This window comes from Convolutriloba macropyga, chromosome 2 (assembly GCF_964194025.1).
Source record: "Convolutriloba macropyga chromosome 2, txConMacr16.3, whole genome shotgun sequence".
NCBI classification, from domain to species: Eukaryota; Metazoa; Xenacoelomorpha; order Acoela; family Convolutidae; genus Convolutriloba; species Convolutriloba macropyga.
This window is the reverse complement of record NC_134469.1, coordinates 15,849,182-15,921,270: the sequence shown is the minus strand read 5'-3', so window position 1 is coordinate 15,921,270 and position 72,089 is coordinate 15,849,182. Positions and strand designations below refer to the sequence as shown.

Below are 72,089 nucleotides of genomic sequence, written 5' to 3'. Positions count from 1 at the left end.
GATTGGGATCTCATCCAATGTTGTTGTTGTTGTGGTGCTGCTTGTTGTTGTGGTAAAAGTTCACTGCACTAAGTTGACTTCTCTAGTTGATGGTTTCTCGTTTCAACACTTCTTTCTACCACTTCTCAAACTACCGTCAATAAAACTTGGAGAGCGACAACCTGATTCGAAAAGTTTCAAACCGAAGCGCTGAGTTTTGATGTTGCCAGAGCGGACCGAGCCAAGTCTCATGTACATGCTAAATGCTACATTAATTCAGCTTTTCATTCAAATATATTAACATTCACTTTGATACAATTAAAGCTGGGACAATGAGTGGGACTAAAAATGTCTGGATTTTTTCTAATACTCCTGCTTCTCTGCTCAAATCAGACTGAAGTTTAAAAAAGAATAGTATGAAAAGGGGGAGAAAGGAAAAACAAGCTTTTTTGCATTGGAAAACATTAATATAAAAGTAACAAAGTAAGGAATTTGTTAAATAAAAATGCTACGCTGACCTTAACCATAGAATAATATATCGTCACGTGTAAAAATTGCGATTGCTGGAACGATAGGCAAAATAAAAAGAAATTGAATAAACTGAGATTCGACATGCAGTTGGCCAGGTATTTTATTTCATGTTTGCATTTTAACCTTTGCACCATTTTGTCTGCACTCTAACTTAAAAGATATGTTGATAAATCTGCTAATATTAGTAAGATTGATAATGATATTAGACCAAAAAACCTAACTCATAAAACAACAGGAACTAAACCAAAGTGACTGTTTTCGTTTTTTGGATCTGACTGAGTTTTTATTAAATCAGTTGAGTGTCGAGGAAACCAGCAGTTTAATAAAAAAAAAAATGGAAATGCAAGGAAGCAACTGCTTGTCAGTTGTTTCGCATAAAGATAATGATGACAAATGTAATTTTTTAGCCCCGAATTGACTGGGCGAGCGGTTGGCTGAACAGAAAAAAATCAACAGAATGAGATGGACAGAGAATGACAGAGAATGAGTTGTAACTGACCCCAAAAAATTGGCCAAATACTCGCAATAAAATGTCCAATTTTTTTGGCTTGCCATATTATATTCGATTGTTCTGCTTTTGATATTGTAATTTCTGTAGTAAAGCAGAAAAAAATATATAAGTTAATTGAGCTGCGGTCGAAAAAATAATGTTTTTTTTACTCATTAATTTCTCCACGCTATGATGACCACAGCGCCATTTTCCTCCTATTCAACAGGTTAAAAACCGTTGGTATTCTTTTGAATAGAAAAAAAGCTTCAGGAAAATAAATATAAATTCGCTGGAGTTGGACTCTAACCGTAGTGTTGCGTTCTTTTTTCAACCAATTTTGTGCTCTTCACAGTTGTGCAATTCGATAACAACATATAATCATCGGATTGCCAGAGTTTTTTTGCACTGTTTGTTTCTCCCATTTTTCAGTTTGTTGTTGTACATGGATTTCCGCCTGTTTCCTTCATTTTTTTACTTTCTCAGTTTTGGCTTTTCTGCTGCCGTTGAGTCCACTTCTGTAGTTTGAAGGAGTTTGATCTTTGATATTGAGCTTCCCTCTTTGAAATGATATTGATCCTCACTGAATACACAGAATTGAATCTTCAGCCGAGGTTGTTGGCCTAATGATTAATGTTGGGAAGACAAAGAATATGGGTGTTAAATGTGAAAAATCCGGAGCCAGTGTACCCATTGCTCAGAAAAACGTGGAAGTTCTGACAGGAAACCACAAAGGCTGTTTTGGGACTCTCATTGAGGCCGAAAACCAATCCCGACTACTCATTGGAAGGGAAGTGCTGGTGGGCAAGAAGAAGAATGCGGGCTGGTTCGAGACACTAGCTGGTGAGAAACTGAGATTGAATAGTTCAGTGGAGGTTGAGCTTGTGACAGTTAGCAGCAACTAGAAGTCAGTGGTAGCTGATCTAGTGTTTACGGCGAGTAACAGATCATCTGCGGTCTCTGATGACGAGAGTTGTGTTTTTTCAGGTTGCAAACATCGTTTCAACACTGCAAGAGGCTGCAAAGTGCATGAAGCCAGTTTCTGCAAGTCTAAGAATTCGAAGAGTGCCAAAGACATCGCGTCAAAGTTTGTTGGGCTAGAGAAAAGCCTCACTTGTCAGAAGTGCACTAAGAAATTTGCGACTGTAAAAGGCCGACAACTTCACGAGTCACGATACTGCGGCAGAGAAGAGGCTGGAAGATCCGACATTTTCTCCTGCAATGTCCACAATCGAGATGGAGTGGAGTTCGAAAATGTAGAAGCTTTCAAGTATCTCGGTTCTTTCGTGAGCTTGCAACATGGTGACCTAAAGGAAATCAGTGTCAAGCTGGCTGACGGGAGACAGCGTTTTGCGAGCTTTCAGAAGCTTTGGAAGAGCAAAGCTTAGTATTACCCTCAAATGCAATTTATACAGAGCTCTCGTGTTATCAGTGGTCTTATATAGCTCTGAAACGTGGACCATGAATAAATCAACGCAACGGAAACTTGAGAGCTTTCACACCAGTTGTCTGCGAAGGATACTCTGTTTTTCTTATATGGAGAGGGTGACAAATGAAGAAGTACTAGCTAGATCACTTATGTCGACGCTTTCTGCAATGATCATGATTAAACGGTTGAAATGGTTTGGCCGTGTCCTGAGGATGAATGACGATTGTCCAATGCTTTGAGCTTTCATCTGGGAGCCGACAGAAAAATATAGTTATGCTGAACGAGCTCCAGGGGGTCAACGCAAGATGTGGCTTGATCAACTTGAAGAAGATTGCTCAAGGAGCAACATGAGCTACATCACCTTACGACAGAAAGCGAAAAAAGAGAATAAATCCCGCTTCAACAGTTTTGTCGAACAGCATTTCCTGGATTAAATAAACGCAAATAAGCTCAAACTTACATGCATTTTATTAATTTGTTTGTACTTATTGTCATTGTTCCTTTATTTCTTTATGGAATTTAAGTGTTCAAACAGTGGTAGTAGTAGTAGTAGTAGTAGTAGTAGTAGTAGTAGTAGTAGTAGTAGTAGTAGTAGTAGTAGTAGTAGTAGTAGTAGTAGTAGTAGTAGTAGTAGCAGTAGTAGTAGTAGTATTAGTAGTAGTAGTAGTAGTAGTAGTAGTAGTAGTAGTAGTAGTAGTAGTAGTAGTAGTAGTAGTAGTAGTAGTAGTAATAGTAGTAGTAGTAGTAGTAGTAGTAGTAGTAGAAGTAGTAGTCGCAGTAGTAGTAGTAATTTCCAAGTGCATTTGTTTATTTCTGAGTACTTGCTCTTGAATTATTTCCAGTACTTTGAGATCATACGTTTCAATATACAAACTCAGTGGGGGAATCTGAAAATGGACTTATTGCACTTTGTAGATTTTTGAACCCACTAAAATCCATTTTATTGCTGTGTAATCCTGGTCTTGCATATTTGTTCTGCTTGGCATCCAGACATGGAAGCAAAACATTGCTATTGGTACAATGTGGCTTTTATACGCAATTATTTTGGTTTTCAAATGACAATCTTTTGATAAGTTTCGCTTCATTTGGAACATTGCAACTAGAGCTTTTTGTTTACGAAAGTGACATTTTCTGTTCAATCTAAGCCTTTGGTAAACAAGAAGTCCTCAGTCAAGCTGCACATCAATTTCAAAGGTACGTTTTTTACGCTGGTCGACACCGAGACCTTTGTGAGTGTTACTCGTGTGTTTAAAAAAAGTTAACCGAAACTCGGGTTTTAAGGTCAAGGTTTTGTTTTAAAATTGAACTCATTACTTGATTTATGGTTGAAACCAGTTTGGCATGAGTAATGAAAACAAGACAGACATTTGATTAGACAACGAGGAATTGATTAACTAAAACGAGGTTAAATTCATTTAAAGGAGGATTACAAGGAACCCTAAGACTAACATCAGAGCTACGCACACAATTTAACCTTCATCTATTTAAAACAACATTTCTACTTCATTAATCTACTTAAAAATTTGAATTCTAACTTTTTATTTTAATCAGCTGCCACGCTCAATTCACTAAAGATACAAATTATTGCGCACGGGCGATTGCTATAGTCGTGACAGAGATTAAAAGTAAATAGAAAACCATCACCCAATCATTTTGAGCGTTGTATTGATTTCCAAAAGAAATGCATTTTTTTTTGAAAACCGACTATTAACTCGATAGTCTGACGTCTTGACATCACGACTCGAAAGAAGAATTGTGAACAAATGTCGGGATTTGACTAGAAAAACTGCCATCTACCAACTTTCAGATGAATATTCCCTAAAATTTTGAATAGTATAAAACGGGTCGTACATATTTTTACGATTAAAAAATAGCGTTCCAATTCATCGGTATTGGAATTCGACATAATTGACATTAAGTATACGAGTCAACCACGAGTTGTTTGAATTTCTTCAAGAATGAAACACAGTGTCAATAAAATTTAAGAGCTGATGAGTTCGAGTGTCAAAAAAGTATTTCAGTTTCTGAACGGATTTAGTGAAATAGTATGAATAACAGCAGCCTTTAAAAAAAGCTGATGGCTCGGAACTCCGCAAACATGCTGTTCAACACCTTGAGCTCTTGAGATCTTGTCACAATTTCAGTAATAGCAAAAAAAGAAACATTAAACGGCGCTGAGACAGAAATTATTGAACTGGTCGTTATTTTGCCTTAAGGCTAAAAATTTTGGCTGTTTATTTCTATCGGACATTTTCGGAGGACAAAAGGAATAGCTTTGATGAGACCATTAAAGCTTTCAGAAATTATAAAGAGAAACCTTTAGTTTAGTAGGGGAAACTAGCTAGGAGTTTCCAGCAGCGGGGTGAAAAGTAAACAGATTTTCTCCGTGATTTGCAAACTTTAGCCTGGAAAGTGTAACCCCAAGAGTCTAATGAGAGGGCAATGAAAATACTCAGATGCGACTCGACCTCAGAAAAAACTTGCGCGACGCGGTCATGACTTTAGGCAAAGCTTCAGAGGAGCACTATATATTGATGCACTGACGAGAATTGAGGAAGAGGACAATGAGCCAGAGATTTTGGCCATCCAGTCAAAGGAAGATTTTCAAATAGTTAACTCAATTATTGATTTAGTGCTGACCTTGCTGACTAATCAATCTACCAGCCGAGATAATCAAAAATTTTCATCGCAGGGAGCCAGGCCAAAAAAATTTCTGCCTGGAAGTGAGCAAAGTTCAAGAGAAAGTGGCGATAGAAATAGAATTTTCATAGCTATACCAGAAGCAGCGCTGATAATAGTTGGAATGTTTATGACAGTTGAGCTCAATCGCCAACAGCAGGAGGTGACCACAGAAGCCGAGGTTGGTCTCACGAGAATCGTACCGAGCAGTCAAAAACCGCGGTGAATTCAAAAAAGAAAAAGGTTGTCGTTGCGGTCAGCGAAATCATTCAGCTAAGGAATGCAAGAATTGTTTTTAATGAGGGAGTCCAAATCATTTCAAACGAATTTGTCCGTTTCTAAACACGAACTAGCTGAAGATGGCAGGGCTTTATTTTCAGCGGGCTACGTAAAAACTTTGCATGGCAGAAACAACCCATTAAAAGCATTGTTTGCAAAAACAATGATAAAAGACAAACTGATAATGGCCTTAATTGGTAATGGAAGTAGTTTTGACCTTTCAATCGACACATTCTACCACCAACTGGGAGAACCGGAACAGATCAGACTGTGAAAAGAGAACCTTAATATCTGCCAACAATGCAAAATGCCTGTAAGTGGGTCATCGGCTATTCAAGTCCAACTTCAAAAGATTACATCTGAAATAACAGTTTTTAGTGACCAGAATTGTGATAATTTTGAGGTTTTGGTTGAAGTTTTGGTTCTATTGTAAACACAAGATAAAACAATATTTTTCGCGGAAAAACTGGGGAACAAATTACTAATGTTCCCATCAAAAGGAAGTAACAAAAATCTGTTTTTAAATGCTGCAGAGGATCATGATTTACCTCGTCGCTGCAAAGGTTTCATTAAATGCAATTTTGTTGATGAAGGTAACAAAACACAAAAAAACTGAAAATATAGTCGAACCCATAAACGAGTTTGAAGACAAATCTCATTTATTAAGAGCGAGATCGCTAAAAAACTTGGTTGACGATATCATATGGGTTCGAATTCTGAACCCTACACTAGAACATCAGTATTGTACTGTAAGTGGGAAATTAGTAAGTGTTAAAAGATTAGTTTTAAAGAACCAGACGTTGAAGTTTTAGAGAAAAAGCAATTTGTTTGTGTGAAAAGCAGAGAAAAACAACCGGAAACCCAAGTGTTTTTTACTCCAAGAAAAGATCAGAACGGACGACTGGTAATCTTCAAAAAACCATGGATATCTTTCTTTCAAGCGTTTTTGACATTTTCAATTTGAGATACTCAAAAAGGGTGATTTTGTAATGAAAAACCAAACCTTCCAATGTGAAATTCAGCGACTGAAAATTCAAAAAAGGGTTGAAATATCAAAAAAAATTTGAGTCCATCAGTACTTCAGAGTACTTGCTCTTGAATTATTTCCAGTACTTTGAGATCATACATTTCAATATACAAACTCAGTGACAGAATCTGAATTTGGACCAATTGCACTTTGTAGAACTTTGAACCCACTAAAGTACTTTTTATTGCTGTGTGCTGCAATTTCTCCAGGTCTTGCCTATTTGTTCTGCTAGGCATCCAGGCTTGAAAGCAAAATTTGCTACTGATACAAAGTAGCTTTTATTCGCACTTAGTTTAGTTTTCCAATGACAATCTTTTGACACGTTTCGCTTGATTTGGAAAACTGCAACTGGAGCTTTTTGCTTACGAATTTGACAATTTTTGTTCATTCTAAGACTTTGTTTAACAAGAAGTCCTAAGTCACGCTGCATATTGGTTTCAAAGGTACATTCTTTTGCTGGTCGACAGCGAGCCCTTTGTGAGTGCTACTCGTGTGTTTACAAAAAATGACAAAAATCCTCGGATTTTAAGGTCGAAGTTTTTTTGAAACTTAATTCATTACTTGATTTTTTGTTGACTCAAATTTGGCAGGTGTAAAGAAAACAAAATAGACATTTGATTAGACAAAGATCGGGCGTCGAGGAATGTCAACAAAAGTGACAAATAGTTGTTTACTTGGTTAATTTACATCGATGGTAGAACCGGTATTGGGTACTGACCAAAACAAGTATTAAATTCATTAAATGGAGGATTAAAAGCAACCCTAAGACTAACATCACAGCTAAGCTCTCAATTGAACATTCATCTATTTAAAAACAACTTTTCTACTTCTTAAATCTACTTAATAATTTGAATTCTAACTTTTTATTTTAAACAGATACCAAGCTCAATTCACTAAAGATACAAACTATTGCGCACGGGCGACTGTTATAGTGGTGACAGAGATTAAAAGTAAATAGAAAAGCATCACCTAATTATTTTGAGCGTTGTACTGATTTCCAAACGAAATGTTTTTTTTGTTTGAAAACCGACTTTTAACTCAAGAGACTGACGTCTTGACATCACGACTCGAAAGAAGAATCGTGAACAAGTGTCGGGTTTGACAAGAAAAACTGCCATCTACCAACTTTCAGAATAATGTTCCCTAAAATTTTGAATAGTATAAAACGGGTTGTATACATTTTTTCGATTAAAAAATAGCGTTTCAATTCATCGGTATTGGAATTCGACATAAATTGACAAAAAGTATACGAGTGAACCACGAGTTGTTTGAATTTCTTCAAAAATGAAACACAGTGTCAATAAAATTTAAGAACTAATGAGTCAGAGTGTCAAAAAAGTATTTCAGTTTTTGAACGGATTTAGTGAAATAGTATGAATAACAGCAGTCATTAAGAAAATGCTGATGGCTCGGCACTCCACAAAAATGCTGTTCAACATCTTGAGGTTTTGAGATCTTGTCACAATTTCAATAATATCAAAGGAGAGCAACAGTAAACAGCGCTGAAACACAAATTGATAAACTGGTCATTGTTTTGCCTTAAGGCTAAATTTGTTGGCTGTTTACTTCCATCGGACACTTTCGGAGGACACTGGGAATAGCTTTGATGAGACCATTGAAGCTTTCAGAAATTTAAAAAAAACCCTTAGTTTCACAGGGGAAGCTAGTTAGGAGTGTCCAGCAGCGGGGTGAAACTATAACAGATTTTCTGCGTGGTTTGCAACCACTTTTGCCCGGAAAGTGTAACCGCAAGAGTCTACTGAGATAAGAGAACATCTTATCTTAAGGGGCTTTTTTGAAGGCAAAGAAAAAACTCAGATGCGACTTGACCTGAAGAAGAACTTGCGCTACGCGGTCATGACTTTGGGCAAAGCTTTAGAAGGAGAACTACATATTGAAGCACTCATGGAAATTGCGGAGGAGGACAAGGATCCATAGATTTCAGCCATCCAGTCAAAAGACGATTCTCAACTAATTAACTCAATTTTTGATTTAGTGCAAACATTGCTGACTAATCAATCTAACAGCCGTGATAATCACAAATTTTCATAGCAGGGAGCGAGGCCCAAAAAATTTCTGCCTGGAAGTGAGCAAAGTTCAAGAGAAACTGGCGATAGAAATAGAATTTTCATAGCTATATCAGAGGCAGCGCTGATAATAGTTGGAATGTTTATGACAGTTGAGCTCAATCGCCAACAGCAGGAGGTGACCACAGAAGCCGAGGTTGGTCTCACGAGAATCGTGCCGAGCAGTCAAAAACCGCGGTGAATTCAAAAAAGAAAAAGGTTGTCGTTGCGGTCAGCGAAATCATTCAGCTAAGGAATGCAAGAATTGTTTTTAATGAGGGAGTCCAAATCATTTCAAACGAATTTGACCGTTTTTAAACACGAACTAGCTGAAGATGGCAGGGCTTTATTTTCAGCGGGCTACGTAAAAACTTTGCATGGCAGAAACAACCCATTTGCAAAAAAAAGATAAAAGACAAACTGATAACGGCCTTAATTTATAGCGGAAGTAGTTTTTATCTTTTAAGCGACACACTCTACCAGCAACTGGGAGAACCGGGCCAGATCAGACTGTGAAAAGAAAATATAATGGCTGCAAAATGCATGTAAAGGTATCAACAGCTTTTCAAGTCCAACTTCCAAAGCTTACATCTGAAAGAACAATTTTTGGTGACCAGAATTGAGATAACTTTGAGGTTTTGGTTGAGGTTTTGGTTTTATTGTAAACACAAGATAAAACAAAATTTTTCGCGGAAAAATTGGGGAAGAAATTACAAATGTTCCCATCCAAACTAAATAACAAAAATTTGTTTTTAAAAGCTGCAGAGGATCATGATTTAGCTCGTTGCTGCAGAGGTTTCCTTAAAGGCAATTTTGTTGATGAAGAAGGTAACAAAACACAAAAATTTGAAAATATAGTCAAACCCCTTAACGAGTTTGAAGACGAATCTCATTTATTAAGAGCGAGATCGCCAAATGACTTTGTTGAAGACGTCATGTGGGTTTGAGTTCTGAACCCTACATTAGAACATCAGTATTGTACAGTAAGTGGAAAAATCAGTAAGTGATACGAAGCCGATCCATAGTTTTAAAGAACCAGACGGTATTGTGGCAAGATGTTCAGAGAAACTGTGGCAATTTAATTTGACATCGAGCTTAGAGCAGGCAGAAATTCCCACACGCTGACTGTCTATCGCGCAAAAAACAGAAGATGATGAACAATCAGCTTTTGTTAACGCTGTTGGGATGGACGCAGAGCAGAAAAATAGAGACTATGTTAGTTGGCCGGTTGGCAGTTACACAAAATGACGAGAGTAAAACGGCAAGATTGGCAGCAAAGTGAAAAACTACTCAAAGAGGCATACTCCTTGGTAAAGAACAAAAAAGACCACAACCACAGCAATTGAAAAATGAAGCATCAAAGTTATGGAAATACTGGGTTCCGTATACAACTATATGTCACATAGAAGGGATATTGTATCGTAAACACCAGCAGAACCTATCTTTGAAACTGTGAACCAAATGCTGGTACCTTGGGCGAAAGAGTCTAAGTGCTTGTGCTGTTGCATGACTGGCCTAGTGCAGGTCTTTTTGGAACTGAGAAAACATAACCAAAGGCTTTTGAAAATTTTATTGGTCGTGAACGGGAAGGGACATAAGGAATTGGATAGATAGCTGTGACGTGTGATTAAAAAAGGCACTCAACAAAATCCCAGACATTCATTGATAAAATGGAAACCTAGTCATCTTTTGATATCATGGGTCCACATCCCGAATCTCAGGGAAAAAAGTAAATTTTTCTTATTGGAGATCAATTCAGTAAGGGGTACGAATCCCTAGTTTTACTCAATCAAGAGGACAAAATCATGGCAAGAGCGTTTGCTGAACACTGGATAGTGACATCCCTGACATTTATACAAAAATCTATGGAAAAATTTGTCATTGAGAAAAATGTTAACGCAAGTTCAATGAGTTTGTCTGGTGAGAAAATGACAAAAATGAGGTCACTTTGCTTAAAATATGAGATAATAATTCCGCAAAATTCAAAGGATTTGGGATTTCGCGACCGAATTTATCATAAATTAATGTTAAAAAGAACGATATGCCATACGAACGTACATATGGCAGCATGAGCTTTGAGTAAAGAAAAGTCCATTGCTGATGACTTGGAACGAGATGATTTAGTCTAACCAACACATTCCGATTGGACAGCACTATCGTTACTGGTATCAAAGAAGGATAGAACCTACCGCTTGGTTGTGGACTATCCTGTTCTGAACAAACAAATAAAGAATACATAATGGTCACGAATTAATGAGGTTATTGATACTCTGGAGGGAAATATGTATTTCTAGAACATAGATCTTTTGTCAGGATGCTTTCAGATGGCACTCGATGAAGAGAGGTAAAATTTAACAGCTTTTGATATCATGGGGATCAAGTAAAATTTGCTTATCGGAGACCATTTGTGTAAGTGCTACGAAGCGGCAGCTTTCTATACCCAATCAAGAGGCCTAAACCAAGGCAAGAGCGTTTGTTGAATACTGGATAGTGAGATTCGGCTGTCCAATCAACCTACACAGTGACCAAGGGTCAAATTTATATCGAAAATATTTCGTAGTCTTTGCAGTGAACAAGGAACTTTGAGTACATCAACAACATCCTAACACCCACAAGTGAATGCGATGATTGAAAGAGCAAATTGAACAATAGAAGAATGCATCTCCAAATATATAGGCCAATATCATCATAAGCGGTCCAAATTTCTACCATTAGTGATGATAGCCATACAATCATCAATTTATAGTGTAACAAAAAACAGTCCAGCTTATGTGATGCTGATATTTGCACTGTCGCTAACTATGGACTGCATCTATTTTTTTACAATGAATCAAAAACTACCGGAAACGGATCAATTTATTAGAGAAATTAGGGATGTCGTAAAGTAAGGCCAGAAGATGTATTATGATTGCAGTAGAAATGGACCAAAATAAAAGTGGGAGAAGAAGTATTAGTTTGCAACCAAACGTTAAAAAGAGGAGGAACGAAAATTTAATTCTTTCTATAAAACACCATACACAATAGTTGAAATTATGAACGATTTGATTTTCCGGGTAGAAGATAAAAGATGAAGAAAACTATTCAAATCCATTATGACCGACTAAAAAACACGATGAAAACCATTTACGCCTCAGCCTCAAGCAAAACGAAAAACAAAGTTAAAGAGGAGAGAAATATGAATTTAGACAGCTCAGACGATGATGATATAATTGAAATAGAATCATTCACAGACAGTGAAATTATTCTATACTCAGAAAATCAAACTGAAGCTGAGAAAGCTAGCAATTCACTAAATGCTACAAAAGACAAATCTGAGAATGAAGCTAAGGAATCATAGCAAGAAATCCCTAAAAGGCAAGAGAAGGCAAACAAAGTTGTCGAGGGAGGAGGTGACACTTTTTCAAAACCTAAACAGTATGTTGGAAAGAAAGCAGCAGAAACCAAAATACAAAAATCAGTAAAAACCACAGGAATCTAATAGAAAAACAATAGTACTGAAGAAAAATTAAATAGTGATCTCAAGGCCATACAAATGGCTACAAGTTCTAGCAGCCGGTTAAAATCGGTAACTGGGAAAATAGAAAAGTACTTTACTGAGCAAGACGAAGATTATTTTAGCAGTCAGGAAACTGATGATAATTTTGTCTCAGAAATATTCAGAAAGAAATAACGGAATCGAAAAGAAGGGCGAGTTTGTCCGGAGCATCGTTTTATGCAGTATTGCTAGGTTTGTATCGGGTATTGATAGTTTTTTTTGGCTTCTCTTTTCTTTTGTATCAAATTATACGGTTTTGATTTTGACAATATTGTATAAACAAAGATCTTTTCTCTGGATCACAGTATAAATTGCGACAACAAAATTTGATTATCGAAAACAATAGAAAAAGGTAGTTTTATATATGCTGAGTTTCAGCCAGATGTTAAAGTAAAATTCTGCATTTATGAAGCGGCATACACAGTGTCTTCACTTTAAAAACGCAAGATATATGACGATGTCAATTTCGTTAGAGAAAGATTAAGACTAATAAAATCAGTATACCCTGTAATTGAGGGATCTTGTAGGAACATTTGTCAGAACAAACGTTTTGCCATACCAGGTTTTTGGAGATAGGACCTTTAAAGTCAACAGATTGGTAACGGAAAAAAATTTATGACAGGCGAGCGAAACCACTTATGTCGTGGAGCACCTTCATGAAAAAAAATTGCGCGAAGGAGCTATGTATGCTTAGCCTGTTGAGTGGATTTCGCCCGCAGGAGAAAAGCTTATTTGAAATCTGGTATTTATTTCAAAAATTTACAGTGGAACAATTTGGGAAAAAGCTGCTACAGAGAAACCAATTAAATTTTAAGGATCATCCAGGATTCTCAAAAGATGTGCTCATCAAAACCATATTTTTTGAAGAGGTCATAGTAATTTGTTTTGATTTTGAAAATCAATGTAAGAAAACATGTCAAGCGATCAAACATTTTAGTACTGAGGGCCCTGCAATAATTTTTGGTAACAACAAGACCACCTTCATCAGAGGCCGAATTTTACACGAAAAAAAGTGTAAAGATTTAGCATTAGAGGTTGTAGAGAAAAAAGCGATTAGTTTGTGTGGAAAGGGATTTTTTTAATGAAAATCCAAACGTTCCGAGGTGAAATTCGACAGCTGAAAATTCAAACAATGATTGAAATATCAAGAAAAGTTTCGATTAAAAAGGTTGACGTTGCGGTCAGCGAATTCATGCAGCTAAGGGCTGCAAGAAATGTTTTGAATGAGGGAATCAAAATCATTTCAAACGACATTGCCCGTTTTAAACACGAACTAGATGAAGATGGCAGGGCCTCATTTTCAGCGGGCTACGTAAAAACTTTGCTTGGCGGAAACAGCCCAGTGGATGTTTTGTGCGAAAAATATAATGATAAAAGACAAACTGATAATGGCCTTAATTGATAGTGGAAGCAGTTTTAACTTTTCAACCGACACACTCTACCATCAACTGGGAGAACCGGAACAGATCAGACTGTGAAAAAAGAACCATAATAGCTGCCAACAATGCAAAATGCCTGTAAGTGGGTCACCGGCTTTTCAAGTCCAACTTCAAAAGATTACATCTGAAATAACAGTTTTTGGTGACCAGAATTGGGATAACTTTGAGGTTTTGGTTGGGGTTTTGGTTTTATTGTAAACACAAGATTAAACAGAATTTGTCGCGGAAAAATTGGGGAACAAATTACAATTGTTCCCATCAAAACGAAGTAACAAAAATCTTTTTTCAAAAAACTGCAAGGTATCATGATTTACCATGAATACAAGGTTTACGAAAATTCATTAAAAGCAATTTTGTTGATGAAAAAATCAACAAAACACAAAAAACTGAAAATATAGTCGAAACCATAAACGAATTTGAAGACAAATCTCTTTTATTAAGAGCGAGATCGCTAAATGACTTGGTTGATGACGTCATGTGGGTTCGAGTTCTGAACCCTACATTAGAACATCAGTATTTTACAGTAAGTGGAAAAATCAGTAAGTGATACGAAGCCAATTCATAGTTTTAAAGAACCAGACGGTATGATGGCAAGATGGTTAGAGAAACTTGGGCAATTTAATTGTGACATCAAGCATAAAGCAGACAAAAATTTCCACACGCTGACTGTCTGTCACGCAAGAAAAAGAAGATGATGAACAAACAGCTTTTGTTAACGCTGTTGGGATGGACGCAGAGCAGAAAAATATAGACTATGTTAGTTGGCCGGTTGGCAGTTACACAAACTGCCGAGAGTAAAACGGCAAGATTGGCAGCAAAGTGAAAAACTACTCAAAGAAGCATACTCCTTGCTAAAGAACAAAAAAACCAGAACCACAGCAAATGAAAAATGAGGCATCAAGTTTAAAGAAATTGTGGGTTCCGTATACAAATCTATGTTTCATAGAAAAGATTTTGTATCGTAAACACCAGAAGAACCTAACTTTGAAATTGTATACCAAAGGCCGGTACCATGGGCGAAAGTGTCCAACGAGCTTGAGTTGTTGCTTGAATTGCCTAGCGCAGGTCACTCTGGAACAGAGAAAACATAACAAAGGGCTTTTGAAAGTTTCATTGGTCGTGCATGGTAAGTGACTCAGGGAATTGGATAGATAGCTGTGACGTGGATTAAAAAAGGCACTAAACAAAATCCCAGACATTCATTGATAAAATGGAAACCTAGTCATCTTTTGATATCATGGGTCCACATCCCGAATCTCAGGGAAAAAAGTAAATTTTTCTTATTGGAGATCAATTCAGTAAGGGGTACGAATCCCTAGTTTTACTCAATCAAGAGGACAAAACCATGGCAAGAGCGTTTGCTGTACACTGGATATTGAGATTCGGCTGTCCAATCAATCCGACAATCGCATAAGCGGAAAACATTGAAAAAAAATTCAACAATTGTGCTAGACAACACTGACATTTATACAAAAATCTATGGATGAATTTGATTTTGAGAAGCATGTTAGCGCAAGTTTAATGTGTTGGTCTGGTGATAATATGAAAAAAATGAGGTCATTTCGCAGAAAATGTGAGATAATATTTCCGAAAAATTCAAATAATTGGGGATTTCCCGACCACATTTATCATAGATTAATTTTAAAAAAAGGACGATTTGCCATACAGTCCTACATATGGAGATGTTTTTAGTTGGCACTCGATGAACAGAGGTAAAATTTAACAGCTTTTGATATCATGGGGATCAAATAAATTTTGCTTATCGGAAACCAATTCAGTAAGTGGTACGAAGCCGCAGCTTTACCCAGTCAAGAGGCCTAAACAAAGGCAAGAGCGTTTGTTGAACACTGGATAGTGAGATTCGGCTGTCCAATCAACCTACAGAGTGACCAAGGGTCAAATTTATATCGAAAATATTTCGTAGTCTTTGCAGTGAACAAGGAACTTTCAGTATATCAACATCATCCTAACACCCACAAGTGAATGCGATGATTGAAAGAGCAAATTGAACAATAGAAGAATGCATCTCCAAATATATAGGCCAATATCATCATAAGTGGACCAAATTTCTACCTTTAGCGATGATGGCCATACAATCATCAATTTACAGTGTGACAAAATACAGCCCAGCTTATGTGATGTTGGTATTTGCACTGTCGCTAACTATGGACTGCATTTATAGCACACCAGAGACCGCAAACTATGCAACACCTAAAGTTTATGTTTTTGACAATGAAACAAAAACTGCAGGAAACGGATCCTTTTATTGGAGAATATATGGAGGTCGAACAGTAAGGCCAGAAGATCTATTATGATCGCAGTAGAAATTGACCAAACTTAAAAGTGGGAGAAAAATTGTTAGTTTTCAACCCAACGTTAAAAAAAAAGAGAGGAACGAAAATTTACTTTTTTCTATAGAAGATCTTACACAATAGTTGAAGTTATAAACGATTTCAATTTCAGGGTAGAAGTTGGAAAACACGAGGAAAACCTTTCACGCCTAAGCCCCAAGCCAAACGAAAAACAAAGTTAAGGAAGGGAAAAACTTGAATTTAGACAGCTCAGACGATAGTGATATAATTGAAACAGAATCACTCACAGACAGTGAATTTATTCTAAACTCTGAAAATCAATCTGAAGCTGAGAATGCTAGAAATTCACTAAATGCTAGAAAAGACAAGTCTGAGAATGAAGCTAAGGAATCAGAGCAAGAAACCCCTAACATCAAGAGAAGGCAAACAAAGTTATCGAAGGAGGAGGTGACACTTTTTCGAAACCTAAACAGTATGCTGGAAAGAAAGCAGCAGAAACCAAAATAAAAAATCTTTAAAAACCACAGGAATCTAGACAAAAATTAAAAAGTACTGAGGAAAAATTTAATAGTGATCCCAAGACCATAAAAATGGCTACAAGTTCTCGCAGCCGATTAAAATCGGTAACTGGGAAATTAAAAAATTACTATACTGAGCAAGATGAAGATTACTTCAGCAGTCAGGAAACTGATGATGTTTTTGTCTCAGAAATTTTCAGAAAGATATAAAAGAATCAAAAAGAAAGGCGAGTTCGTCCTGAGCATCGTTTGATAGAGTATTACTATGTTTGTATCGGGCATTGATAGCCTTTTTTGCTTCTCCTTCCCCTTGTATCAAATTATTAGGTCATGATTTTGACAATATTGTAGTAACAAAGATCTTTCTCTGGATCACAGTATAAACTGCAATAGCAAAATTCGATTATCGAAAACAATAGAAAAACGTAGATTTATATATGCTGAGGTTCAGCCAGATGTTAAATTAAATTTCTGCATGCATGAAGCGGCATACGCAGTGTCTTCATTTTAAAGAAACAATGTATATGATGATGTCAATTTTGTTACAGAACGATTAAGACTATTTAAATCAGTATATCCTTTAATTGAGGGATTTTTAGGAACATTTGGCAGAACAAAAGTTTTGCCATAGAAGGTTTTGGAGATAGGACCTTTAAAGTCAACAGCTCGGTAACGGAAAAAAAATTATGACAGGCGAGCGAAACCTTATGTCGTGGAGCAGCCTCAAGAAAAAATTGGGCGCGAAGGAGCTTTGTATGCTGAGCCTGTAGAGTGGATTTTGCCCACAGGAGAAAAGCTTATTAGAAAACTGGTATTTAATGCAAAAAACTTTAATTTACATTGGAACAATTTGCGAAAAGCTGCTACAGAGAAACCAATTATTTTTTAAGGATCATCTAAGATTCTCATAAATTGTGCTTATCAAAACCACATATTTTGAAGACGGCATAATAATTTGTTTTTTTTTTGAAAATCAATGTAAGAAAACATGTCAAGCGATCAAACATTTTAGTACAGAGGACCCTGCAAAAATTTTTGGTAAAAACAAGACCACCTTCGTCAGAATCCCAATTTTACACGAAAAGAAATATAATGATTTTGCATGAGAAGTTTAAGAGGAAAAAGCAATTAGTTTGGGTGGAAAGCAGGTAAAAAAACCAGAGAACCAAGTGTTTTTTATTCCAAGAAAAGATCAGAACTCTCAACAAGTAATCTTAAAATAACCATGGATATGTCTCTTTCAAGTGTTATTGACACTTTTGTTTTGAGCTACTCAAAAGGAGGGATTTTTTGAATGAGAATCCAAACCTTCAAATGTGAAACTCAACGATTGAAAATTCAAACAATGATTGAGATATCAAAAAAAGTTTTGAATCCATCAGTAACGCTTTTCCAGAGAGGAACTCACGGTGAAAGTGCAGGATCCGTTTTCATGAAAGTGCCGTAATGGTAGCAACGATAACTGAGCTTTCTATTTGCGCAGAAGAAGTTGCTGTGTATGTAGAGAGCGAGTTTTTTTCTTATATTATATGTAAGGACCCTCATAGAAAAATATTGTATCTAATTTATGCAATCGCTGCATGCAACCCGCTGTACCCAAATGTCGTCAAATTGGAATGCGGCATTTTTCTCCACGTGAGACTTAAAACAGAATTGCTCAAACGATTCGCCCTAACAGTAAAAGAATTATCAGTCGAGAGGAATTCCAAGATTCAAAAGGAAAAAGAAGTCATGAAAATTTTACTCCCTGGAACAAGCAGTTTCAGCAGAAAATTTTTCTTGCAAATGAAATAACAACTTTTGGAATTTAAAGACCAAAAACTTTAACATTGAATAAAATCAATGAACATTGCTTTGTCGGGCTTAAGAGTCTACCTCATTTTTCAAATTGTAAAAAGTTTTCTAAAAAGATCATCAATTTAGGTTTAGTTACTAATGGGGCGTCTTGGCAAAAACTATTGGGGAATCTTGAATCCGTAACGGGAACACGTTTGCATAATAAAGTACTCAAACTACAAAATAAACGCAGAGAACAAAAGAAAACGATTGAAGAAAAAGAATCGTTATAAGAGTCGGTTTTAAAAAAAGATTTAAAAAAGTTGGTTTGAGCTCAAGACCAAAAAGAAAAAGGATACGTCTCGAGCTCAAGACCAAAAAATGTAGTTTTCAGATCAAGACCAGAAGAAATGTAAACATTCCGAGTTCAAGTCCAAAGTAAAGAAAAGGAAAGAAGTCATCTCGAGCTCAATACCAAAAAGGAAAAGTCTTGAGTTCTGGACTGACATTATCCAGAAATTTTAAAAGCAAAAAGGAGTTTTTATTCAATATAGCAGGCAACAAGATCCCGCAAATTGGTGAATTTGTGTACTACATGCAAGAATTCTGGGTTGCTAAACCGGGGAGTGTACCAAGTGGAATCTCGTCTTTCACGAACTCGGAAGGTGTCTCCGCTAGAAATTTCACTGAACCCATCAATAATCGGTGGCGAGCTCTTCAAACTGAAGTGAAAGAGCAAAACCAGTGCTCGCAGTTGGAGACAAATTGAAGAGTGCAAATTCTTTACTTCAAAAAGAACTCCTCGAGCTTCAAAAAAACTAGATAACAATTGCAATAAGGCCAGAAAAGCAACAAAGGAAGCATTGGGCAAGTGGTCCGCCAATTGTGGGGCGCTTTGAGATAACTTAAAAGCAGCAGCTGCCAGAAATGCTAAACAGGAGCAGTCCGTCGATTTATTAAAACAAAATTTGGCCAAATTAAAAGTCAATGCTTCCAACAAACAAAGAAGCGAAGCGATTGAGAAAATGGAGAAAGCTAATGAACAATTGTGTTCAGAGCTTCAGCGTCTGGAAAACTATAATTAGTTTTTGGCCAAAAGATGTCGAAAAAAAGACACGGTCATTAAGCGGCAAAAAATTCTCTTGGATGGAGACGAGAAGGCCAAAACAAAAATCACGGAGAAATATCTGTTCAAGGTTTAAAACAAAAAAATTATGAATCGGCCTGCTACGTTATATAAAATTTAGTTGGTAAAAAGTTCTGCTTCAAAAGATCAGACCAAGAAACACCACCACAAAATCAGCCTGTTGACGCACGCTGATGCTGGTGGAGACAAAAAATTCTTCAAGCCCATCAATCAGGCTCATCAGGTTCTGAAACGTTCTGAAAAATGATGCGGCGCGAGAAGCGTACAACATATTTGGACTTCACGACGCAGAGAATTTTATGAACCACGAAAGCTATTTTTTATACTTTTTTATGAAAGTACAAACCTTCTTATAGTACAACGTTCATATAAAAAGAGCTGCGAATGAATATATTGGTTGACTTTTGAGCGAGTGGTACACAAGTTTGTCGGGTGGAAAAGAACAAATTTAGACATTTGATTAGACAAAACTCGGGCTTCGAGCAAAACAAACGTAACAAGACATACCTCTGTTTATTCCTTTATTTCAAAGGGTAAATTAAGAAAAACCCCTCCTCATTACTGGCTGAATATTGGCTGGACTCGGGTCTCCCAGCACTACGTCTTCATAAAACATTTTGTATTGTTTATATCTATCAATAAAATGACATAAACATCAGCTGAGGAAGTGAACCAAAAGACAGACAGCATTCAAAAACAAACAACTAATGACGAAATTAGATGAGTCAAAGTAACAACCTCCATTTTTCAACCACAGCTCCCATCGAAGCATCAGCAATTTCGCGCCGCCTACGCGTCCTAGACCTAGGAATGCAGAGGATGGAACTCCACAGGAGAGCGAAGCTGATTTTTTCCTTTGATATGCTAAGATATCAGCGTAGGTGTCCTCTTTTTGCGCAGAGAGCTTTGATTCCAGTTGTTTTCGCGCTTTTGAAGCTGATGAAACAGCTCCATCAGTGCATGCAAAGAGATGCGGACAAAATTTTGCTTTCTCAACCTCAGGTATTCTTTGTTCTTAATTGTTATTTTAATAGATTCATGGTACTTTTAGGCTTTGCTACTGATTTCAGGGCAACTTTTTGCCAACAGGTTAACAATTTTCAGGACAAAATAGGTTGTGTTAAACCTCGATTCCCAAAGTCCGTTTGTCTTGATACCTTATCTGGCATAATCATCAGTTGTCGTTGATTTGAGAGCAAAGGTTTTCTCGCAACGGCTGAAGATGAGGTTCGATTTCGACATCATGACAGACATCACTTAACAAGTTCGCAAAGGAATCGCGATGTTGAATATTTCCCATGTGCGTCTATCCTCCTTTCTGACAGTGGAGGGCATGTGCCACAGTGAATTTTTCATTACATGCGCATAGTGATTGCATCTTTACTGGATCCCAGCCATAGCGAGGGTTACTGCCTGCAGGAAATTCGTTTTAGGTCGTTTGGTCAAATTGATATCGTTTCAATGGCATTGCGTTCAACCAGCTTGATGCTCCCTTTTCACTAGCTAAGTCAAGTGAGCGAATCTCCTACTTTCTACATGTTTAATTTACCACGATTGTAGAACCGATATTGGGTACTGACCAAAAGGAGGGTTGAATTCATTCCTTGAACACCAAACCCACCATCAGAGCTAACCACTCTATTGAATCTTCATCTATTTAAACCAACTTTTATTTGAAACTAGTACCACGCTCAATAAATTAAAAGTCTTAATATTGCGCACGGGCGGCTGCTCTACTTTGACATATAAGAGCTGTGTCTTTTTTACAATTAGTTAATTTGTTTTGCGAGCATCATGTTGATTTCTTTGCGCTTGATTGATCAAGTGTGGTTTTACTGAGGGTAATCAATTTGTTGTCGTCAGCAACACCAAAATACTATATTAATTAGGATTTCAGGCAGATCATTAATAAAAAACATCGGCAGCCCCAGGATAGACCCCTGGGGGACACCGCTAGTGTCTGAAAGATGCTGATTTACTCTAAAATTTTGACATCTACCGGTCAGATAAGAGGCTAGGAGTTTAAGTAATATTCCTTCCAGCTATAGCTGGAAACTACAAACAACAGTCTGCGTAAGTATTTGGAGACCTGTTGGCAAGGATTTTTTATCTCACTTTCTCTGCTACATAAAATTGAGATTTTGGTTTTTCTGGGGTTGCGTGCGTCACCTGTAACTCTTTCCATATCCATGCTTTAACTCGAAAATTTTTCCATGCCGACAGTGTTTTCTGTTAGAACGAATTTGATGGAATATGTTCAGTGAGGTTTTAAACATTTACTGCTATTTCTACCATATGGGATTTTGCTATTAGTTGTACAAGCTTTTTGCTCTGTGAAGGAATTTTTCTTTAGTTTCAGTGTGAATTTGTTTTTATCAGCACTCGTAGTTTGTTACACAGAGGAATATTTGAGCAAGATTGGATTGTTACAATTATCAATAGAACGTTCGGTATAAGAATTCTCAATTATACGATCATGAAAGGGTTCATGTTCATTTAGTTTTCCAAGTTGAGAAAAATGAACAAACCACTAACTTCTGGCTAAGAGCAAACGTTTTCTGGTTTCATGTTTTCCGAATCAGAAGGTACTATACACCATTGCACCCGGAATGAATGAGAATACAAAGCAGTTTAGAGGAAAGTTGTGCTGCAAAATAAAAATTTAAGTTTTTAGTTAAATAAGTTTTCTGATGAAACGAATATTGTGCACTCAAGACAAATACAATGAGTGGTTTTCGTAAAACCGAGATAATTTAAGCTCATTCATTTAAATAGATTTCTGGCCTAAATGTTGATTTTGGCTCTCTGGTGCCGATTGCCAGTTGTGCATCGCAGGCCGGGAACATAAGAGAACTCAAACTAACACAGAATTTGTCTACCAAATGGATACTTAACATCAACAGCCTACCTAAACAAAGAACTAAGAAAACAGTCCGAAAAAAAACAGACAAAACAGTGCCAGACCGCGTCCTGTTTTTTGTCCTTTGGTTCGATTTGTTGGCTGGAATATTGGCCGAACACGGCTTGTCTGGACACGGTTTGTCCGGTTAAATGTCAATTTTGTATCGTTTATACGCAAAGCAGCTGGAGGTTAAAAGTTTGTCCAACTTTAGCCGATTTTGTTTTCTCTTATGATCTGGGTTTCTGTAATTTCTGGGTTTTTCATCTATAAAATTTTTTCTATGTATTTTCCTAGTGAAGTCGAAATTTGTCCGTTTTGTTAGTTTTGTTTTTGAAGCCTCGGAAAAAGGTAAAAAGGCCAGTGCCCTGAATTCATCCATCTGCGAATGTCCATTGTCATAACCTCCTTTACCCCAGTCAGTCTTTGACTAAGTTGTTTTGGAGGCGACCTGAAGTTCATATAAATATGCAGAACCAGTTACAGATGTTGCGCGAATAGTAATATCAAAATTTCGCTCTTTGAATTTTTTGGGTCGGTAAAGAGAAATACTTAAGGGCTCGACTTGATCTATATAGGCATAATTTTGTAACCGTTTCCTGCGACATTCTCTATTATAGAACAAAAAATGTTAAAAATAGCTGGTTTAGTCGACAAGGTTTGTTAAAATTAGCTAATTTAAGCAAGAAATGAACCCCCTTTAAGTTCCTGGGAATTGTTGTTTGATGACTATTTTTGGACTGCAATAGCATGGGTTGAAAGTTTATGCAGTATGTGTGTACATTTGTCTATTGGTTGTTGTGCGTTTTATTGTTTGCTTCATCGCAGTCTAAAAAATGTTTTAGTGCCATTGAACTCTATCTATATTCTAATTGTTAAGAAGGCCTTTGCCAGCAAGCTCGCTCTGCAAAGTTTTGTATTGACTTAATTAAATAATGAAACTAGAGTTGAGTTTACAAAAGCACGTTTGCAAAGAATTGAGTAAATTGTGTGCAGCTCATTTGCAAAACTAGTCTTGCAAAGAGTGATTTGAGACGACCATTAAATAGTACAATCAAATAAAATACACTTGGTTTGAAATGAGACTTACGATCAGTTTATCAAAATGACACAGCAACTTCTATTTTCAGAAATGACTTTTAACGTCGGTCCACGCTACTCCAACATTAGGTGAGTTAAATTTACATGATTAGTTTTTATGCCATCTCAATTTTGTTTTAAAAAGAACCTCCCGTAGATTGTAACTACCTAATGTTGATAATTTAGACTCATTGTTAATTGTAACAGCTAGCTGGGCGCTCATCTTAGGCAATACAAACCATAATCCATTATTGGTAAAACGTTTTTGCGCACGGCTAATTGAAAAAAAAAGTTTTAGCGAAAGAAACAAGCCTCAGATAAGGTTGTGATAATCGAAACAATAACTTGAACGGAATAATAAATATGCATTTTGCGTTGTCGAAAGTTTTAACATGAAGTTATAGCTGAAAAAGGATATTCAGCAGAGGAGTAGCATTCAATTTCTCGGGATCTCATCTTGAAAAGTGTCTGTAACTTTGATATATTTTAGGCAAATAGGCGATGGCGCTTATGGTGTGGTCTGTTCGGCGTTAGACACGGAGTACAATCACCAGGTAGCGATCAAGAAGGTGGCCCCTTTTGAACATGCAACTTTCCTACAACGAACACTTCGCGAAATCCTCATTCTTACCAGATTCAGTCACGAGAACGTCATACGAATTTGCAATATATTTTGTCATCCCAATTTACTAGGTGAGTGGGCCCCTTTTACAAGAACGACGATTAGCCGAGAAATCTTCTTCAGTGCATTGTTAATCCTTCGTTATAATTACTAGTTTGTATTGTAACGTCTAAAAATCGTAATTTTCTCTACGCGCTGACCGTACTTTGCAGAGCGATAGCAGACCATCCTTTAAGTTTTGCCAGGGTTATCGAAGCGAAGCGATCACATTGAACCGTCAACTACGAGTAGACGTTAAAGCAATTTTGCAGGTGATCAGTCACAATCGGTTTGATGCAAAATAATGTACTCTATTTCACTTGCTTTCCTCATTTGATTATGGGACTGTTCTATTGGCGGCCTCATTAATATCAATGAATTCATTGTCTGCTAGCCCAACTAAGATTGCCTTTTCCGAATTTTGCTGGATAAAATTAGGTAACTTTGTTGAGCCATAACGGCTTTGAAGGTTAGTATTTGGATAAATTTTCAGAGGCCAAAGAGATCTACATCGTGCAGGATTTGATGGAGACAGATCTTCACAAGCTTCTCAAGCAGCAGACTTTATCGAACGAGCACATTTGCTACTTCATATATCAGACACTGCGAGGCCTGAAATACATACACTCTGCCAACGTCATTCATAGAGATCTCAAACCCTCCAATTTGCTCATTAACACCAATTGTGATCTTAAGGTTTGCTTAAATTTACGCCTAAGCTCGATCTTTCTTCTTAAATCTCTGTTTACTGAGCTAAAATGATGCAATGATGCTTAGAAACAATGCAGCCCAAAATGTTCTGGCCGTAGTCAATAACGCCTAGATAATTCAATGCTCTAGTTGAGCAGTATTTGGACAGCTACATTTTTAATACACCAAAGAATCAACCAAATTCGGCGCTGGTTTTTTGAAAATTTACCCAGTTAATAAAGGTTATGCCATGATAATTGTGCGGTGTAGATTTGTGACTTTGGACTTGCACGTGTGGCGGATCCCCGGAGGGACAATGCTGGCTTCCTCACAGAGTACGTGGCTACACGATGGTACAGGGCACCCGAGATCATGCTCAACTCCAAATGTAAGACACCGCGAATGATCAGTTTATTTATTAATAGCCGCACAGCGATAGCTGGGGCTATTATTGGCCTTCTCTTGTTTTTTTTTTCTATTTCGTCGTCATGATTTTTGTTACGACCATATGACGTCACAGCCACTTTCTTTTTGTTCATTCGTTCATGCAATTTCAACTGAATTGCATGTGTGACGTCATTTTTCGCTCTTAGTGGAGCGAGTTTTTTTGTTCATGCGCGTGATTAAATTTTTGGTCGCGCTTGACTTACCTCACTCTCAAAAATGACTTCCTCAATTTGAAATTGACTTTTATTTACTTTAATTCACAGAGATAAGGTCAAATGGGTGTGTGTCACTCTAAATGAAGGTTATTTGAGATCAGCTAATAGAGGCAGCAATAACTTATACAGATTTTTTATTCAAAATATAACAGATCAGCCTTCAATGAAAAGACGAATTTTTTTGGTCTGTCTTTTTCACTGTTTTTTTTAGACTGCCGATCTACGAATCTATTGCGGCTATTTTCTGGCAATCTGCCAGCTATGTTTTTTAATTGCTCTCAAAAGAAGGTTGTAGCAATAATGTTAGTCCTGTCGGTCTTTTTTTTGCGGCTTTTCGCATGACCGATTTTTCGCCTGACGCTTTTGACTTTTCTTCTTCAAAAATGGGATAAACAGGTAGCGCCCAGTGGGCATTAAGTGCTCTTAGAGTCTTTCAGCTGTTCCAGCTCAAACTTTTGGAGACTTATACTTATGATGTGAAGGGCGGTTCTTAGAGGTTGGAAGACCCCTCCACTGTTGACCCCCCCCCCCCCACTATTGCCCCCGCCCCCCATCAGCCCTCGGTGCAGCCCCCCCCCCCCCCGTTTCTAGCTACTGACGAACAACCGCTCGCTTAAAACATGCAAGTTTATACTATTTTGCAATTTTTTTCCAAGCTTTTTAAAAATTTTGACATTTTTTTGATTTTTATCAGCCCTAGGTGTAAAGTAACCTCGTCGTCTAGCTTTTAATAATAGTTTATTTATAGTTTCTAGTGGTAATGGAATGGTTTCAACATTTTAACATCTCGAATTTTAGCATTTTGACAAAACGTGCAATTTTTTTCTACAATTTTTTTGACATTTATTTTTCCTTATTCAGATCTCTCCAGACCCAGGGGCCAGAAACCATCCTAAGGGTTTTTTTAATAAGTTACTGAGAAATTTTGTTGGCCATGGAATAGTTTTTCAACTTCTTAATATCACAAATTTTAGCAACTTTTTGATAAAACTAGATTTTTTCAAGTTTTTAAAATATTTGTCGTTTTTAAGGTTCTTCCAGCCTCAAGATTTAAGGAACCTCCTCTAGGGTTTGAAAATAGGTTACTATATAGTTTCTCGATGTAATGGAATGTCTTGCAAGTTTGTAACAAGAATTTAAGCATTTTTTGATAATTTTCGCCTTTTTTCAATTTTTTGACATTTATAGTCAGTATTCAGGTTTTTTTGGGCCTCAAGGGTCAGGAAACCTCGGTAAGGGTTTGATAACAAGTTACTGAAAAAAAGTTTTTGGGTCATAGATTAATTTTCAACTTTTTAATATCAGAAGTTTTAGCAATTTTTTTAAATAAAACTGGCAATTTTTTAAGTTTGACGTCTTTTGTCATTTTTTTGTGTTTCTCTAGCCTCAAGAGCCAGGGAATTTCCTATAGGGTTTGATAATATGTTACTGCATAGTTTATTGATGTAATGGAATGTTTTTCAAAATTTTAATATCACAAATTTAAGCCATTTTTAAAAAAATGTTTGCATTTTTTTCCTGTTTTCGATTTTTTCTGGCACCAGGGGCCCTGGGACCTCCTCAAAGGTTTGATAATAAGCTGCCGCTTAGTTTCTAGAGTTAATGGGATGGTGATCAATTTTTTTATGACTCCAATTTTAGTAATTTTTGGATAAAATTTATAAGTCTCGGAGATGGGTTACTTGACAGAACGAAAGTTTATAAGTCTCGGAGATGGGTTACTTGACAGAACTTTCGGGAAAAAACTTTCGTACTTGACAGAACGAAAGTTTATAAGTCTCGGAGATGGGTTACTTGACAGAACTTTCGGGAAAAAATGGATTTGAACTTTTTACTGCGAAGTTTAAAACTTTTTTTATTTTTTCAATTTTTTAATATGATTTATATACTAACAAGGCTAGAAGTTGCAGAGTCCAATCCCATCATGGAAAATATTCCTATCTCTCTTCCTCTCTCTGTCAGTTAGGGTTTCTTTCCTTCTCATTCTCGTTCACGTTTTCTCTCTCTCTCACTCTATCTCTGTCTCTCTCTCTCTCTTTTGATGGTGCCGCACTTCAGCTGCTGCTATGTGGCGTAATTTCGTCATCTCTGATCCTCATTAACAATGAGTTATAGTAGAAATGTATTTATCGGAAATGACTTAGCAGGCACTTTTTGAGAAATCATTGTTAATTTCTCTCAAGAGCAATTTTTAGCAAATATTTTAATCCTGTTTGTCTCTTTTATGCAATTTTTCGCTTGGCCGGTTTTTCGTTTGACCCATCTTCGTCTTCAGAAACGGGATAAAGAGTTAGCGCCCAGTTTGCCCGTAAGTTCTGTAGAGCCGAAATGAAGACTGAAAATTTGACTGAAAATGAAGATTATGGGAAGGAAAAAAATAATGAATGGAAATCATTGAGAAGAGCATTCGAATGAATTAGTTGTAAAGGATGTACGTGGAGAAACGTGAGAGTTTTGAGAAATTGGAATGTCCTTTTTTTTCAGGTTACAACAAATCAATAGACCTCTGGTCCGTGGGCTGCATATTTGCCGAAATGTTCACAAAGCGAGCCCTATTCCCCGGCAAGAATTACCTGGAACAGCTGACCCTCATTTTAAATGTATTGGGGATGCCGCCTGAGCAGGAGCTGAGTTTCATCATGAATGACAAAGCCAGGAATTATGTCAAATCAGTCAAGGCCAGCCGAAAAGTGCCCTGGACGACCGTGTTCAACTCCGTCACACCCACCCCCAGCAGCGATGCCTTAGGTTTGCTACATTTACTTAAACTTCATTATATGTTCATTTTTATGGCTTTTTCTTCTGAATACTCGCTTGACCATTTCTTTAAGTAATGAAACGTCAACCTGGTAGAATATAACCATAAAATTGTTGTAGTTTGAGTGGATTTTATTTTTTTTTCGATAGTGGCTGTACCTGTGGCTAGAATATGCAAGTTCTTGGGCCAAAATGGTAGTTAGTTTAATCACCTAGGCTAGTAATACTGGATTTTTCAAGGGGTGGAAAATCATTTCAAGAAAAGTATGCGCAAAGTTACAGAATATTTTAGAACTGCTTGTTTGAGAGTGTTCTAGAATGATCTGTACCAGTTTGACTATGATATCAAAGATTTCTGAACATTGTGTAAAAGGCATTTTGTTTAGACCTGGTTGAGATGCTGTTGAAATTTAACCCAGACAATAGGATAGATGTAGAGCAGGCTCTGCAGCACCCTTTTGTGAGCCAGTACCACGACCCCAACGACGAGCCAGTCGCCACAGAGCCATTCTCATTCTCACACCTACAAAGTTAGTCACTTCCTACTGGCTTCTTCGTACTGCAGTACAAGATATCATTGTACTTTCAGGTATACCAGTCTCTGTGATCTTGAAAGAGTGCGCTTTTTTGACTGCTGCGTTTGCGAATCATTGTACAAGCTTTCTTATCTTAAAAGTGGACTTTGTATGCATAGCGTCTTTTTTGCCACCTTAAGGCGTGAGTTTTTTTGGGAATTTGGTCTCTATAGATTTTCCGAATGTGAAATCAATGGAAGCATCGGTATAACAAATTGAGTTTTTCGGTTAGACGTTGTCTTTTTCCTGTGTCAATTTTGTTATTTTGTTCGAAATAAGGTTCTTAACACTTTCTTTTCCGCTTCAAATTTTATTTGATGATTATTATTATTAGCAATAATTGATGATTCTTATTATTAGCAGATTTTATTGGACTTTTTGGTGTTTTAACATTTGAATTGCATTGGGCCGCGATCTATTTGAGATCTGATCGCACATTAAGGTTTTTGTAGTCAATGAGTAATCAAATTTTTAATTGCCCTTGAACGAAGTTCATAGCAATTAATGTAAACGCGTGTCTTTTTGCAAAATTTTCGCTTGACATTTTTGACTTTTCGAGTGACTTTTACGCTCTTAAATTTTTGCGTTTCGCGTGATCTAAAATTCTCTCTCTCTCAATCACAATTTCAAGTAGTTGAACTCAATTGGCGGCAATTTAATACTAAAAGTCAAATGAAAAGTGCGCCGAAACTGGTGTCATTTTCTACTTTAAATTTTAATAGTGGTATATGTTAACCTCTGTGGTTATTTGAAGCCCACTATTGCACTTCTTAGTCCCATTTAGGCTCACCCTCCCTTCCTCCCCGACTGAAGCAGGCTGCTATTGATTAGAGCTCCCACTAGTCGTTCGAGAGCAATTCTTCTGGCGTTTAGTTGGTTATGTTTGGTATTGATTTCTGTCGTGCCGAAGTAATCGAAAGAGCGAAAATAATCGAAAGAGCAAAAAGCTGAGTAATTTAACGCATGCAATGTTTATTCAACGAGTCTTTGGCTTTGAGAGAGAATATTTTTCACGTGCGGCAGTCTTTAGTTATGTTTTCAGTATTTTTGACTTCAGTTTTATTAGGAATATTTTCTTGTATCCTTGTATCCTATTGCTGAATAACTGCAACTGTTTTAATCCAGCAACGAGCAAATAATGAGATTATTCGGTACAGATTTTAAAACCTTCGCCCATTGTGCTGACTTGGGAGCAAGTTATTTTCAAAAAGATTTTGGTCAGATTTATTTGCCAAATATTCCAAATTTTTTTCAATTTCTCTTTGTTTCTTGATGGCGCTCTCTAAGGTTGCTTAGTGGCAATAGTTAGATCTCGTTTTGTTATTCACTTTGATTGCGTAGACAACACTAACTTTCGAGTTGGTGTTGTGGGTTCGGTCACGCCAAACTAGGAAAATGTGCAAAAACAAGGGTGGTTTTGAAGCGAGAATATTTTACTAATTTTTAGGTAGTGAGAAAGAGGTGTTGGAGAAGAGTTCACTTTCGCGATAGATTTCATTTCTTTATTTTTTCTGAATGGGTTTGCAAGTGCATTTCTTGCTTTTTGTTAAGTTAATGAAAGTTTTTAATTGCTTTCAAACGAAGTTTGTATCAACTATATTAGTCCTGTCGGTCTTTTTTATGCGATTTTTTTTGTCCTCAAAAAAGGGATAAACAGGTAGCGGGCATTAAGTGCTCTTAGAGCCTTTCAGCCCCCTAGTCTCCAAGTATGCGATTCACAGAAACTGTTTTGGAGACTTATACTTATGGCGTGAAGGGCGGTTCTTTGAGGTTGAAGCCCCTCCCCACAACAATCGCCCAACATCAGCCCTCCTCGCTTCACCCCAATCCCAACCCCTGCACATGTTCAGGCCGTAAAGGCCCTGTGCAGCCATAGACCCCTCCCATCGTTTCCTCCCCCAATGTTGAACGTTGCCTCCCCAAAAAATCTGGATAAACATTTCAAAATTTAGCCTTTTTCATCAAAAACAGCACGAAATAAGCTACTTTAGTCCACTTTGATTAAATTTGCCGACAGTACAAACCCAAACAACACTCATACAATCTTTTATTGACTCAGAGGAGGGCTATTTCTACTTCAGAGTCCGCTGAGAGTGCACTGTAGTTAAAACTTTGCCGTTTTTTGCTAACTTTTCTCGTGGATTATCAAAAATGCAGAATTTATTTTGAGTTTTCAACTAACAATTTATCTATATCTACAACATTCGAAAAAGCAATTGTTCCTAACGGACAATAAGTATTAGCAGGGCTAGTTTTGGGTCGTTCTCGGACTGTTACAATCCAAAAAAATCGGGTTGTAATCAGTCGGTCTTTTTTTTTTAAAAAAGTTTTTTTTTAATAATAAAGAACAAAACATATCAAATCAAAGCTCAGGAGTGATAGGTCCAACCAATTCGCTTGCTAAGCAGCTCCAAGCTAATGCATTTAGTTTTTTAATTGAAAGTTTATGGTCGTTTCTTTTTTTATAAATAATTGACTTTTTAATAAATAATGGCTTAATTAACTTTTTCTCTATTTTTCTTAATTTGTTCAACTTCCAGCTTAGTGTCAGCAAAGAAAGACTGCTTCTTCTTTCTACTGATTTAACATTTATTCGCGGTTGCAATTTTAAGCCTGAAGTTATTGTTTTCTGGCTTTGATACTACAAGATTTCAGATTTTTGTTTGTTTTGATATTTGCCAGTTTTTCACGTTTTCTAATTTTGTCACGCTATCACATTATTGACAGTTCTCATGTACCTTATTATCATTCAGAATAAGGCACAATTGAACATATTAAAATCCTGAAAGATATACATCATCGTTTTAACGGCCTCGACGCCTCTTGAAGAAATCAATTGAATTTTTAAATTTTGTCTCTAACTGTCATTTATACTTTGTCGTTTCGGTCGTATGAAATTTCCTGTATAGTGATAGGTTTCGTTGGTTTTTCATGAAAGAATAGAAGAACCGATTTTCTGATATTAGTAGATAGCTGATGGCTTTCATGACTTTGAAAACAATCGTTTTCCAAAATTTAAAAAAAACTTTTTAACTTCGCAATTTTGTTCTTTTTGTTACCTAATCTCGTTAGTTAATTACAGGTCAAATATGACATTATGGGTGTCAAGGGAATAAAAGGGATTGGTGTCCCAAAATCTTTTTTTAAAGAATTTTATGAACTTACTGGCTTCGACACCGGTTTTTCACAAAAAATAAGTAAATTAATTTGATTTTTGTCATATTTGACGTTCTTTTTGTAGATGCAAGAAATATTCTGGATAATTACAGGTCTCGAGGGCTTCCTTTTCATGAATAAACGACCCTATTTAAATAGCTCTTTTTGTAATTAATGCCTTTCATGACATTGAATGTAACTTTGTTTCGAAAAAAAAAATTAAAAGTATTACATACTTTAGCACCTCGCTTTTTTGTCTACTTGTTACCTAGTCTTACTAATGAATGGCCACGTACTACATTATAGCTGTTTGAAGAAGGCGCAATCAAATATATTTTGAGTGCCAAAATTTGGCTTGACGGTTTTGACAGCGTTTTCTGGTAAATTTCAATTGAAATTTTGTTTGTTCTTTGTTGTTCTTTTTAGCCGCTTTAAAAAATGATTAAGGACAGGTCCTAATGCCCTTCTATAGAAGCAGTGGTAATCGTATATTTGTGGTAATATTAATTGATTCCTAATGGTATTTATTACTTTGAAGTTAACTGTTTCAAAAAAAATAAGTTAATTTTTTTACTTTACTGTTTTTGTTCTTTTTTGTATAATTGTTACCAAACCTTTTTATGGACTGGTCGCATATGTTTTCTGGTGATTTATATGTTATTTATGTTTAGTTTTAGGTTTATCTGACGGTATGTTGACTTTGTTATTAAATTTAGTTTTTAAGAGGGACATAAGTTTTTTGATGTAATTAATGTTTGTTGTTGTTGTTGTTTGATTTTGCTGTTCGTCTTGACTCGCTTTCTTAATATTGACATTTTACAGCAATCTAATGCATCAATTTTTACTCCACTGAGTTATTTGCTTTGGAGGCTGTCTTATCGTTCATACAGAATTTTTTGAAAAAGACTTGGGCTTTTTTGGGATTCGCAAAAAATAAGTTTTTCTAACTGTGTTTTTCTATCTGTTCCTCATTTGGTAGACAATTATGCCAAAATTGTGGATTGGCGGGGTCGGAACCTTATGTGCCATCGCACATTACCGAGCCGCCTTGTCTCCTCTCAATTGCGTTTTGTTTATTGAATGATTTCGGAAAAGAGGACACTCTTTGGATGATTATTTGAAGGCAACTAGACCGTACATTAGAGTAAATCAGTTACCATCAGAATTCGTAAAATTTAATAGTTTTTGAGGTCTATTTTTTGTTTGGATTTCGAGACTACAAATCTATAAAATTATTTCCGCTATTTGCTTGCAATCTGCCAGTTAGCTTTGAGAAATGTTTGGATTTTTTGGCACATTTGTCAACTCAGCTTTGTATCTGCTTATGGGTTTATAACACGGCCATTCAGGCGTACAGGGAGGCTTTTGTGGCAATCTTGTGACTTTCTTTGTGCAATTATGAGATGTCACATTTGAGGCATTAAAAAATGAATCATGTAGTTTTCTACTTTCCTAAATTTCGTCGTTTTAACTCGTACTTCATATCTGAATAGTGATGGAGATCTAAAAGCAATCAATTTTTCTTTCGCCTTAATTTAATTGTCTGGCAGCATTTGTCAACTACTCGTAGCCAATTACGTGACAAGATCGCTGAGCATATCATCTCACACCTCAAGACTCAATCGATTTGAGGCACAACCGTCTTTAGCAATTCGGCAATCAAATAAGTATCCTTGATCATAAAGTTCTACAACTCGAAATGAGGGAGTCGTAGAAAATAGAATTGAGGATGTTGTAGTAGCCCAGTTGCTCTCAGTGCTGTGTCGGGAGTTCCAGGAATTCAGCTGTCTTCGGGCGTTTCCATAGATCTTCGCTGGTAAGGTTCGTAGGGTTTTCTCCGCAGTTGAAGATGTGTTCGACGTCGTGCGGGAATTCTTTAGATTTCGGGCATTCATTTTTAATGTTTGAGTTTATTCGGTTTTGTAAATCATTCAGAACTTTCGAGAAACCGGATCTTAGCTGCAAGAGGATTCCGCGGCAATTTCTCTTCTTCAGGGTTCATTTCCGGTGGGGGTCGGTTGAAAATTCGGTTGTTTGAAGTCTTGGCTTTGCAATTTGAAACGGTTTTTCGGAGGAGTTGTTTGATGGTCTTTCTATATTCGGGTTTGGTGAAGTTTTCCGCATTCGTTATATTTTGTATTTCGTTTCGGTTATCGAAAAGGGTGGATTTCATTTTTCTTGGAGGGCTGTTTTTTTGGTCCGGTCATGGTAGGGATGATCAGTTAAGTAGCAGTTTGCCAGATATTGCTTGTATAGCAGCTCAGCATGCTCTTTTACGGTAAGCATCTTGGTTGCACTATGAAGGTGCTTGCTCGCGGCCATCCTGTGGCAACCAGTGGCGATGCGCAGCGCTTAAATACATATTATTCCGGTTCGTTTCACTGATGACTGGAGACCTGGTGGCAATGCGCAGCGCTTGCCTGCATCTTATTCGTTCGTTTCACTGATCACGAGACCAAACTGGGGCTCCGTAATCGAGTTACGACCGAACTTTTGCTTTATATGTTGAGACAATTGTTTCTTTGTCTTGTCCCCACTCTGTGCCTGCTAAACACTTGAGTACGGTGTTGTTACGACCCCCTTTGGCACATTGCTGTCTAGTGCGGCTTGTGAATGTAAGTTTTGGGTCGTGTGTGATTCCAGGATTTTCGGTGTTTGATTCAGGGGTACCAGCTGTCCATTCATCGTGACCTGTATGAGCTCCTTGAATTCTTGGGGTTTTGTGTCAATAGCGTAGTAGCACACTTCTCGGGGGAGACAGAGTCCGCGTTCCTCGAAGAAGGCTAGCGGCACAGGACCATATTCATTTAGCTTCCTGTATAGAGACTGCACGAGGCCCACTGACGAAGATGGAGACGTCATCTGCGTACATGACTATGCGACATCCATTTGATGGAATAAGGATGTTGCTGACGTAAAAAGTAGATAACTTCGGAGAAGTGACGGCGCCTTGAGGTACTCTCACGCCTAAATTTCTGGCTGGGGAGGGAACCTCGCGAAACTGATCATTTGCTTGCCTGCCGTGCAGGTAACACACAAACCATCGTTTCAGCGTTCCGGGAAGAGATGTTTTGTTGAGGCCGTCAATGAGCTTCTCGTGGCTTACCATATCAAAAGCCGTGGTCAGGTCTCTTTGGAGCACGACTGTTCTATCTGGAGGTCTGCGTTTGTTGAAGCTACCTGCAATAACCAGGTTCAGGTCAAGTAGCGCGGAGGTGGTGGAATGGCGCGGTCTGAAACCGTGTTGGAAAGGTTTCTCAGGAATGTGCTTATTGAGAATCGGAAGTATTAATCTTTCGAGTGTCTTAATCGCGGGGTTCAGAAGGGAGACAGGACGGTAGGACTTACCTTGAGCACGGTCTTTGCCGGGCTTCAGTAGAGGGACCACTTTTGAGGTTTTCCAAATAGCCGGAATCCTCGATTCTCTTAATGAGATGAACAATGGAGGTGTTTGAGATGAACAATTGAAGATTCATCTGGGCCACAGGCTTTGGACGCTGAGGCGCCCTTTCAATGCCCTGAGAGTCGAGGATGCTCTTTTAGTTTGAACTTAAGTTTTCATTGATTGAACTGCGTAGATTATTCTACATTCGCGTCATTGAAATGTGTTCTCAGTTTGAGAGATTGCAATGTCGTCAACCTTTGCTAATTATTTGAGCTAAGATTGAATTGTTTTCAAAAGCGTAAGGATCTAATTCATTGGCGAATTTTATTTTTAGTCGCATTTTGACTTGGTTCTTTCAATGGTTGTGTTCCCAAACCGTATCCTAATTGATTTGTTTGCAGAAAATATGCTTCGGGGCTTTTTTGTTTTTTCAACTTCTGAGACTTACATCTCTGAAAAGTGTTCAAGTTTTCCGCCGTAGATTTCGAAGGTATTTTTGAAATAGTTTTCATTTATATTTTTAAATCTTAGTATTTAGCAACAATCTTTTCCAGTCTGAATTTCATGTGATTAATAGCCGCCCTCATCTTCTCAGCCGGCTATTATAGCGCTCCTATTTTTTTTTTTACTTCGTCGAATAAAAAAATGTTTCGCTTTACCTCATTTTGCCGCCTTTTCAACATTTTGCGTGAAATCTTTTTGACTTCTCTAGGCTAGTTTCTCTCTTCTCTCATTCTGCTAAAAGTGATTTTGAACATCAGTTGCTCAGCAAAGCAATTCAAAATGAACAAAGTCAGTATAAAAAATTGAAGTCAGAAGTAGAAACGGGATAAACCCATAAAGCCCAATTTTAGATGCCCGCTAATTGAACGTCGTTCCTATAAGTCTTAGTTACCATCTCTAATGCTTATTGGTATTGATAGTAGCCCCTGTAGCCTCTCTCTAAAACAGAAGTACAACCACGAAATGTCATCAAAATAAATCGGACTTAAAAAAATGTTTTTGCACAAAAATCTTTTTTTTTTCAATATCTTCTGTTATTTCAATCCCAATCATGCTTATTGGAATCAACGGCGGCTATTTTCCGGCAATCTGCCGGGTATGTTTTCATTAGATGCACTCTCAGAGAAAATTTCTGGCAATAATTGGACCTGTTTTATTGCTCTCAAACGAAATTTATAGCAATTATATTAGTCGTGTCGGTCTTCTGCAATTTTTTGCTTGACCGATTTTTCGTCTGACCCATTTGACTTTTTGTCCTCAAAAAAGGGATAAACAGGTAGCGCCCAGCGGGCATTAAATGCTCTTAGAGCCTTTCAGCCCACTAGTCGACAAGTATGCGATTCACAGAAACTGTTTTGGAGACTTATGCTTATGGTGTGAAGGGCGGTTCTTTGAGGTTGAAGCCCCCCCCCTCCACTGTTGCCCTTGAGGCATTGCGTCGTACACTATCAATTGTTTGACGTTCATCGTGCGTTTTGAGTTATACAAGGTGTTGTTCATAGGGGTAGACGAGACAGACGATCGGAGTGTGTTGCGGAGTGTGTTGAATGAAGCTTTATCCGCCTTCCAGGAGAGGCCGCCGGTGCTGCCAGACGAGGAATTCGATGTAGTCGAAGGCGAACCAGGCACAAATACAGGGGCACCTCCGGGCGCCAAGTCATTCTAAAGCGACAGCCACAGCAGAGCAACTAGAGAGACACGGTCAGACAGATGAAAAAACACACGGAATAATGTCGTTCGTAAAATCAAAGTGTCACCTCAATATTAATGATCAGCAATTCTGTGTTTACTCAAATCTTGCAACATGGAAATCGAACATGCACAACCGACTCCACCATGGTTGACGATGAATGAAAAGCCAAGCTTTCTCTTCTATTTCTCTTTCTGTTTTTAAGTTTATGTTTTTATTTGGATTTATTCTGGACGTTTACTTGCTACAAGCCAACCGGGGAAGGATGTGTGATTACTAGTGAATGGAGATTTCGGACAGAGTATTTGCTTATTCTTGTATTTTAACAGTTACGCTCTCTCTTAACTGCCATGACATCTACAATAGTAAACTCGGTATCTGTCGGTCGCTCTTATCTCTTCAGCTGTCTCAAAACTTGTTTGAGATTATGAACAAACCTCCCATTTGTCACAAACTCTGAAACTAATAAAATATCCTATGCGCAAACATAATAAACTCATCCTCTGACAACTTGTTGTGCTGTTGATGTGACTGTTGAGCCTCTAACCACTTAATACGTTGCTTCATCACTGCTGGCTCCAACGGGTTGTTAAACGTGATTTCCGAGAATGTGATTGGATGGTTGCTGTGTCATTCTGACTAATAAATATCAAGGTCTATTTGATTGGTAGAGAAGTTTTAGATGGCTTCTGTTAATAATTATTGCAGAATAATAATGAAGATGATGACAGGTTGTTGCCCCAACAAGAGTCGTGTTTTACTCTGTTCACGTATTTTAATCTTACGAGAGAATTTCGGTCAATTTAAATTGTTTCAATACGGAATAATGAAAGGACGAAGAGGAAAAAATAGGGTTGGTTGTTTTGTTTTGCTTAAATTGAGGAGAGGCCAAATGATTTCTGAATTTGTTCATTTTCTGTACCTATATTGATATTATTTTTGATAGTTTGATAAATAGCCTCAATTACCTTTAACGGTGTTAATATGTGTAGAAATAATATAATGAAGTATGATGGGTTTTACCAATGCTCAATAGATTATTGGCTCTTAAACATTTTCTTTCTCTATAATTTCAGATGTCAAGGAAAGTAGCATTGTTACAGCATTGTTAAGTAGCTTTGAATGGTCTCTGCATTTTAGCGGGCGCCAAAATAACTGGGAAAGTATAAGTTCATGGTGCAAAAGGCAATTTTTGGCTTCCTTTTAGTGAGTTTTTTACAGTTGAAGTAGGTTTGGTTTTCAAAATTTGCCTTTTTTATTGCTCTTGAACGAAGTTCATAACATTTATTATGCAAATTTTTCGCTTGACCGTTTTTGCGCTTCTCTTTTAGAATATTTTTTTACTTCTCAAGTGACTTTTTCATACTTTCGTTCTTCATTTTTGAGTGATCTCTATTGCTCTCACACCGAAATAGAGCTTGTTGCTAATATAAAATCGGTTGCAGCATAAAAACAAGAAGGGCCTGATAGTCGAATGAGCAGTGCACCTGGTTATAGATCGGGAGGTCAATGGTTCGAAGCCAGGGGTGAAATGTTTTTCCGCCCGCCTGTCCCAGAGCAATTCTTCCGACATTAGTCGGTTTATGTTTTTAATAGCCGCGCAGCGATCGCTTGGCCTTCTCTTGTTTTTGTATTATAGCTGCGAAGCTGAGCGAAGCTATATTGCGGTGCTCTTGGTTTTTTTTTGTTTTGTCGTCTGACGCTCTTTTTTCGTTTTACATTTGTTCACACAGCAAAATGAAAAAGTCAAATTTTCTGAATTACTTCTTCCTCTCACTAACGGCATTTGCGCGCGTGACATCATTTCTCACTCGCTTTAGCAAAAGTTCTTAGGTTATTTGCGTGATTATATTTTGATCATACGTGACTTACCTCACTCATTAAATTGACTTTTGCACTTTAAAACTTAAGTTTAGTTTGAATTTGTTTAAGGTCAAAGGAACTCATTTGTGCAGTAAAGGTCCCTAATATGAGGCTTCTGCGGAATGAATTTTAACAAGCTCTATTACTGTATCGCTGAATGTTTTTTACCTAGTTTTTTGAGCGGCCTAGATTTTTTTTCAATTTAGATCTGTATCTGTTTCTATCTCCATTATATGGCACGCAGGTCTATTCTTTCGCAGCTATTCCGGCTATCTGCCGGCTATGTTTTCGTCGTCAAGATTTTTGTTACGAGCATATGACGTCACAATCTGGTTTTTGTTCATTCGTTCATGCAATTTCAACTGAATTGCGTTCGTGACGTCATTTTTTGCTCTTAGTGGAGCGAGTTTTTTGTTCATTTGCGTGATTAAGTTTTTGGTCACACTTGACAAAAAGTTAAGTTTTTGGTCTCATTCTCAAAAATAACTTCCTCACTTTAAAATGTACTTTTTTCAACTTTAATTCAAGTAGATAAGGTCAAGTGAGTGTTTGTCACTCTAAATGAAGGTTTTTTGAGAGCAGCTAATAGAGGCAGCAATAACGTCTACAGATTCTTAATCCAAATATGACATCTCATTACTTTTTACTAATTTTTGAGACTGCAGATCTATGAAGCTATTGCAGCTGTTTTTTTGCAATCTGCCAGCTATGTTTAATTGCTCTTTAACGAAGTTCATAGCAATTATTGTAAACTTGTCTTTTATGCAAAATTTTCGCTTAAAAATTTTGACTTTTTGCGTTTCGCGTGATCTAAAATTCTCTTTCAATCGCAATTTCAGCAGCTGAATTCAATTGGCGGCAATTGAATACTAAAAATCAAATGAAAAGTGCGCCGAAATTTGTGCCATTTTTTACTTTAAATCTTAATAGTGGTATATGTTAACCTCTAATGTGGTTATTTGAAGCCCACTATTCAAATTCTAAGACCCCCCCCCCCCCGACTGAAGCAGGCTGCAACTGATTAGAGCTCCCACTAGTCGTTCGAGAGCAATTCTTCCGACGTTTAGTCGGTAATGTTTTTGTTAGTTCCCATGCTTTTTCTTGAGCTTTGACAAAATTCTTGCAGTTATATTGGTTGCTGTTCCTTCAAAGTGATATTTTATTTTGAGCAGGTTGTTGGCTGACCTATTTGTCTTACCATCGTTTTGTGATTTGAGTGTTAGTTTGCGGTGATTAGGTAGCTTAACTTCTCTAGAATAAATCAGTGTTGATATTTTCCAGCCTTTTTTATGCACGTGTGTTTTGTTTCGGTCTCCTTGACCCGTAATTTTTGTTAGAATTGAATCATCGAAGTTTGTAGCAATGATATTTGTCTCGCAGGTTTTTAATGCGATTTTTTGTTTGTTGGTTTTAACGTTTTGTCCTCAAAAACGGGACAAACGGGTAAAGCCCGGAAGGCATTAAGTGGCTGAACAGCTCTCCTATGGCCTTGCTAGTCTAAGTATGCGATTCACCAAAACTCTTTTGGGACATAAATTCATGTTGGGATTGGCGGTTCTCAATCTTTGACCCCCTCCCCCCTCAGTCACGCACCCCTCAACCCGCACTCCCCGGTAACTCCACCCCGCTCACCCCTCCCTAATGCGCTTCCTAATGCTAGCATTCTTAAGCCCCAGCTGTCTACTACCGAAGAAGCCAACCGCTCGCAGGTCGTTTGAGAGGATTTAGCCCGACTTTTTTCGGTTATTTTATACATTTTTGAGAGGCTGCTGCGTATTGAGAAAAAAGAAGAAAGTGCTTTTTTTGCATCATCATTCTATTTTTGCTCCTTTGTTTATTCATTTCTTTTGATACAAACTAATTGAGTCATTAAGTTAATGGATCTCTTCTATCAATTAATGCCATCTATAGCTTCTAATGAAATAATGGCGGGTGGTAAATTTGATTAACTGTTCGCTATTTAATTTAATGAAGTAAACTTTTAGTGGCTTTTCAAGTTCGTATATATAGCAATGATTAAAAATCAACAATGGCTGACAGCTATGAGGAGTGATATATAGTTGGAAGCGCATTTAGCTTACGCTTCTTCTGCTGTTATATATTTGACGTCATTGATATCGAGGCTTGTTTTTTACGCTAGCTACACCGCTATTTGTTCACACCAAGGGTGTTTGTTAGCTGAGAAAAAATGTGACGTAATTGATGCTTTACTGGTTTCCAATTACCGCAGGCAAAGAAAAACGACACGTTGTCTGCTTATGAACGATTAATGAATTGGTTTATTTATTTTCTAATGCTGTTCTACACAGTAAAAGTTCTCTGAAAAAAATCTGTTGCCTGAAAAGTTAAATGCTGAGCTGACGTTTTAGTTGTTTGTCTGAGATAAGTATGAGCGCCATTCTCCAAATTTGTTGACGTCACTAAAATTATCTTTCCATTAGTACCTGGAGATTTTTTTGGTGAAAAAAACTTTAATCTCTCTCGCTCTTGAAAATGAATTACATGTGTGTATATTAATCCCCCCTGCTGTTCAATGAGCCTGCTTGCGTTGACTTACAAATAACATTTACAATGTTTATGAAAGAATTATTGTTTTGTCTTTTTTTCAATTAGGCGAGCTTATCTTTCTCCGGTTGTATGAGAAAAGGAACTGCGTCATAGTTGAAGCAAAAAGGTCTTCTCAAAGCCTTTACAAGAATAGATGTTATCCGTCTATAAATAGCGGAAAATTAATCAAAGCCTGGGAATGTTGTGCATTTGGGAATGGGGCAAGGAAAATACTCCTCTTTTTTAGCATTGAAGTGAAAACTGTCCTCTCCTCTTTTTGTATGTGTGGATTGAGGCACGTACAAAATAGACTGACTGCTGTATCTAGTTTTACAATTGAGTGTGTGTGAACTGTTTTAATGTTGGTGACGTATAACCAAAAGGGATTGAGAGTTCAGAAGTATGCGTCAATGCATCTGAGGTATTATTATTTGATAAGTTGTGTATTGATGTGAGAGAGAGAAGTATTAATCAATATTTCAATTGGCGGCAAGATTTGTTACGAATCAGTCGGTTTATATAGCATTATGTTCCCGCAATCATAGCTTAATGGTTGTGACATTCCCAACTCGAACTGTGACTTTTAAATCAAAAATCGGAAAGTATCGGAAGTCATTCTCGACTTCCTTCACCCCTCCTTTCGGGTTGGGTGTCACCTAAGAGAGCCGCGCAAAACCTAGCGTGTTTTGTTTTACCTAACCCCTTGGTGAGGACATCTGCGATCATGAGGTCAGTTTGCAAGTATTTCAATTCCAGCTCTCCCCTTTCTACAAGCTCCCTTATGAAATGAAGTTTAAGTGCAAAGTGTTTTGTTTTTCCATAGTGAGTGGACTGCTTGCTGAGCGCTATGCATGCCTGGTTGTCAACGAAAATCTCAATAGGTTTTTGCACCTCAACGCTTAAGTCCTGAAGCAGATCTCTCAAGTGAATGGCCTCCTTTGTTGCCTCTACTAAGGAATTCATTTCGGCTTCTGCCGTTGATGTAGCAACACATCTTTGAACCTTTGTTGACCAGCTGACAACGGCTGAGCTACTACTAAGTTTGAAACAATATCCTGAAGTGCTTTTCCTATGGTCTAAATTTCCCGCCCAATCGGCATCGGAGTAACACTCTAAGGTTAACTTGTCTCCCCTCCTAAAAACTAAACTCTTTGACTTAGAACCTTTGAGGTATCTCAAAACTCTTTTTCCGGCTTTCCAGTGATTTTCCCCTGGATTCTCAACAAAAGAACTTAAGAAATTTGCTGCAAAAGCAATGTCTGGTCTACTTGAGCAAGCTAAATAATTCAAGCAACCCACTAAATTTCTAAAATCAAAATTTTTCATGCGCTCTTGCTCTTCACTCCCCTCCTGAGGGCAGTCTTCTTTTGTTAGTTTTATTTCTGCAAGTGGTGTCTCTACTGATTTGCAATTTTCTAGTCCAAATCTCTCTAACAGCTTTTCAATATACTGTTCTTGGTTGATTTCAATTGAATTTTCCTTTTTTACAATTTTCATTCCAAGAAACCAACAAAGATCCCTACAATCACTTATTTTGAAATCCTTAGACAGCTCACTCTCAAACCAAGCCGAGAAGTTTTCCTGAAATTCACAGCTTATTATATCATCTACCCACAAACAAACTGCGCCTTGAATTTGTGTTTCACTTTTCTTTATGAACAAACAGTTATCATGAACCGAAGATTCAAAACCTTTAGCTACCAAAAAGTTCCTAAATGTCTGATACCAATTCCTTCCTGACTGCTTAAGACCGTAAAGACTTTTCTTCATTAAACAAATAAGAGGTTTTCCTTTGTTGTCTAATTGCTCAAAACCTTCTGGTTGTTTCATGTAAATTTCTTCAGCTATAGGTGCATTAAGGTATGCCGTTTTTATATCCATTTGTCTTATTTTCGACCCTTTTTGAACAGACAAGCTCACAATTAAACGAATTGTTGACAACCTAGTCGTTGGTGAGTACGTCTCATGAAAATCCTTCCCCAAGACTTGACTGTAACCTTTGGCCACGAACCTTGCTTTGAATCTACTTATCTCCCCCGTCGGACCATATTTAACTCCAAAATGCCATCTACTACCCACTACTTTTGCTCCATTATTCTCAACCAGATCCCAAACTTTATTTTCACTCAGTGAGTTATATTCGTCCTGCATTGCCTTCCTCCAGTTTTCATTCTTGAGCGCCTCTTTTGCGTTTTTAGGTAACAAATTTTGATCAACAATTTCACTTAAAAAAACTATTTCACTCATCTCCTTTTTTACCTCATGTTCTAGATTTGCCTGTTCATTCACTCCGAAGTAATAGTTGTTCTCGTCGAACCTTGCATTCCTTGTTTTTTGAACCTTAAGCTCACCGCGATCGTTTTCTATTCCTATCAAAAAAGATCTACTATCGAGTGCATGACCTAAGAAAATTCCTTTTTTTGCTTTTCTGTCTATTTTGTTTCTGAACTGTTTCTCTATGAAAGGGTAAGCTACACAACCGAATACTTTCATGAAACTAAGATTTGGTTTCTCACCATACATGGCTTCATGAGGGGTTTTCTTTATTGCCGAATGATAGCAAAAATTTTTCAAATAGAACGCCATGTTGAGCGAATAAGTCCAGTACTTTTTCTCTAAAGAAGCCTGATCTCCTAAACATCTAGCAGTTCCTACAGTGACGTCCCAAAGTTTCTCAATTTTACCATTCTCTTGTGGCGTGTACGCCGCAGAATTCTCAAGCCTGATTCCTTTTAGCCGGGCAAACTTTTTAAAGTCGCTAGATATGTACTCTTTTGCACCGTCTGATACTAAAGTTAAAGGTTGGCCTACATCTGCACAAAATTGTTGAAATTTTTCTAGAGTCTCGTCCCTTGACTTCATAAAGTAAACCCTACAATATCTACTGAAGCTATCAACAAATCCTATCGCGTACTTGTGGCCATCTACAGCCTCGGGGGTAATAGGCCCTAAGATGTCTGTGTGCACAATGTCCAACACTGCTTGTGCTCTTGTTGTGCAATCTTTTGCTATTGGTTGTTTCTTAGCCTTATTCAACTCACAAATCTCACATACATCTACCGAACTGTCGCTGATACGCATTCCTTCAACGTGTTCAACTAGTTTGCTAAGGTCCGTAAAATTGTTATGACCCAATCTTTTGTGCCACATTTTTAAGCTACTGGACAGTAGGCAATTTTCTTTGCAAGTTTTATCAATCTCTCTAAAGTCCCAAATGAACAAATTTTTCTCCTGCCTAAATGGGTACTCTAGACCGCTTTTGTCAATTATGCTTAGTTCTGGTCCTATCAAAACTTCAGCTCCTGCTTCTCTAAGTTTACTAATTGACACTAGACTGTGTGAGTTTTCAGGTATAAACAAGGCGTTCTCTAAGATAATTTTTCTATTAACCTGATTACTATCCTTAACTAAAAATGCAACTGTACCTCGGCCACAAATTTCAGACTCCGTTTTGTTTGCGTTCAGTACTTTGCCCGAGAAACTGTCATCGAAATCGATAAACATTTCCCTGTTGTTCATCATGTGACTTGTTGCCCCCGAATCTAGCACTAGTCCTACTCCCTCATCATCAAATGGGCATAAAAAGAAACTGAAGTATTCTTCATCTTTTGCTAAGTTCTGTTTCTCATTTCTAACGCTTCGCCTGGCATGACTCTCAAACTTTTTATTCCTACACTCTGTAGCTTTGTGTCCAAACTTATTGCAATTGTAGCATTGAATTACTTTGCTGGTATTAGGCTGTGGGTTATGAGGCTTATTATTTGAGCGACAGAATTTTGCAATATGTCCAAACTTGTTACAGTTATGGCACCTCTTGTGCTTTGTTAGGAAGACACTTTCACTTGCGTTTTTCCTATCACTCTCTATTCTTCGCTCAGTGTCAAAGTTGATCAGATCTCGCTTCAACTCATCAAGTGATTTATCCTCACTACCGTACTTAACAAGTGTGACAAAATTATCAAATTCGTTCGGCAGACCTTTCAGTAGAATTGATGTAAACATTTTTTCACTCAAACCCTCGTTGACTTGGTTAAGGTTAAATTGTAGTTCCTCTGCTCTTGTTATATACTCGATTAGACTTTCGTCGTCTCTTTTAACAAGGCTAGTGAGTTCGCTTACTAATTTTTGTAATCTAGGTCTCTCAAAGCTACGGAATCTCTTAGTTAACACATCCCATGCTTGAGCCCCATCTCCTTTATATGGCCTAAGATAAAGAACTGACTGCTTGTCTAGCGCCGAGACAAGCTCATACCATATTTGCATTTGCTTTTCTTTGAAAATTTCTCTCCATACATTTAGCATTGAAGTGAAAACTGTCCTCTCCTCTTTTTGTATGTGTGGATTGAGGCACGTACAAAATAGACTGACTGCTGTATCTAGTTTTACAATTGAGTGTGTGTGAACTGTTTTAATGTTGGTGACGTATAACCAAAAGGGATTGAGAGTTCAGAAGTATGCGTCAATGCATCTGAGGTATTATTATTTGATAAGTTGTGTATTGATGTGAGAGAGAGAAGTATTAATCAATATTTCAATTGGCGGCAAGATTTGTTACGAATCAGTCGGTTTATATAGCATTATGTTCCCGCAATCATAGCTTAATGGTTGTGACATTCCCAACTCGAACTGTGACTTTTAAATCAAAAATCGGAAAGTATCGGAAGTCATTCTCGACTTCCTTCACCCCTCCTTTCGGGTTGGGTGTCACCTAAGAGAGCCGCGCAAAACCTAGCGTGTTTTGTTTTACCTAACCCCTTGGTGAGGACATCTGCGATCATGAGGTCAGTTTGCAAGTATTTCAATTCCAGCTCTCCCCTTTCTACAAGCTCCCTTATGAAATGAAGTTTAAGTGCAAAGTGTTTTGTTTTTCCATAGTGAGTGGACTGCTTGCTGAGCGCTATGCATGCCTGGTTGTCAACGAAAATCTCAATAGGTTTTTGCACCTCAACGCTTAAGTCCTGAAGCAGATCTCTCAAGTGAATGGCCTCCTTTGTTGCCTCTACTAAGGAATTCATTTCGGCTTCTGCCGTTGATGTAGCAACACATCTTTGAACCTTTGTTGACCAGCTGACAACGGCTGAGCTACTACTAAGTTTGAAACAATATCCTGAAGTGCTTTTCCTATGGTCTAAATTTCCCGCCCAATCGGCATCGGAGTAACACTCTAAGGTTAACTTGTCTCCCCTCCTAAAAACTAAACTCTTTGACTTAGAACCTTTGAGGTATCTCAAAACTCTTTTTCCGGCTTTCCAGTGATTTTCCCCTGGATTCTCAACAAAAGAACTTAAGAAATTTGCTGCAAAAGCAATGTCTGGTCTACTTGAGCAAGCTAAATAATTCAAGCAACCCACTAAATTTCTAAAATCAAAATTTTTCATGCGCTCTTGCTCTTCACTCCCCTCCTGAGGGCAGTCTTCTTTTGTTAGTTTTATTTCTGCAAGTGGTGTCTCTACTGATTTGCAATTTTCTAGTCCAAATCTCTCTAACAGCTTTTCAATATACTGTTCTTGGTTGATTTCAATTGAATTTTCCTTTTTTACAATTTTCATTCCAAGAAACCAACAAAGATCCCTACAATCACTTATTTTGAAATCCTTAGACAGCTCACTCTCAAACCAAGCCGAGAAGTTTTCCTGAAATTCACAGCTTATTATATCATCTACCCACAAACAAACTGCGCCTTGAATTTGTGTTTCACTTTTCTTTATGAACAAACAGTTATCATGAACCGAAGATTCAAAACCTTTAGCTACCAAAAAGTTCCTAAATGTCTGATACCAATTCCTTCCTGACTGCTTAAGACCGTAAAGACTTTTCTTCATTAAACAAATAAGAGGTTTTCCTTTGTTGTCTAATTGCTCAAAACCTTCTGGTTGTTTCATGTAAATTTCTTCAGCTATAGGTGCATTAAGGTATGCCGTTTTTATATCCATTTGTCTTATTTTCGACCCTTTTTGAACAGACAAGCTCACAATTAAACGAATTGTTGACAACCTAGTCGTTGGTGAGTACGTCTCATGAAAATCCTTCCCCAAGACTTGACTGTAACCTTTGGCCACGAACCTTGCTTTGAATCTACTTATCTCCCCCGTCGGACCATATTTAACTCCAAAATGCCATCTACTACCCACTACTTTTGCTCCATTATTCTTAACCAGATCCTAAACTTTATTTTCACTCAGTGAGTTATATTCGTCCTGCATTGCCTTCCTCCAGTTTTCATTCTTGAGCGCCTCTTTTGCGTTTTTAGGTAACAAATTTTGATCAACAATTTCACTTAAAAAAACTATTTCACTCATCTCCTTTTTTACCTCATGTTCTAGATTTGCCTGTTCATTCACTCCGAAGTAATAGTTGTTCTCGTCGAACCTTGCATTCCTTGTTTTTTGAACCTTAAGCTCACCGCGATCGTTTTCTATTCCTATCAAAAAAGATCTACTATCGAGTGCATGACCTAAGAAAATTCCTTTTTTTGCTTTTCTGTCTATTTTGTTTCTGAACTGTTTCTCTATGAAAGGGTAAGCTACACAACCGAATACTTTCATGAAACTAAGATTTGGTTTCTCACCATACATGGCTTTATGAGGGGTTTTCTTTATTGCCGAATGATAGCAAAAATTTTTCAAATAGAACGCCATGTTGAGCGAATAAGTCCAGTACTTTTTCTCTAAAGAAGCCTGATCTCCTAAACATCTAGCAGTTCCTACAGTGACGTCCCAAAGTTTCTCAATTTTACCATTCTCTTGTGGCGTGTACGCCGCAGAATTCTCAAGCCTGATTCCTTTTAGCCGGGCAAACTTTTTAAAGTCGCTAGATATGTACTCTTTTGCACCGTCTGATACTAAAGTTAAAGGTTGGCCTACATCTGCACAAAATTGTTGAAATTTTTCTAGAGTCTCGTCCCTTGACTTCATAAAGTAAACCCTACAATATCTACTGAAGCTATCAACAAATCCTATCGCGTACTTGTGGCCATCTACAGCCTCGGGGGTAATAGGCCCTAAGATGTCTGTGTGCACAATGTCCAACACTGCTTGTGCTCTTGTTGTGCAATCTTTTGCTATTGGTTGTTTCTTAGCCTTATTCAACTCACAAATCTCACATACATCTACCGAACTGTCGCTGATACGCATTCCTTCAACGTGTTCAACTAGTTTGCTAAGGTCCGTAAAATTGTTATGACCCAATCTTTTGTGCCACATTTTTAAGCTACTGGACAGTAGGCAATTTTCTTTGCAAGTTTTATCAATCTCTCTAAAGTCCCAAATGAACAAATTTTTCTCCTGCCTAAATGGGTACTCTAGACCGCTTTTGTCAATTATGCTTAGTTCTGGTCCTATCAAAACTTCAGCTCCTGCTTCTCTAAGTTTACTAATTGACACTAGACTGTGTGAGTTTTCAGGTATAAACAAGGCGTTCTCTAAGATAATTTTTCTATTAACCTGATTACTATCCTTAACTAAAAATGCAACTGTACCTCGGCCACAAATTTCAGACTCCGTTTTGTTTGCGTTCAGTACTTTGCCCGAGAAACTGTCATCGAAATCGATAAACATTTCCCTGTTGTTCATCATGTGACTTGTTGCCCCCGAATCTAGCACTAGTCCTACTCCCTCATCATCAAATGGGCATAAAAAGAAACTGAAGTATTCTTCATCTTTTGCTAAGTTCTGTTTCTCATTTCTAACGCTTCGCCTGGCATGACTCTCAAACTTTTTATTCCTACACTCTGTAGCTTTGTGTCCAAACTTATTGCAATTGTAGCATTGAATTACTTTGCTGGTATTAGGCTGTGGGTTATGAGGCTTATTATTTGAGCGACAGAATTTTGCAATATGTCCAAACTTGTTACAGTTATGGCACCTCTTGTGCTTTGTTAGGAAGACACTTTCACTTGCGTTTTTCCTATCACTCTCTATTCTTCGCTCAGTGTCAAAGTTGATCAGATCTCGCTTCAACTCATCAAGTGATTTATCCTCACTACCGTACTTAACAAGTGTGACAAAATTATCAAATTCGTTCGGCAGACCTTTCAGTAGAATTGATGTAAACATTTTTTCACTCAAACCCTCGTTGACTTGGTTAAGGTTAAATTGTAGTTCCTCTGCTCTTGTTATATACTCGATTAGACTTTCGTCGTCTCTTTTAACAAGGCTAGTGAGTTCGCTTACTAATTTTTGTAATCTAGGTCTCTCAAAGCTACGGAATCTCTTAGTTAACACATCCCATGCTTGAGCCCCATCTCCTTTATATGGCCTAAGATAAAGAACTGACTGCTTGTCTAGCGCCGAGACAAGCTCATACCATATTTGCATTTGCTTTTCTTTGAAAATTTCTCTCCCTTTATCTATAGCTGCGTCTTTTTCGGCTCGTGAAGCGTTAGGGCGTGTAGATGGGACATAATCTTCAAATGTACTACTACCATCAAGTACCTTGTACAACTTAAGGACAAAAATGCGAGCTTCAAATTGCTCCGAAAAGTACAAAAAGTCTTCCTCTTTCCCGCTGAATCGGACACGTTCGTTCTTATCACTCATCTCTTGTCTAACCAGTCTATCAATGCAAAGCAAAAATTATTCTCTAATCAGTTTATCAATTCAAAACTTTTTCACTCGTTACTTTCATACAAAAACCAACTCTTTGGAGAATTAGGATTAAAAGGTCGGCAAACAAAAGGTCCTACACGCACACACTACCCTCTTGTCTGTGTCATTACTGGTCACTGAGAAACGGCCAGGCCACGTCCTTACAAGGTTCGACTGTAAAAGGATCCTCTAGGTCGGGTGTTATCCTTAGCGGAACCCAGGTTGCAATAACTTCACAGACTCAAGGGCAGTCTCTACATGTATCGCCCCTTATTAGCATGATTATTTTTCCAAAGTTATTATCATTTATCAATCAAGTTCAACCATATTTGTAGAGTGTTTAAGTTTTGCGCTGCTCTGCAGGTTTATTACAATGTTTTAAAATCAAAATCTGAACGATATTCAGCAAATCAGCGCTTTTTCAAAAATTGAACGGTGTTCGATTAGGTTGCGCTTTTTCAAAAAAATGTCCGAACGGTATCCGGAAATGCACGCGCGTCACAACCAATAAGCTACCTTTTAGGAAAGTAACTTTTTACAAATTTAGAACAATTAATGTTTTCAATCTTGGTTTGGCACTTTGCCGGCACTCAAACAGACTCCTTCGAAACTAGGGTCTGGAACTTCACCCTGTTGATCCTTGCTAGCTACTCTTTTCGGACTCTTTGCTCTCTCTCTCTTTTTGCTCTCTCTTTTTGGCTTTGTTTTTTGCTCTCTTTTTGGACTCTCCTTTGCTCTCTCGATTTGGCTTTTCGTCTCTTTGGCCCTTTCTGGTATCTTTGGCAGTGTCTTGTCCCTTTACTGTTTTGTCTGTTTTTGTTTGGCCGCCTTGCAGAAAAATTTTTGTGTGCAGCTGTGCGTTTGGCTGGGCACAGTAACCTGATAAGTTGTGTATTGATGTGAGAGAGAGAGAAGTATTAATCAATATTTCAATTGGCGGCAAGATTTGTTACGAATCAGTCGGTTTATATAGCATTATGTTCCCGCAATCATAGCTTAATGGTTGTGACATTCCCAACTCGAACTGTGACTTTTAAATCAAAAATCGGAAAGTATCGGAAGTCATTCTCGACTTCCTTCATTATTGAAACGGTTTTTGCGCTTTTACAGAGCTTAAGATGTTCGTATTTGGTGTGTTGTTTAACATCAAAAGCGAATCTTAAAATTTTAGAACAAATGGAGGTAGATTATAATTAAACACCGTTTTTCTGTTGTTTGTATGGTTAAGGGGTTTGTTTGTATCTCATGTAATGTTTCGTATTTTGTCATGTTTGTAAATGCTTAAAATATTAAAAATGAACAGTTTTTTCAATGCCCTGAAATTTGAACATATTTGGGCTTAACAATGATTTTTTTTCGAGGAATTTTTCCTCTCATTTTTATTCAGTTTATTTTCTATTTTTCTATGATTGTGGGAGGGCGGGGGTAATCATTGGCTTCGGTATAACTGCAAAACGAATTTTTCAAAAATTGATGTCAGGTGAAATATTTACATCCCTAAATTATAACAAATTTGTACAACTCGTTTAGTCTTTAGAGTGGAGACATTAATGATTTACGCAATTGATTAGATCCTTGACAGGTCTGAAACATTTAAACCAAATAGTCTCACTCGTTAGAAAGATTCAAAATAGTCTACGTGCAATGTTTTGACCTGCAGTGATGCTTCTATTTTGGATAATCTACCTGACCCCTAAGTCACTATGGGTCTTAATTGATTTGTGGACTCGAGTGGCTAGCAATAGAGAGAAGAGAGAACAGTTTAGACTTTGATTGTGCCGCGGTGGTTTGAACAGTAAATTAAACGTCATATCTAGCTAACGCCTTATCCGCGTCACGTAGTCTTACTTGGTTGCAGATACAAATGCAAGGTTGTACAATCTTCTCACATCCAATCAACTTTAAGGGACCTAATTTTATCATGTGTATTTTAATGATGATTGTAAGCGACTACGTATTCTTGAACATTTTTTGAATAACAAAAGCATCTATCTAGATATAATAATTCATCATGCATTGATGCAGTCTCTCAATTTGAGGTGCCTAGATGGAAAATAAATTTAATTGGAAGCTACGGTGACATACTTTTGAAACGCTAAATCACGCATTGTAATTAGACTCGAAAATTAGCTTAAAGGAGAATTTTTTTAAAAAAAATGGGTATTTCGTCTCAAATGAGATGCACAGTTAGTAATAATAATGAAAATATGGATTTTTCTGGTTCATAATTTGTACGCACCATAACTACAAAAAGTTTTCGCTTTTTTTGTAAATAAATGTGTAATTCGCAACATCAATAAACGTAATTCTGTTCTCATTGCCTGGCATAATTTGATATTTTCACGCTGAGTCATGGTCGTGGCTCCCGAGGCATGGTGAAATACGTTTGTTTTCATGTATGCGAGTTAGGTAATATTCCAGACACCGGAGAGTAACTATGCTCAACTCAATATTTTTGCTCACTAAATATTGACCGAGCGATTTATTTTCCAAGCGAGTCATGTTTTAACTATTATCAATGAAGAGCTCATTGACTGTAGCAGTATTTTCCCGTATTATGCTGAGTTTTTTCCTATTTCGAGGATTTTTAGTTGTTTAAACTTGTGACTATTTGTTCTCATTATGTGCAATCTATATTGTTGTTTTTTTCATATTGATGTAACCGGTGTATTGCTGAGATCAAATATACTTTGTGGGAATGGTTTGTTTTTTATTTATAATTACGATTAAATGTCTTTAGTGTAAGGGACCAAAAAAATAAAAACAATATTCTTTTTATCCTTTTATAAAGGTTTAATTGTTAGGATTGCATTTTAAGTATTTTTTAATTCCCTATTTTGCATAGCTTTTTACAAGACTCTCTGAGGTCCACTCGAACGAAGTTCGAAGCAATTATGGTAAAGGTGTGACTTCTTTAATGCTAAGTTTTGCTTGACCATTTTCCCGCTTTTGTTCTAGAACATTCTTTGACCTCTTAAATGACTTTTTCACGCTTCTATTCATCATTTTTGAGTGATATCAATTGTGCTCTATCCTAAGTTAAATCTGTTGTTAAACTTAAAGATTGTAGTTAGATATAGTGTCCATACGCCAAGTGGTTAGCTACAAGGCGAGAATAACACCCTGGGCGGATATAAGCAAAAAACAAGATATAAGCTACCTTTTGCAACCATAAGCTACAGTACTTGAAATAAATTGCCTCGCTTGTTCAAGAGCAATTTGTCCGACGTTAGTCGGTTTATGTTTTTATAGCTGCGAAGCTGTAAGCTGAACGGAGCTATATTGCGGTGCTCTTGGTTTTTTACAATTCAAAGAATTTGAATTGTATTGGGGCGCTGTCTTTTTTTAAAGATCTGTTCACACATTTTCATGATTTTTGAGGTCAAATTGGAGTAGTGATTTCAGTCACGCCGAAACAGGAAGTGGAGCGAAAAAGCGAGTGGGTTTGCGGTGTGAAATTTTTTCGCTCTAATTTTAAAGTAGAGTGAGAAAACGGTATTTGAACAAAAATTCGCTTTCTCGTTAGTGGTTTTTTGTTCACATGCGGCATTTTGACATTGATTTTCCGTTTTTTTTTTAAAATTTTTAATCTGATTTTGTTTAGAAATGGTTTTCCCAATTCACTCATAGTCTGTTTGAGGTCTAGTTTTTTGTTTTGTCAACGAAAATTCTTTGAATTGTACGTCAGGACTTGTCCTGCTATGTTTTTTGTTTCGTTGTCTGACGCTCTTTTTCGTTTTACATTTGTTCACACAGCAAAGCTGAAAAAGTCAAATTTTCTGAATTAGTTCTTCCTCCTACTAACGGCGTTTGCGCGCGTCGCGTCATTTCTCATTCCCGCTCTAGCAAAAGTTTTTAGATCATTTGCATGATTAGATTTTGGTCATACGTGACTTACCTCACTCAATAATATGACTTGCTTTTTAAAACTCAAGTTTAATTTGAATTAGTTTAAGGTCAAAGGAACTTGTATGCGCAGTAAAGGTACCTAATAAAAGGCATCTGCGGAATGAATGTTAACAAGTTTTATTAATTTATCGCTAAATGTTTTTTACCTATCGATTTTAGTTTATATCTGTTTCTATCTCTATTATACGGCACGCAAGTCTTTAGTAGCTATTCCGGCAATCTACTGGTTATGATTTTTTATTTTTGCAGCTATCAACTCTAATTAGCTAGCCGTTTCTCAAAGTTTTTATTGATAACTAGCATCAACTGTGGATAAATTTTGTCATCGGTATGGTTGTGTTGTAATTGACAAAAGCAAGGTCTAAACTGTCAAAATTATTATAGTTTTCTCTGTAAATTTTCTCTGTAAGAGCCAGAAAAGGTCTAACATGGGTACGTTTTGCATGCGTACTTCCTAAAATGTTATGAGGGAAAACTTCTGGGTTTTGTTCTATAATTTCAAATTCTACTCCGATGGTTGGTACTTGGAAGCTCTCCTTTTTTTCATTGACATGTATTCTTATTGTTGGCATTATTCAGCCCGTGACCATGCCTTTACATACGTTCCGTTTCAAGTGCATGAATTTTGCAGGCGTGTCTAAGATACCCAATCTTTGAAAACCAAATACAAGGTCATCATAGCTAATTGACAAAAAACTGGAAAAACCGAGAGAGATGGGTCAGTAATTAATTAGTTTTTTTTTCAGGTATATTGAGGAAAATGGCTATTTTGTTAGCGATAAAAGTACTTCACTCTTCCCAGCCATTCTCGATTCATCGTAGTTTTTGCAGTTGGAATTTTGCCAAATGTGGACATTGGTTGCAGATAGTTTTATAATTTCAGCAACTTTTTTTCAGACTGGTTTCAATATTTCAGCAACTTTTTTTCAGACTGGTTTCAATAGCAATCAGGTTCTAATCGGCCATAGTGGCTATTTTTGGTAATTCGACAGTTATTTTTTCAATTTTTCGGTTTGTAAACTAATGTCAAATAATTTGGTCTGATTTGGTGCAACAAGCAGTAAAGTATTAAGCAAATTTCAAATGTGTTGTCAAATTTTGCTTTTCTATCGATTTTTTTCCCACAAAGCTTGCTCTTAATATAATTTGAATTTTTGTTTTTTTTAAACTTGTTAAGCATTGACCAACTAGAAAAACTTTTGCGGAAGATGCTTAACCATTTTGTAATAAATTTCATTAGTCATTGTTCGTCGTGACCTATATACCATTAAAGAATTTTTCTGTAAAATTTTCGTTATTTTTGCTTGTTTAAAATAGCAAATTTTAAATTGGGCAGTTGAAAAGATATATCTGGGCAGAGTGTTTCTCAATGTTTGTTTATAACATCTAAGTTTTTTTTAATGGGCGTGGGTGTCTTTATTTTTTGTAATTAGAGAAAGGTTTCAATGTTAGCAACTATATCGTTTGATTTATGTTTGTAGTGATGTTGATATGTTGAGACTGCGTTCATGTAAGTTCTTGCAGTAATGGCTGCGACTAGTAAAAGACGCTGGCTTCCTCCCTTTTGCAGACCAATGGGTGCCGTAAAGAGTTTTAAACTTTTGAAATTCGCCGCTCTTATGGCAATTGAGACTAAGTGCCCTCTTTTGTTTGCGAAATGAAAGCGCTTATAGTAAAATTGTGTTAGTTTATTTTGTGTTTTTGCAGGATGTTGCAACAAACTATACAATTAGTGGAACAGTTGAACTTTTAATACCACTAAGTGCGGTAGAATGTAGGGAGGGGGCTGTTTGAGATACATTTATCCGGGAAAGGGAAAACTCAAGTATGAAAAAATGTTCTTTTGATATCAATTGAGGAAAATGGTAATGCGTTGTTTATTGTAGTATACTCATTCTCACATTCATATTCCCACATGGCACTAAATAAAGAACAATTGAATTTGTAGCACGTTCTGCAGCTTTGCAGCCAGCTAACACGTTTGTTTGTTTATTTGTTTGTGCTGAATGAAAGCGTTTAAAGTGTTAGTGACCGCTTGTGAAAGCGGTTTTCAATGCTCTGTGAAAAAAGTACGCACGATTATTTTTGCGTGAGGTTTCCATTTTTGCCCGGCTAAATAAAGAGATCTGATCAAAAATCGTCTCCCGTATTTGGAAAGGGGTGGCAATTCTTGACTTCAATTTAAGCGACCAAAATATTGACCAATCAGAACTTTTCTGAACCTTAGTATGCGGTATAACATTAGGTTTTTTTTGGGGGGGGGGGGATGTCTATTATGTACCAAAAAAATGGCGATTGTTGAAAAGATCCAAATGAAGATCTAACATTGACATGGATATTAGAGAAAAAGCTAGTGCTCTTTTCAAGGAAGATTTAGATGGTCTATAGATAGATTATGATCATCATTTCTGACCGAAATATCCGTTAACTGAAATAATGTAAAAACTGCTTCATGTTTTAACCTTACACGTTCTGGTGTATATATCTAAGTTCTCGTCAATAAATCTAATGCATACGATAAGTCATTCAACGTATTTGGATGTTTTAAAAAAATGAAAGTACTGAAAATATCGGTCGGCTATTTTTAATAGCATTAAGTTGGATGTGTCGCCATGGGATAATTAAAGGTCATAGTACGGACTTTTTGCTTATAGCGCAGCAATCCCTAGTTATAGTACTGGGAAGGATATCAATGAAAATAGCACGTCTGCGGTTTCTGTTTAGTTGTTTAATTGGTGGTATGGGGGGGGGGGGGGGGGAGGGGAGGATCGAATAGGACACGTTTGCGTTCCCTCTCGCTCTTCGTTTCTTTGTATTTGTGCTGACTTGAGTTGAGATATTGAAATTGGACTATTATTGCGTGACTGCACTGCACCACTCGTACTTACTACTCTTGTGTTTCTACTTTTATACTATTACTACGGCATGCCTGCTTGCGTGCTTAATGCTGGTGTTTTTATTGGTGGCGGTGGTGCTACTGGTGCTGGTAGTGGTGGTGAAACGGGGTGGGGGGGGGGGGGGGGTTCAATTTGCAATTTGCGCACAAGCCGTGCAAAATGCCAAATTTTGCAAAAACTGCAAAACGAGCGCACGGCGACAACGAGAAGGAGCTACAAGATAGCAGTTGCAAATCTTATCTGTGCAAAGGCTTTGCTTTATTTGAGCACAACAAAATAACCGGAGAATAGCATGTCTCTACATTTCATGTAAAATGGCACAAGAGGAAAGAAAGAATGAGCTCAAGGAATAATAATAGTAGTAGTTGTAGAAGTAAATATCAATAAAGCGAAAGCGAAAGGGAAGACGTGAAATTAATGGATTTACATGTTTTGCCATATTGGCTGTTTGTTTGTTACCTACCTTCTTTCCTTCCCCTGTTCTACCTGCGTGAATGCTTCTTCCCCTGCCTACGCACTATTAGTCTACTGCACAGCCTTTGCTACTGCATGTACCACTGCGCCGTTGCTGATGTTTTTCACCGTGGAAATGAAACTGCAAATGCTTGTTATTACCACCTACGCCCCTGGATAAGTAAACCATCACTTGGCTTTAAATATTATATCAAAGCTGCGCATGCATCTTTATTGCGCCACCTTAAAAATAGAGGCTAACTTGGCCTAACTGTTGGTTGATAACCAGACAGTATTACATTTGCCCAGAATGGGTATTTAAAACTTAAATAGTCTGAAGATTGAAAAGATAAGATTAAAAGTAAGATTCGAAAGAAATGTCTCTTAACTCAGAATATTAATCTGATTCTATGTGAAGGAAAACAATGATTAAGTATTGCGGTCCCAACTTCTCAAACTTTTCAATGAAATTAGGGTGACAATTTGCAGAGGTAGGGAAATGCATTGTTGGGATCTTTTCTTTTTCTAAATGTAAGTTTGCATATATGTTTCAAATCGATACTACACCCACCCTTACACATATACGATAGCAGAAGAGAGTAAGGACATTGTTTACTAATGAAATATCCCTCCTGGGCATATGTTGTTTACACTACCCAGAGAGTATTAAAAAAATTAACTCTCTCCATTACCGCATCTCACCCCACCCCCCCCCCCCCCCCCCCCGAAGTGAAATAATGTTCTTGGATTTTCGTTTGACATGGACAATATGTTCGCACCGCTGGTAAATAACTGTATCTGTCAAAAAGCTTTCATTTAGCAGGAAATCAAACTTAACGATTAGATCCGTTGATCAATTTGTTTTTATGACTGGCGCTGATTATGGTAGCCCTTACTAATCACGAATTTGGTGAATTTGATCAGATCTTTCAAATTAAGATTATGCTCGTAGATCATGAGATTGGAGTTCGGAATAAAATAGCGACTATATATCATGTGTGGCGTTCAAAAGTTGATGTGAGATTTGTCTGGAAAGTCGTCGTCATCGGTGCAACTTTTCACTATCGCTACTTCAAAGTATAATACTTTAGCCACCTACCTAGAAATTGCACCCCTTTTTGGTAATATTGCAAATTTCTGACTAAATTTTGTGCCAGTGTCCAAATCGATTTTGAATTTTGGTGACGCGACCTTGATGACAAGGATGGTTCGACTAGTGTTTCTAGGGTAAATGACGGAACGTGTTCATAATCAAACGAATCTCTCTCGCTCTATAAACACAATCATGTTATTCACCGACCAGGTGACAATTCATAACAAACTAAATTTACACTAGAACAAACAGTGAGTAGGAAGATGATTCTCGAGTGAACTTAATCACACATCCTAGTAATATTTAATGCAATAAATGGCATATTTGGCAATATTAGTCCCACTGTTTGGGTCAAGGAGTGTGCAAAGTTCAAATTCAATGCTAACGTTAGATTGGCGCTAGTGGCTGCCGACGTGTAATTTGGCAATTGCCTGGATATGTAATGCTCGGTAATGGGTGATTAGGGTACCAAGAGGCGTTAGTAGAATACCAAATTAAAGCAAATCTAACCATGCCTAACACTAACCATGCGGTAAGATCAAACACCTGGAAGGTAACCATTAAAAATATCAAATTCATGATTTCATGACTTGCGAAATTACGGTGACAGTATGAATGTCAAGAAACGTGACGATATGAAAAACGCAAGAGAGTTGAGAGACGTCATGAAATTTTTTTCACAAAACAAGGTTTAGAATTTTCCAGAAAGGAAATATGAAAAGAACAATAATTTCATTTTTTTAAAACAAAAAAAATATAGAGAATGAAGTGACAAATTACATTTTTATATTTGCGGAGCTATCAGAAATTCTTGAGTTACCAGGTACGAAGACGAATTGTTTTTAAACTAAACAGTTTTTGGAAGAGCTAAAAGTAATCAGAATTTCAGAAACAGCGACATGAAGAAATTGAAAACTGTAAAACTGAAGGACATTAAGCCACTGTGCTCTGATGTCAGTACTTTGTCAGTTTCTAATTTAATGCTTTAACCAAAACTGTTGACGCATATGAATTCATGGTGTCTCCACAACCTCAGCCACAGTCTGGTGCTCCTTATCTGAGTCTTTAACTAGCTAATATTAAAGACAATCCTAGCTAATTAAAGACATAATCGTGAGCAAAGAAATTGGTCGTTTGACCTCCTGTTGAAATTTGTATTTGAAAAACGCTCGTATATGCTTCTGCCCGGAAAGATTGGGTTATTTAACAGCTGTCATTTTTTTCTAAATCCACTCTATTTTGGTCATCATTCCAGCTTTTGCAATTGTTTAATCCTTATGAAATTTTAAACTTCGGTTAAACGTGGGATTTCCAGTGCTTCAAATAGCTCAAATTAGATTCCCATGTAAACCGTTGTCCGCCTTTTACAACAAAATTGATTTTGACTGGAAATAATGAATTTTTTTAGGATTATCACCAGGATTGTTTTCTCAGGATTTAGACCTCCCGGATTATCACCAGACGGTCGGAAAATTCTACCAAAAGAATTGGCTTCACCCTACTTGCACAAGAAAAACGCAATTTTGGCGTATAATTGAACTCCACAGTTTTCAAAGTGGACAAAAATAATGAGCTAATATCAGAAGACAAAAATCCTACGTACAAAATTTGTTGTTTGTAATAATGTATTTCACTTTTTGTTTTATAAATAATTCAGAGTGTCAGTATAAAAGTTCGGATCTAATTGTGCCTGGCGTTTTGACTATCGTTCTACTTTTAATGGAAAAAAATGTCAAACTTATGTTGGAAACAAAATTATTGCATCAAATCTTACCTGTTTCGAATCCTGCGCAAAAAAGTTGAATGAAATGAAATAATGTAACAATTGGGTGAAAACTCCCGCAGTAACTATAAACTTTACTGCAACTATAAACGTTTTTTCAGTTTCGACACCGATCATCGTTTTTCTCCATCGACTTTGTATTGGTTAAAGTTTCGTTTCTTTAATCTGATTTAGAAAAAAAACTGATCACAAAAAAGACGTTCCAAAAAAATCTGGTTTACCAAAAATTGAATGCGAAGCATTCCTCGCTTTTTGAAACAAAACTGATCATTGCTCGAAACGTATTTTATTCACCAGATTTTCTTGTTTGTTTTTTCGATAATTTTCTTATTCGTTTAAGTGTGAAAAAATTTTTTTTTCATGGGAGCTAATCGTTTTAAACATTTAAATAAACCTTTGATGTTCAATTTTATTTTTCTTTTTCATGTACTGTTTATGGCGTTGTCTCATTATTCTGACCCGATAATGCACTAGTTTTGTACCTTTAATGCGAAGAACTTTGTACAGTAGACGCCATGACTGTGTTTACATTGTCAAGTGTTCATATAATTAACAAGAAAAACCTATCCGTTCATACATTTTATTTTTTACAAAAAGATTTTCAGAACTTTTGAAAAGTTTGAAATTCATTCTCCGAAGGAGAAATTGTTGTAACAGATTTTGCTTTTATCAATATAATAAAACTTCCGTAACGCGTGATCACAAATATGTTTCAGGGCAATTTTTCTCTGAAAACTTTGTTTTTCAACTGGTTATTTTTTCTTTATTTGTTGGATTACTTGACAATTTACATCCAGCATTATCAAATAAAATCGTGCAAATGACATTCAATTAACTGCAGAATTTTTTAAAATAGTGGGCCAGCTGCAGAAACTACATAAAAAGGAAAGCTTGAATTCAAAAATTTTATTTTCAACATTTAGGTCTCCAAGTCCCATAAAATATAGAAATCTGCACACGTGAAACTGCTTAAAAAACGCTTAATTTTAGAATTCCGGAAAAAAATTTTAAAACGTTAAATAAAGTGTACAAAGGTCGAGAAGTTGAGCGCTGTAAATCTAAATGCCAAAAGCCCACCAGAATAATACCAAAATTAATTTTTGCCTTTAGACAATATTAAGAAAAATATGCTGTGCGTTTATCCACAAGATACGATCATAAACATGAAAGCCACGTAATGTTCAACAGTGAAAACACAAAAGTTCAAATCATGCAACACGACATCTGGTTGAAGACTGTTGGTCATGATTTCCATTATGAAATCAAGATAAATAGGCTAAAGATTGTTTATATTCAAGTTTCTTCTTAAAGTGACACAAAATTTGATACATTAGGATTAAAATTATTTCAGCCTTCAATCGAGTTAAAAGTATACACCTCTTAACAAAACTTGACATTACAGCGCAAAACTATGGCTACACGGGATCGATGTCAAATTTGACAGGACTTCCTACGCTGGAATAAGCTCTGGAATTGGGCCATGCAAAGATGCAGGTAGTGTGTGATAATGGATAAGACAAGATAGCCTTGCTGAAATTCTCGGCTCCCTTTGCTGATAAACCAAAAAGTACGCAAAAAAAGAGGATACATCAAATGAATGGGTCATTTTACAACAATTAGCTGGCTAATAAAATACCAACTTTCTTGAATATGTCATTGTTTGCATCAATGTTTATATCCTCCCGGGTCGAGAGGTCAGCGCTTTTTTTGTAAGAAATGCGCTGAATGCATTGAATATTGAGTGCATTTTCAGCAATTGCCTTTAAAAAATCAGCACCTACAGCTGAGATTGTCCATCTCTGAGTGATGTTCTCAGCGGTTTTCAGCGCATCTCTTAAAAATATTCAATACATTTTCAGCTATTTTCTAACAAAAATTGTCTACGCATTTATAAGCTCAAATGGTCATCCCCTGATAGGTTCAGCGCAGTTCAGACCGTTTCTTACTATTAAAAAAGTTTTTAAATACAGGTTAATTCATTTCCATGTCACAAACACGAAGAAACAGAAGTATAATAGGAAGAAAAAGTTGAATTCAAATGTTTCTTTGACGCACATTTTTTGTTGAATACTAAAACTGTTTAGTTGTTCCATCAAAATTGGGATAATATGCAAATGGAGCTGACAGGGGTTAATGGTTTAAGAGTAAGACTGCCAGTGGGACTCAAAATGATGTTTGAATAACGCTGGCGTGGGGGTGCAGTAACGTAAGAGTTATGAACCAATGCAACTCCAGATAATCTTGATGGAGATGGAGTGAGGGCCCAGGTTGAGGTGCCATCCGGAAGTGACCTCTGATCAGACCGTGCCAGACGAAAGTAACCTCTGATCAGACCGTGCCAGACGAAAGTAACCTCTGATCAGACTAATGTGCGCTCAAAGCACCGTGTGCGCTGAATGTGCGCTCAAAATGGTCCCTGATCAGACTATTTCCATCTGGAACCAAAACCCAGACCCTGTAATTATGGTTTGGGAACACACCGTGTGCGTTGGACTTCGGATGATCAGAGGTCACTTCCGGATGGCACCTCAACCTGGGGAGGGGGGTTTCGGGCCGAGGTTTCAACGCTAAAAACGCAAAATTTGGTGGCGAGTGCGTTGAATTCATTTACGATCTACGCTGGAGGCGTTTAAAAGAAAGCATTGTAATTTGCTATCTGATTGCTCCTGATAATGGCCCGAGATTTCCACCGAAAAGTAAAGTTTTACAAAAATTATAAGTAGAAGTTTTGTCAAATTCTTTGAACGTGATCTCTAATTAAAGGGGAAAACCTGCGGCTGTGCGTTGCACTAAAAAAAGAAACGAGGTTGTTATATATCTCGTACGCTGGCGTTTTCTTGGTCGCAATTTGGTCATACGTTTAATGGATGCTGAAAATGCTGTTACTAGCCTGATTAGAACCCTGTTCTAAATTGAATCGGAGTTTTCTGTCCATCCATTCATACAGCAGCCACAATTTTGCCTCAGACACAAAGACTGGCTTGTTTTTTGAAAGATGAATAAACGTCGAGAGAGTAGACCACAAGACGATCCAATAACTATTATTTTACACGGCCTTGCTATACTTCCACTCACTCATATGATTTAAGATAGAAGTTTGGCTCAAAAATGGTACGCAGAATATGGTAATGCACGTGGTAGCCTTAATTCAATTCAAAGCGTATTAGGTAAAATGAATAAACTTGAGTGATTTTTTTAAATAATGTAATCATAAGTTATCTCATCTCAAAATTGATGTGATGTTATTGAAGGTCATTGTCTTCTCGTTTTTGTGATTTATTCTGAAGAGAGGTGAATTGATTTCATTGATAAAATTTCAATACTTTGGCTATTATAGTAGGCTGTCATTCAGAACTTTTCCATAAAAACAACTGGAAACTCTCCAGATTATTTTTACAAATAGTATTAATTTAATCTGATGCTTTTTACCAATAGAAAAAACAATAGCCTTCAGATTTGTCAAAACCCTCAATTACACGTTCAAAACCCCTCATGAAAATGCTCAGCTGACCAATATGCTTTAAAATAAAAGTCTGGCTCCTTACGAGTACGCAGAATATGGTAATGCGCCTGATAGCTTTGATTCACTGCAAATTGTTTTAGGTAAAAATAAATGAACTTTAGTGAATTTTTTATAATTTAATTAAAGGTCATCTCATTAAAGACGTGTTTGATGCCATTTAAGGTTATCGTGTTCGCGTTTTTGTGAGTTCTTCTGATATAACGTGCATTGATTTCATTGAGGAAAGATTATTGAACTATTCTATCTTTTATAGTAGGCTGTCGTTTAAGACGGCGCGCAATTTGAATACAAGTGGACTACAAAAAATTGACTTGCATTGCAATTTGAATTTATGAGAGTCTACTACGCAGAGCCGATGATAAAAAGTGATAAAAAAGGCGAGGAGTTAATCTCTTTTCCGGCCACATACCGTGGTCTATGCATTTTTCTACCTGAACCCTGGACAATAGAATATGGATGGTTTAACTAGATAAGCGAGTCTTTGCTGAATTTTAAAGCTGCAAACGTACAATTTTGACGGCAAAATTTTCAAAAAAAAACAGGAACCAGACCGAGGGAATATTGGAATTGAATTGACTCATCCACAAAAAAGAATCCTATTCTCCAGATTTGCGTATAGAAAGGGGGCGTAGAGTTAGCTAAAGAAACTTCCAATGACATGGTATCCCATTCTAACAATGAGAAGCTCAGAACGAAATTGACTTCAGATAGTGATGGGATCACCTTAAACTGCCATCAACAGGCGCATCTTGAGAATCTCTAGTTTTGCCACGCTCTCTTTTTTGCTCAAAAGCCGGTTATAAGCTTATAAGACGCAATCATATCCGTTGTTGCCCTGCTCAATGAGGTTTGCAATGATTTCCAACTAGTGTTTGACCTCATCAAACTTTGCAGGGTCAAACCTTTCCAAATGATTGTACCACTACTGATAAAGACGCTCGACTACATATCAAAGCTAGTTGATTCCTCAAATCACGTTTCAGCGGAACATTCTTCTACTTGAAATTTCCTGAATCGTATGAAAAAAATTGCCAAAAGGGCAAACCGGATTTTTAGGAAGAATAAGTCATCGAAGTAATTGAAATCAGAGTCACTGATAATTGTCGATAGAGTCGAAAACGCCAGCTTCTTTCAGTTTATTTTCTGCTTTTGCTGGAGGAGCCACTCCATTTGCATCAGAGGACATTCAGAGGTTGTCTATCAGAATTATCATAAGTAAGAAGATTTAGTAATTGTATCAGAGGATTTAGAATCTGGGTCCTTGGGTTGTTAGTGACTTGAGTTTTTCTATTGGATTGGAGACCCCACATAAACACACAATTCTCAGTCGTACACGTTTTCAAAGCAATATTCAAACGCGATCAGTTAGAACAGTACAATAAAAATTTTGCGCTTTTGCGTAATTCTGTTTGTTCCTCCGTATTAAACTTTTCTTGCACCGGCGCCGTGCACTATAAGCGTCAATTGGAATTTTTACTGAGAAGCGCTTTAGTTATCCCTAAATTGTCAAAATTGATTTCAATTTTATGTGAGGTGAACAAATTCCTGAGAAACTGAAGCGTAGGACAATCATTCTGCATGAAAAATACGTTTCAAAAGTGAGTATGGCTCTTTCTACTTGTCTCATCAGCGCAAATACTTGCTCTTAACGCTTTTTTAGTTCAAGTAATGGGCTGTTACGGGACTTTAGTTTTCTACTTTGATCAAGAAATTGTTGATTCAACTTTCAAACATGGCTTGGAGAGCTCTTATGCGTTGAAGCAGTCTGAGAAGGTACCTGACACTGAACTCCAAAAGGGTTGCCCACGAGAAACTGACTACTGACCTCAATTTTGTATTTTGTCCTTTTGGACTCAAACTTTTTAACAGCTTACACGACTAGCTTGCCTCCCAATCATTAAAGTTAATTCTCTACAAAACCTACATTTGAAATTGTCGAACCAACCACACAAAGTCTTGATGCTTTTTAGTCTGAAACCAGAGTCGGTGAACCTCATATATACGTATTTGTTAAAATGGTAAATTCAGATGGCTGGCACGGTCCTTCTTGTCCCAAGAGCGCAAGGAAAATCTCTCGCCACGCTAACCTCAACCATTTGATTGAGCAAAATTGCCTTCAGTGCGTATACCCTCACTGCTAGATTCAAGTCACAGAACAGACAACGAGAGAACTTTTGGGCTTACACTTGTACCATGGAAGACAGGATAACAGCTTTTGTGAGATGTTATAGTAGTGGACTCACTTGCGCCTGCTAGCCTTTAGAATGATTTGGTCACCGAACGGGGCACAGGAAAAGCAGAGAACGAAAAGCCAAAAGCAACAAAATATAGAGAACTAGCTGATAAAACCAAATTGTTCCAGCCTATATCTTTTGAGGGGGAAAGAACTACCGGGTTCCCCGCCGAATTTTTAAGCCAAAATCTCTGAACAAAGTTCTGCGATGCAATCATCGAATGCAGAGCCGAAGTGTTTCTGAATTTTTTTGGCGATTAGGGGTTCCATATGCCGCGCTTGTGTTAGGAACTGTAAATGACAAAACAGCTTATGGCAAAATTTTTTTATTTAATTTTTTATATTTCTATACTAAGTTGGCCATTGCATTGTAAAGGTCTGCAGGCTAGTCTGCAAACTTTTTTGGTTTTATTTTTTCCACTTTTTATTACTACCTTGAAACCCAGAGCTCACTTTTAAAATCTTTACTCAGCTTCCATGCATATTACCGTCCCGTATTGTGTCCCTTATGAATTATTGGTTTGAAGAACTTTTCAATTAGCTGCCTCACTCGTTGATTTCGGTGCTCGCGTGCCCGAGTCATACAAAGACCGGCCCTATTATTTAATGGAGTTGAAATTGTCTTGACAAACCAGCCATTATCTGACATCTTTCAAAACTGCAAATATTCAATCAAATTCACATTCTACATTTTAATCTCGTTTTTTTAATATCTATTGGTCATTATCTTGCTTCTTTGCTTTTAAATTCCCTCTACTGTTTCTATAAAAGACTTTTTGGAATTGGCCTTTTAAACCAATTGAACTTAAACTACCCTAATAAAAAAGCTTTAGCAAATCTGAACTGTACTTAAAAATAAAATGAACCTGAGACTGAGAAACCACTACTACTTTTCTCAAAGAAAGGGAAAAGATGTTTTTGCTGCTTTGAAGTCACCTCAATTGAACCTATCTATACTTGCAACACGCTTTTTTTGTGTCCAATTTTTAATTCATTTTTGTTAGTGGCTTACACAGACCACATTTACATAAAATTCCCAACGTGTTTTTTTGTTAAAGATGTATTCTTGTGAAAGAATTTCCACCGGATGCCACTCAAACTTTTTGCTTGATAGTTGAGTAAAAATGGAATTGACTTCAGTAGAGGTGTTATGAAGTGGTTTAATTCTGTGATTGAAATTTTCCTCTGTCTTACATAGACAATTTTTTGATATTTTAATTCCCCTCTTGCACTGTGTCTGAAATTGTCGAAACCATGATATTCGATGTTTAATTTTACGTCAAAATTATTGTCCCGGAATGATAATAAAAATAGTAAATCGCGCATTTAGATATACAGCATTAGGGGCAACTAATTTAGCACTATCAGTCTTTCCTTGTATGTGCAGTTAATTGCAATTAGTACCCATGAAGTGGCTCTCTCTTTTGAAGTTTTTCAATTTTCTCCATCTGCTGTCTGTTTGGGAGCCATGCTTGAGAAAAGTATGATAGTATGCGTACGACTTAGTCAGTGTAGGCTTTCAATTTATTTTTTGATGAAACCTTTTTTGTCGTACTTCGCTTTTTTTGGTAGAAGTCCTCTGTTGCTTTCAAAATCTGTTGATCACAGTTGCTGCTTCTGTTTAGATTTTTAGATTCTGACCCTGCTGACTGCCAACCTCTCTTAGCTCCAGATTTTTTATTGCGGCATTTTGTTCGTTTTTGAGAGAGAGAAGTTTAAATTTTGAGGCATTTAGTGTCAAGTGATTTTAATCGCACATGTTTTTGATTCCTTTCACGCTCTTTCATAAGTTTTCCTGGTTTACGCTATTCAGTTTGATGTCATCTGCGAAGCCAAAAGTTTCAGTTAGGGGAGTTTCTGATGGAAGATCATATTTAAGGATAGGGAATAGAAGAGAGGACCAACGATTGACCCTTTGTGCAACGACGTTAGTTATTTCTAATTACTTAGGTCAAAGCATAATTTAACCACTTTTTCCTTTTATTGACGTAGCTTTCAATCAACTTGAAAAGATTTCTTAGAATTTCGAATAGCTATAGTTATTCAATTCGCTCAATTTTCGAATCGTGATAATCGGAGCCTACGTTGTTTAATAGCTCAAGTTTAGCGGATTTCCTCTGTTGAAATCCATTTTGGCTTTCAAAGAGTTTGTCTAGGCAGTTTGATCAAAATTGATTGAAATTTTTTTTCCAACAGCTTCCAAATTTCCGGTAAATTTCGCTTAATTTAGTGTTGTTTGGAACAATAACAGAGGAGATTTACCCAACGTCCTAGTGCAATTTCAGAGAAGACAAATTGTAGGTTGTTGGAGCCTGTTGATTTGTTCAATGCTAGTTTTTGTGAGGGTCTCTTCATTTTTTAAGCTTAATTTTCTGATAAAGTTAAATTTGCATTTTCTGTAGAGCAGCTCAGTAGGCTTTCAAATGTTATACGCACCTTTGAAGAACAGGATGAAAAGGGTGACTTTTTCCCTGTCACTACTGGCTTTTTCGTTTCCAACTTCGATTGTTGCTGGCAAAATAGAGGGCTTTAGGATACACTTCAGGTGTTTTTTGTTTTCTACTAACACGCCTGCTTATGAAATTTTTGTCTTCAACAATGTTTACATCAATGTCCAGTTGTTTCCTAATCTGCTTTCAAGCATTTTTTGAGGAGTCTGTTAAAACTCAGATTGTTCCAAGCTCTTTTTTGGCCCCCAACTGCTTTATTATATATAAAGTTTCCCTAATGGCCCAAAAAGGCAGTTCTGTTAAATATTTTGTTTTTTTTTCGAAATGTGGCGGTTGATATGGTTTCTGATCCGCATGTACCATTAGTTTACTAACGCATCAGAGTTACTAAGACAGAAAGAATTCACAGGGTTTTCCTCAATGACTTGATTCTCTTTTGAGATCTTAACGCTGCTTCATTTGTACCTTAAAGCTCCGGTGAAGGTTTGGATGTTGATAGCATTCTATCACTGGATATAGATTTTTATGAGGACCTGAACTAACGTTTGGTTTGATACGTTGGAGCAGTTTGATTCTATCAGTTTAAACAGTATCTGTCATTGATGATTATCATTATATTCCATTGCTTCATAATTTGTCCCTGCAAGTTTGATGTCGCCCACAAAAAGAGTGGATTGAAGTTTTCTTGAATTGTTTGGTTGCATAGTTTATACAGTAGCAGTGAAGGGTTTGCAGCCGTTCATTGATACGACTTCCGGGCTGGGGATATACATACAAGCTATAGAATTGAAGTTTCGCTGATGATTATTTTCAGTGCCATATTATAAGTGGTTATTTCGGGTTTACTGTTTCAAGTGGAATGCTTTTTTGACAGCTGCGAACACACAGCCGTGTTTTGATATAGATTGTGTAAATTCTATGCAATTCAACACAAAATAGTCTGAGAAAGGGTCAATGGTTCTCCTGATAACCTTAGCTAAAGAACAATCAAGGACACCAGTTTGCTTGAAAAACTGTTTTTGCTTATTCGTACCGTGAGCCATACTACGGAAGGAAATTACTAACAAAGTCACTTCATTCAGTTTTCTTTTTTTTGTTTTTGATGGTTGCTACTTCTTCAGCTTGATTGGTTCCAGATCACCGTATTATATTTAACGATCGTAATAATTTTGATTTTAAAAATCCCATATTGATGGAGCTCTGAATGTTGAGAAGCAATTTTGGTATCTTTCTGATTTTTTGACAGCAGGTTCCTGATAAAGTGGAGAGTTGTTATTCTTGCTGAATGAAAAATTCTAAAGACGTTTTCTGCACCTTTTTTGAACTTAAATTATACCGCCGATGAATACTCGGTTCTTTTGTTACACATTAATAAGGTTGTCAGCGGTTAGCTGGTGTCTCGGATCTGACGGGTGCTTTGTAATCAACTTAATAATAACGCCGTGCCACAAATTAACTTTTTCACCAATCGGGAACTTCACCTAGACGATGCTGCACAACTTTGAGATTCGCTTGGTTTCTTGGATATAGGTTGAGGCTAAATACTCCCTAGTAGATCATCAATAACTGAAATCAAATTATTTATTCTAACTTATTTATTTTAAGTTTTTCCGTATTATTTTGATAATTCGCTTGGTCGGGAAACATATGTTTTGATTCCTCAGTTCAGCTGCCATTTAAGGCGTATTGATTTGTTTTATTGAGCTGTTTGGCTGGTGCTATAGGCTAATATTCAAAAAGGCCTACATTCGAATAGTCAAGCCAAAGCTAAATACCAAAGGAAAATTGCATTTCTATTCGAATTGAGAAATGTTGAGTTCTGTAGCAATCCTAAGAGACTTGGGAATTTTGGTTTTTGCAAAAACAAAAAAATAGGAATGACAACTGTGAATTACGAGCCAGGACAGCCACGAAAGCTTTATACCTCTGTCTTCCATAGACAATTTTTTGATATTTTATTTCCCCTCTTGCACTGTGTCTGAAATTCTCGAAACCATGATATTCGATGTTTAATTTTATGTCAAAATTATTGTCCCATAATAATAAAAAAAATAGTAAATCGCGCATTTAGATATACAGCATTAGGGGCAACAATTTTAGCACTATCAGTCTTTCCTTGTATGTGAAGTTGCTTGCAATTAGTATCCATGAAGTGGCTCTCTTTTGAAGTTTTTCAAATTTCTCCATCTGCTGACTGTTTGGGAGCCATGCTTGAGAAATTGCGGCATTTTGTTCGTTTTTGAGAGAGAGAGAAGTTTAAATTTTGAGGCATTTAGTGTCAAGTGACTTTAATCGCACATGTTTTTGATTCCTTTCACGCTCTTTTATAAGTCTTCCTGGTTTAAGCTATTCAGTTTGAAGTCATCTGCGAAGCCAAAAGTTTCAGTAAGGGGAGTTTCTGATGGAAGATCACAGTTTGTCTAGGCAGTTTGATCAAAATTTATTGAAATTTTTTTTCCAACAGCTTCCAAATTTTCGGTAAATTTCGCTTAATTTAGTGTTGTTTGGAACAATAACAGAGGAGATTTACCCAACGTCTTAGTGCAATTTCAGAGGAGATAAATGTTTAGGTTATTGGGGGCCTGTTGATTTGTTCAGTTCTGGTTTCTGTGAGGGTCTCTTCATATTCTAAGTGTGATGTTCTAGTAAAGTTAACTTTGCTTTTTCTGTAGAGCAGCTCAGTAGGCTTTCAAATGTTATACACACTTTTGAAGAACAGGATGAAAAGGGTGAATTTTTCACCGTCACTACTGGCTTTTTCATTTCCAACTTCGATTGTTGCTGGCAATACATAGGGCGTTTGGATACACTTCAGGTATTTTTTATTTTACTAACACGCCTGCTTATGGAATTTTTGTCTTGAACAATGTTTAGATCAATGTCCAGTTGTTTCCTAATCTGCTTTTCAAGCATTTTTTTGAGGCGTCTGTTAAAACTCCGATTGTTCCAAGCTCTTTTTTGGCCCTCAACTGCTTTTTTATATATAAAGTTTCCTTAATGGCCCAAATAGGCAGTTCTGTTCATTCTTTTGTTATTTTTGACATGTGGGGGTTGACATAATTTCTGATAACCTTAGCTCAAGAACAATCAAGGACACCACTTTGCTTGAAAAACTGTTTTTTCTTATTGGTAGCGTGAGCCATACTACGGAAGGAAAATGCTAACAAAGTCACTTTAGTCATTTTTCTCTTTTTGTTTTTGACGATTGCTGCTTCTTCAGCTTGATTGGTTCCAGATCACCGTAATATTATTAACGATCGTAATAATTTTGATTTTAAAAATCCAGTTTTGTTGGAGCTCTGAATTTTGAGACATAATTTTGGTATCTTTTTGATTTTTTGACAGCAGGTTCCTGATAAAGTGGAGAGTTGTTATTCTTGCCCAATAAAAAACGCTAAAGACGTTTTGTGCTCCCATTTTTGGCCTTAAATTATACCGCAGATGTATACTCGGTTCTTTCGTAACACAATAATAAGGTTGTCAGCGGTTAGCTGTTGTCTCGGATCTGACGGGTGCTTTGTAATCAAGTTAATAATAACGCCGTGCCTCAAATTAACTTTTTCACCAATCGGGAACTTCACCTAGACGATGCTGCACCACTTTGAGTTTCGCTTGGTTTCTTGGATATAGGTTGAGGCTAAATACTCCCTAGGAGATCATCAAAAACTGAAATCAAATTATTTATTAAGTTTTTCTGTATTATATTTGATAATTTGCTTGGTCGGGAAACATATGTTTTGATTCGTCAGTTCAGCTGCCCTTTAAGGTGTATTGATATCTTTTATTGAGCTGTTTGGCTGGGGATAGAATTCGAATCGAGAAATGTTGAGTCCTGTAGCAACCCTAAAGATTTGGGAATTTTGATTTTTGCAAAAATAAATTGGAAGGACAACTGTGAATTACGAGCCAGGACAGCCAATAAAGCTTTCTACCTTTGTCTTCCATAGACAAATTTTTGATATTTTAATTCCTCTTTTGCACTGTGTCTGAA

General features: G+C 37.0%; 2 protein-coding genes across 2 annotated transcripts; one reads left to right on the top strand and one right to left on the bottom strand.

Annotated features, from left to right (window-relative positions):
- The first annotated feature begins 23,060 nt into the window (after window positions 1-23,060).
- LOC142357200 (mitogen-activated protein kinase 1-like) lies at window positions 23,061-37,814 on the top strand. Its single transcript, XM_075408870.1, has 7 exons — window positions 23,061-23,273; window positions 23,674-23,876; window positions 24,338-24,540; window positions 24,805-24,922; window positions 27,681-27,944; window positions 28,340-28,483; window positions 36,575-37,814. Exons 1-7 carry the CDS (start codon window positions 23,209-23,211, stop codon window positions 36,736-36,738), a joined length of 1,161 nt encoding a protein of 386 aa, XP_075264985.1. The 5' UTR covers window positions 23,061-23,208; the 3' UTR covers window positions 36,739-37,814.
- A 3,970-nt stretch (window positions 37,815-41,784) lies between these two features.
- Window positions 41,785-49,709, bottom strand: LOC142334834 (uncharacterized). Its single transcript, XM_075383161.1, has 3 exons — window positions 48,139-49,709; window positions 44,087-45,262; window positions 41,785-42,307 (listed from the first exon to the last, which is right to left on the bottom strand). Exons 1-3 carry the CDS (start codon window positions 49,707-49,709, stop codon window positions 41,785-41,787), a joined length of 3,270 nt encoding a protein of 1,089 aa, XP_075239276.1.
- Between the last annotated feature and the right edge of the window lie 22,380 nt (window positions 49,710-72,089).

Excerpts from the sequence above, each read along its gene's own strand:
- LOC142357200 (XM_075408870.1), top strand. The coding sequence starts at position 23,209 with ATGACACAGCAACTTCTATTTTCAGAAATGACTTTTAACGTCGGTCCA. Across the intron at positions 27,945-28,339 it reads CCCCAGCAGCGATGCCTTAG|ACCTGGTTGAGATGCTGTTG; the intron begins GTTTGCTACATT and ends CATTTTGTTTAG. Across the intron at positions 28,484-36,574 it reads CTCATTCTCACACCTACAAA|GGGTAGACGAGACAGACGAT; the intron begins GTTAGTCACTTC and ends TGTTGTTCATAG.
- LOC142334834 (XM_075383161.1), bottom strand. The coding sequence starts at position 49,709 with ATGAGTGATAAGAACGAACGTGTCCGATTCAGCGGGAAAGAGGAAGAC. Across the intron at positions 45,263-48,138 it reads GAGGCTGTAGATGGCCACAA|AGACGACGAAAGTCTAATCG; the intron begins GTACGCGATAGG and ends CCTTGTTAAAAG. Across the intron at positions 42,308-44,086 it reads GAGGCTGTAGATGGCCACAA|GAGGGGAGACAAGTTAACCT; the intron begins GTACGCGATAGG and ends TTTAGTTTTTAG.